Source organism: Aulostomus chinensis, chromosome 1, assembly GCF_037954235.1.
Source record: "Aulostomus chinensis isolate RoL2024-O1b breed Wild chromosome 1, RoL_Achi_v1.0, whole genome shotgun sequence".
NCBI lineage: Eukaryota > Metazoa > Chordata > Actinopteri > Syngnathiformes > Aulostomidae > Aulostomus > Aulostomus chinensis.
Genome location: NC_141320.1, coordinates 9,528,349 through 9,600,437, shown reverse-complemented (window position 1 = coordinate 9,600,437; position 72,089 = coordinate 9,528,349). Strand labels below are relative to the sequence as shown.

Genomic DNA, 72,089 nt, shown 5'->3' with positions numbered 1-72,089 from the left:
TTATTGAGACCTTTTATCTGGAACAACACCACCTGCATGGAGACTGAGGACTTCAACAGATGCAGATGTTGACCCAGAATAAATCTAAATATTCCAGATGTGTTAAATCAATCCAGCAGCAGTGGTGGGAGCGTCGTAAACTCACTCACTCAGCAGCCGTCAGCCTCCGTAGCTGCACGGAGTCCAGCCTGATGTGGTCTCTGTTGTCTGCTCCCAGAGGTGGTCTGTCACCTCTGAACCAGGGGGCTCATCTCTCTGGTGGGAGGGCAGTGGAGGAGCTGCAGCGGGGGAGGCCAGGATGGGCTCCTGTAGGAGGAGCTCTGGCCCTCCTTCAGCACCAGCCAGTGGGAGGGAGTTTGGAAACATGAGGGGACACAGGAGGAGCTACAGGGGGAGGGAAGGTGGATCAGAACCCTTCTAACAAGAGCGCTGAGGGGACACAGGAGGAGCTACAGGGGGAGGGAAGGTGGATCAGAACCCTTCTAACAAGAGCGCTGAGGGGACACAGGAGGAGCTACAGGGGGAGGGAAGGTGGATCAGAACCCTTCTAACAAGAGCGCTGAGGGGACACAGGAGGAGCTACAGGGGGAGGGAAGGTGGATCAGAACCGTTCTAACAAGAGCGCTGAGGGGACACAGGAGGAGCTACAGGGGGAGGGAAGGTGGATCAGAACCGATCTAACAAGAGCGCTGAGGGGACACAGGAGGAGCTACAGGGGGAGGGAAGGTGGATCAGAACCGTTCTAACAAGAGCGCTGAGGGGACACAGGAGGAGCTACGGGGGAGGGAAGGTGGATCAGAACCCTTCTAACAAGACCGCTGAGGGGACACAGGAGGAGCTACAGGGGGAGGGAAGGTGGATCAGAACCGTTCTAACAAGAGCGCTGAGGGGACACAGGAGGAGCTACAGGGGGAGGGAAGGTGGATCAGAACCCTTCTAACAAGAGCGCTGAGGGGACACAGGAGGAGCTACAGGGGGAGGGAAGGTGGATCAGAACCGTTCTAACAAGAGCGCTGAGGGGACACAGGAGGAGCTACAGGGGGAGGGAAGGTGGATCAGAACCGATCTAACAAGAGCGCTGAGGGGACACAGGAGGAGCTACAGGGGGAGGGAAGGTGGATCAGAACCGTTCTAACAAGAGCTCTGAGGGGACACAGGAGGAGCTACAGGGGGAGGGAAGGTGGATCAGAACCGTTCTAACAAGAGCGCTGTCCCACTAATATTCCTCACCAGAATCCTCCTGTCAGGGGGGAACCGTCCATGGGTGCTGATGCAGCGGACTGAAGGTTCAACGTAGTCCATGCTGAACTGGTCTTTAGGCACCAGGTGGACTTTGTGCTAAAAACAGCAGAAAAAAAAGACAAAAAGGGGAGAATTTTAACAAAAGTATGCAAATGAGCTGAAGATCAAAATACAAAAAGTAAATCAAGGTTTTTTTCAAATGATTGCCAGCTATTTAGCTAAGAGAAGGACAAATGTCAATCAAGATGTCAGAATGGAACGATCCCACTGGCTTCTGGTCAAGGGAACCATGGAGATGCTAACTTCCTGTTGGACTATCAGGGTGTCTCATCCCTGACATGCTAACTTCCTGTTGGACAATAAGCGTGTCTCATCCCTGACATGCTAACCTCCTGTTGGACTATCAGGGTGTCTCATCCCTGACATGCTAACTTCCTGTTGGACGATAAGCGTGTCTCATCCCTGACATGCTAACTTCCTGTTGGACGATAAGCGTGTCTCATCCCTGACATGCTAACTTCCTGTTGGACGATAAGCGTGTCTCATCCCTGACATGCTAACTTCCTGTTGGACTATCAGCGTGTCTCATCCCTGACATGCTAACTTCCTTTTGGACTATCAAGGTGTCTCATCCCTGACATGCTAACTTCCTTTTCGACTTTTCGACTATAAAGCCTGATTTAAGCCTGATTTATGCTTCTGTGTCGAGTAGTATTCGTACCTCCGCCGTCCTAAAGACGCTGTAGCCTGAAACGCGCCTCCAAAAAATCCTGTTTACGCATCGCGTCGACGCGTGGTGACGTCAACGTCGAGGACTGTGATTGGTCCGCCCAAAATGTCATTTCCGGTTCAGTCGCCGCACAACACCGCCATTTTCAAAGTTTCTGTGGTGAAAGCTCCAAGAAAAAATGGACCAAGCTGAAGAAAGGATTATCGAGGAGGTGCTCAAGTACGACCACCTCTACAACGCCTCTTCGCGGCACTACAAAGACTGACAAATGGCCAACAATTGTTGTCTGTGACCGGAAGAAAACCAAGGAATCCGACAAGAGCCCCGTAAACAATATAAAGACAAAGCCACACCCCCTAGCGGCTTGGCGGTGAATTGCAGAGCAACGCGTTCCCTCGACTCAGAATAAACCAGGCTTTTCAGTCGCACCTGTTTTACGCCCCCGTGCCAGATAAGGACCCCCATCGGGCTGTGCCACTCTGGAGGGAGCGCGTCTCACAGTCAGTCAGCGGAACCATGCGGATCCGGGCCGGAGCTGTGGGAAGGAGCGCCAATTGTATCGGGTTGTTGTTTTCTGGACTGCAGCAGAACAGGAGCAGCCGGGACTGGAATGTAGAAGTAGGTTATCTTGAAGTTGACTCAGTTATGGTGAACGATATTGTGGTTCAACACTTTGATGAGCTTTAAGGCAAACATATTTCATGAGGAAACAACGCCGGAATTGGACGGATTTCAGCGGCACACAACAACGTATCCGATACACCTCATTGGAAACCTGGTGGTCTAAGACTAAGAAACACCAGTCACCATGAAGAAAGGAACTTTTAGCTGAGTACTCATGTTCTTTTCTGCAGGTTGAATGTGGCATTTGTTGGACAGAAGCGTCTCATCTCAACAAAAGCACCTCTTCAGTGCTGAGGCATGATGGGGCCAGGCATGAGAATGAAGTCCCAGATCCACCAGGATGAACTCAGGTATACAGCCACTCTCCAACTGACTCACAGTTGCTTCATTGATCATTAATTCCTATTCATTTCTTCTCTCCTTCCTCTTCAACCATCCAGCTTCCAGGAAGCAGATGCTGGATGAGGCTCTGCTGAATTTCATCCTGAAGGACTGCCAGCCCCTCAGCACTGTTGAGAGGGAAGGGTTCAGGGAACTGGTTCAGGTCCTTGAGCCTCATATGTTTGCCAACCAGAAAGGTTTGTGTGGAAATGATCTAAAGCAGTAGTTGATATCTCCAGTTTATTTCATCTCTAATTTCAATGTATTGATTTACTCTGGGTGTCATTTTCAGACCATCAAACAAACGGTGGCCAAAAAGTACCAGGAGGAACGGGAAGGAGTGAAAAAGGAAGTCCAGCTGCCATGTGGACATCTGTGGACATGGAGGCTCCCTTGGCTCTGACCTGTCACTGCATTAGTGAGAATGAATGTGTTGGGAGTGCAAGACTTTCCACAAAGTCACCCTGCATCATTTTGAGGTTCCTAGCAACTCTCACTACATCACTGTCGCATCATTTCTTAGGTTAGTAGCAACTCTCATTACATCACTTTTGCATCATTTTGAGGTTTTAAGCAACTCTTAATACATCACTGTAGTTTCATTATGAGCTTCATCGCAATTATCGCATCACTGTAGCATCATTTTGAGATTCGTAGCAAGTCTCACCACATCACTGTAGCATAATTTCTTAGGTTTGTAGCAACTCTCATTACATCACTGTAGCATCATTTTGAGATTCGTAGCAAGTCTCACCACATCACTGTAGCATAATTTCTTAGGTTTGTAGCAACTCTCATTACATCACTTTAGCATCATTTTGAGGATCGTAGCAACTCTCACTACATCACTGTCGCATCATTTTGAGGATAGTCACAATTCTCACGACATTACTGTAGCATCGTTTTGAGATTCGTAGCAACTCTCATTACATCACTGTAGCATCATTTTGGGGTTCGTAGCAACTCTCACTACATCACTGTAGCATCATTTCTTAGGTAAGTAGCAACTCCCATGACATTACTGTGGCATCATTTTGACATTTGTAGCAACTCTCATTTCATCACTGTAACATCATTTCTTAGGTTAGTAGCAACTCGGCCTACATCACTGTAGCATCATTTCTTCGGTTAGAAGCAACTCTCATGATATCACTTTGGCATGATTTTGAAATTACGATCAACTCTCACCACAACACTGTCAGCGTAATTTCTTAGGTTAGTAGCAACTGTCATTACATCACTGTAGCATCATTTTGAGGTTAGTATCAACTCTCACTACATCACTGTAGCATCATTTTGAGGATCGTAGCAACTCTCACCACATCACTGTAGCATCATTTTGAGGATCGTAGCAACTCTCATTACATCACTGTCGCATCATTTTGAGGATAGTCGCAACTCTCATGACATTACTGTAGCATCATTTTGAGATTCGTAGCAACTCTCATTACATCACTGTGGCATCATTTCTTAGGTAAGTAGCAACTCTCATTACATCACTTTAGCGTGATTTTTAAATTACTATCAACTCTCACTACATCACTGCCACCTCATTTTGAGGATCGTAGCAACTCTCACCACATCACTGGAGCATCATTTCTTTGGTTAGTAGCAATTCTTAAGACATCACTATAGCATCGTTTTTGAGGTTTTTAGCCACTCTCACTACATCACTTTCAACATCATTTTGAGGTTAGTAGCAACTCTCACTACATCAGTCGCATCATTTTGACATTTGTAGCAACTCTCAATTCATCACTGTAGCATCATTTCTTAGGTCAGTAGCAACTCCCATGACATCACTGTAGCATCATTTCTTAGGTCAGTAGCAACTCCCATGACATCACTGTAGCATCATTTCTTAGGTTTGTAGCAAATCTCATTACATCACTCTAGCATCATTTTGAGATTAGTAGCAACTCTCATTACATCACTGTAGCATTATTTTGAGGTTCGTAGCAAACCTCACTACATCACTGTAGCATCATTTCTTGGGGAAGTAGCAACTCTCATTACACCGCTTTAGCATTATTTTGAAATTACTATCAACTCTCACCACATCACTGTAGCATCACTTCTTAGATTTGTAGCAACTCTCATTACATCACTTTAGCATCATTTTGAGATTAGTATCAACTCTCACTACATCATTGCCACCTCATTTTGAGGATCGTAGCAACTCTCACCACATCACTGTCGCATCATTTTGAGGATCGTAGCAACTCTCACTACATCACTGTAGCATCGTTTTGAGGATCGTCGCAACTCTCGCGACATTACTGCAGCATCATTTTGAGATTCGTAGGAACTCTCATTACATCACTGTAGCATCATTTTGAGGTTCGTAGCAACTCTCACCACATCACTGTAGCATCATTTCTTAGGTAAGTAGCAACTCTCATTACATCACTGTAGCATCATTTTGAGGTTCGTAGCAACTCTCAGCACATCACTGTCGCATCATTTCTCAGGTAAGTAGCAACTCTCATTACATCACTTTAGCATGATTTTGAAATTACTATCAACTCTCAGCACATGTCTGTAGCATAATTTCTTAGGTTTGTAGCAAATCTCATTACATCACTCTAGCATCATTTGGTCATTCGTAGCAAGTCTCACCACATCACTGTAGCATCATTTCTTAGGTTTGTAGCCACTCTCATTACATCACTTAAGCATCATTTGGACATTTGTAGCAACTCTCATTACATCACTGTCGCATCATTTTGAGGATAGTCGCAACTCTCACGACATTACTGGAGCATCATTTTGAGATTCCTAGCAACTGTCATGACATCACTGTACCATCATTTTGAGGTTCGTAGCAACTCTCACCACATCACTGTAGCATCATTTCTTAGGTAAGTAGCAACTCTCATTACATCACTGTACCATCATTTTGAGGATCGTAGCAACTCTCACTACATCACTGTCGCATCATTTTGAGGTTTTAAGCAACTCTCACAACATTACTGTAAGCATCATTTTGAGCATCGTAGCAACTCTCACTACATCACTGTACCATCATTTTGAGATTAGTCGCAACTCTCACTACATCACTGTCGCATCATTTCTTAGGTTAGTAGCAACTCTCACTACATCACTGTCGCATCATTTCTTAGGTTAGTAGCAACTCTCACCACATCACTGTAGCATCATTTCTTAGGTAAATAGCAACCCTCATTACATCACTGTAGCATCATTTTGCGGTTCGTAGCAACTCTCACTACATCACTGTAGTATCATTTCTTAGGTTAGTAGCATCTCCCATGACATCACTGTAGCATCATTTTGAGGTTTGTAGCAACTCTCACTACATTACTGGAAGCATCAGTTTGAGCATCGTACCAACTCTGCCTACATCACTGTAGCATCATTTCTTCGGTTAGAAGCAACTCTCATGACATCACTTTAGCATGATTTTGAAATTACTATCAACTCTCACCACAACACTGTCAGTATAATTTCTTAGGTTAGTAGCAACTGTCATAACATCACTGTAGCATCATTTTGAGGATCGTAGCAACTCTCACTACATCACTGTCAGCATCATTTTGAGGATAGTCGCAACTCTCACGACATTACTGTAGCATCATTTCAAGTTTCGTGGCAACTCTCACCACATCACTGCAGCATCATTTCTTAGGTAAGTAGCAACTCTCAATATTTCACTCCAGAATCATTTTGAGATTCGGAGCAACTCTCATTACATCACTTTAGCATCATTTTTAGGTTCGTAGCAACTCTCACCACATCACTGTAACATCATTTCTTAGGTAAGTAGCAACTCTCATTACATCACTTTAGCATCATTTTGAGGATCGTAGCAACTCTCAAGACATCACTTTAGCGTGATTTTGAAATTACTATCAACTCTCACCACATCGCTGGAGCATCATTTTGAGGATCGTAGCAACTCTCACGACATCACTTTAGCGTGATTTTGAAATTACTATCAACTCTCACTACATCACTGTTGCATCATTTTGACATTTGTAGCAACTCTCATTATATAACTGTAGCATCATTTCTTAGGTTAGTAGCAACTCCCATGACATCACTGCAGCATCATTTTGAGGTTTGTAGCAACTCTCACGACATTAATGGAAGTATAATTTTGAGGTTCGTAGCAACTCTCACCACATCACTGTAGCATCATTTGTTTGGTTAGAAGCAACTCTCATGACATCGCTTTAGCATGATTTTGAAATTACTATCAACTGTCACCACAACACTGTCAGCATAATTTCTTAGGTTAGTAGCAACTGTCATAACATCACTGTAGAATCATTTTGAGGATCGTAGCAACTCTCACTACATCATTGTCGCATCATTTTGAGGATAGTCGCAACTCTCACGACATTACTGTAGCATCATTTTGAGATTCGTAGCAAGTCTCACCACATCACTGTAGCATCATTTCTTAGGTTTGTAGCAACTCTCATTACATCACTTCAGCGTGATTTTGAAATTACTATCAACTCTCACCACATCACTGTAGCATCATTTCTTAGGTTTGTAGCAACTCTCATTACATCACTCTAGCATCATTTGGACATTTGTAGCAACTCTCATTACATCACTCTAGCATCATTTGGACATTTGTAGCAACTCTCATTACATCACTGTAGCATAATTTTGAGGATAGTCGCAACTCTCACGACATTACTGGAGCATCATTTTGAGATTCCTAGCAACTCTCATTACATCACTGTAGCATCATTTTTAGGTTCATAGCAACTCTCACCACATCACTGTAGCATCATTTCTTAGGTAAGTAGCAACTCTCACGACATCACTGTAGCATAACTTCTTAGGTTTGTCGCAACTCTCATTACATCACTTTAGCATCATTTTGAGGATCGTAGCAACTCTCACGACATTACTGTAGCATCATTTTGAGGTTCGTAGCAACTCTCACCACATCACTGTAGCATCATTTATCAGGTAAGTAGCAACTCTCACCACATCACTTTAGCATCATTTCTTAGGTATGTAGCAACTCTCATTACATCACTTTAGCTTGATTTTGAAATTACTATCAACTCTCACCACATCACTGTGGCATTAAATTGAGGTTAGTAGCAACTCTTACCACGACTGTCAGCATCACTTTGAGGTTATTCGAAACTTTCACTCCTTTGTTGTTAGCATCATTTTGAGTTCATTAGCAATTCTTACTACATCAGTGTCACATCATTTTGAGATCATTAGCAATTCTTCCGACATCACTTTCGCATTATTTTGATGTTCGTAGAAACTCTGACTACATTATTTTTGCATTATTTAAAGGTTCGTAGCAACTCTTACTACATTACTGTTAGCATCATTTTTAGTTCATTAGCAATTTTTTCCGACATCACTGTCGCAATATTTTGAGGTTCGTAGCAACTTTTACTACATTACTTTCGCATTATTTTGAGGTTTGTAGCAACTCTTAGTACAAGACTGTCAGCATCACTTTGAGGTTATTCGAAAGTTTCACTCCATTACTGTTAGCATCATTTTGAGTTCATTAGCAATTCTTACTACATCACTGTCGCATCATTTTGAGATCATTAGCAATTCTTCCGACATCACTGTCGCGTTATTTTGAGGTTCGTAGCAACTCTTAGTACAAGACTGTCAGCATCACTTTGAGGTTATTCGAAACGTTCACTCCATTACTGTTAGCATCATTTTGAGTTCATGAGCAATTCTTTCTAAATCACTGTCGCATCATTTTGAGATCTTTAGCAATACTTCTGACATCACTGTCACATTATTTTGAGGTTCGTAGCAACTCTTCCTACATGACTGTCAGCATCACTTTGAGGTTATTTGAAACACTTACTACTTTACTGTAAGCATCACTGAGTTGATTAGCAACTATCACTACATTACTGTTTGCATCATTTTAAGTTCATTAGCAATTCTTCCGACATCACTGTCGCAATATTTTGAGGTTCGTAGTGACTTTTACTACATTACTGTCGCACTATATTGAGGTCCGTAGCAACTCTTACTACATGACTGTCAGCATCACTTTGAGGTTATTCGAAACACTTACTACATTACTGTAAGCATCACTGAGTTGATTAGCAACTATCACTCCATTACTGTTAGCATCATTTTGAGTTCATTAGCAATTCTTACTAAATCACTGTCGCATCATTTTGAGATCATTAGCAATTCTTCCGACATCACTTTCGCATTATTTTGATGTTCGTAGCAACTCTTCCTACATTATTGTTGCATTATTTTAAGGTTCGTAGCAACTCTTACTACATTACTGTCAGCATCACTTTGAGTTTATTAGCAACTATCACTACATTACTGTTAGCATCATTTTGAGTTCATGAGCAATTCTTACTAAATCACTGTCGCATCATTTTGAGATCATTAGCAATTCTTCTGACATCACTGTCACATTATTTTGAGGTTCGTAGCAACTCTTACTACATTATTGTTGCATTATCTTGAGGTTCGTAGCAACTCTTACTACATTACTGTCAGCATCACTTTGAGTTTATTAGCAACTATCACTACATTACTGTTAGCATCATTTTGAGTTCATGAGCAATTCTCACGACATCACTGTCGCATTAAATTGAGTTCATTCACAACTCTTACTAAATGACTGTCAGCATCACTTGAGGTTGTTCGAAACTCTTCCTTCATTACTGTAAGCATCACTGAGTTGATAAGCAACTATCACTACATTACTTTTAGCATCATTTCGAGTTCATTAGCAATTCTTCCGACATCACTGTCGCAATATTTTGAGGTTCGTAGCAACTTTTACTCCATTACTGTCACATTATTTTGAGGTTCGTAGCAACACTTACTACATGACTGTAAGCATCACTTTGAGGTTATTCGAAAGTTTCACTCCATTACTGTTAGCATCATCTTGAGTTCATTAGCACTTCTTCCGACATCACTGTCGCAATATTTTGAGATCTTTAGCAATTCTTCCGACATCACTGTCGCATTATTTTGAGTTTCGTAGCAACTCTCACTACATCACTGCCACCTCATTTTGAGGATCTTAGCAACTCTCACCACATCACTGGAGCATCATTTCTTTGGTTAGTAGCAATTCTTAAGACATCACTATAGCATCGTTTTTGAGGTTTTTAGCCACTCTCACTACATCACTTTCAACATCATTTTGAGGTTAGTAGCAACTCTCAATTCATCACTGTAGCATCATTTCTTAGGTCAGTAGCAACTCCCATGACATCACTGTAGCATCATTTCTTAGGTAAGTAGCAACTCTCATTACATTACTTTAGCATGATTTTGAAATTACTATCAACTCTCACCACATCACTGTAGTGTCATTTCTTAGGTTTGTAGCAAATCTCATTACATCACTCTAGCATCATTTTGAGATTAGTAGCAACTCTCATTACATCACTGTAGCATTATTTTGAGGTTCGTAGCAAACCTCACTACATCACTGTAGCATCATTTCTTGGGGAAGTAGCAACTCTCATTACACCGCTTTAGCATTATTTTGAAATTACTATCAACTCTCACCACATCACTGTAGCATCACTTCTTAGATTTGTAGCAACTCTCATTACATCACTTTAGCATCATTTTGAGATTAGTATCAACTCTCACTACATCATTGCCACCTCATTTTGAGGATCGTAGCAACTCTCACCACATCACTGTCGCATCATTTTGAGGATCGTAGCAACTCTCACTACATCACTGTAGCATCGTTTTGAGGATCGTCGCAACTCTCGCGACATTACTGCAGCATCATTTTGAGATTCGTAGGAACTCTCATTACATCACTGTAGCATCATTTTGAGGTTCGTAGCAACTCTCACCACATCACTGTAGCATCATTTCTTAGGTAAGTAGCAACTCTCATTACATCACTGTAGCATCATTTTGAGGTTCGTAGCAACTCTCAGCACATCACTGTCGCATCATTTCTCAGGTAAGTAGCAACTCTCATTACATCACTTTAGCATGATTTTGAAATTACTATCAACTCTCAGCACATGTCTGTAGCATAATTTCTTAGGTTTGTAGCAAATCTCATTACATCACTCTAGCATCATTTGGTCATTCGTAGCAAGTCTCACCACATCACTGTAGCATCATTTCTTAGGTTTGTAGCCACTCTCATTACATCACTTAAGCATCATTTGGACATTTGTAGCAACTCTCATTACATCACTGTCGCATCATTTTGAGGATAGTCGCAACTCTCACGACATTACTGGAGCATCATTTTGAGATTCCTAGCAACTCTCATTACATCACTGTAGCATCATTTTTAGGTTCATAGCAACTCTCACCACATCACTGTAGCATCATTTCTTAGGTAAGTAGCAACTCTCACGACATCACTGTAGCATAACTTCTTAGGTTTGTCGCAACTCTCATTACATCACTTTAGCATCATTTTGAGGATCGTAGCAACTCTCACGACATTACTGTAGCATCATTTTGAGGTTCGTAGCAACTCTCACCACATCACTGTAGAATCATTTATCAGGTAAGTAGCAACTCTCACCACATCACTTTAGCATCATTTCTTAGGTATGTAGCAACTCTCATTACATCACTTTAGCTTGATTTTGAAATTACTATCAACTCTCACCACATCACTGTGGCATTAAATTGAGGTTAGTAGCAACTCTTACCACGACTGTCAGCATCACTTTGAGGTTATTCGAAACTTTCACTCCTTTGTTGTTAGCATCATTTTGAGTTCATTAGCAATTCTTACTACATCAGTGTCACATCATTTTGAGATCATTAGCAATTCTTCCGACATCACTTTCGCATTATTTTGATGTTCGTAGAAACTCTGACTACATTATTTTTGCATTATTTAAAGGTTCGTAGCAACTCTTACTACATTACTGTTAGCATCATTTTTAGTTCATTAGCAATTTTTTCCGACATCACTGTCGCAATATTTTGAGGTTCGTAGCAACTTTTACTACATTACTTTCGCATTATTTTGAGGTTTGTAGCAACTCTTAGTACAAGACTGTCAGCATCACTTTGAGGTTATTCGAAAGTTTCACTCCATTACTGTTAGCATCATTTTGAGTTCATTAGCAATTCTTTCTACATCACTGTCGCATCATTTTGAGATCATTAGCAATTCTTCCGACATCACTGTCGCGTTATTTTGAGGTTCGTAGCAACTCTTAGTACAAGACTGTCAGCATCACTTTGAGGTTATTCGAAACGTTCACTCCATTACTGTTAGCATCATTTTGAGTTCATGAGCAATTCTTTCTAAATCACTGTCGCATCATTTTGAGATCTTTAGCAATTCTTCTGACATCACTGTCACATTATTTTGAGGTTAGTAGCAACTCTTCCTACATGACTGTCAGCATCACTTTGAGGTTATTTGAAACACTTACTACTTTACTGTAAGCATCACTGAGTTGATTAGCAACTATCACTACATTACTGTTTGCATCATTTTAAGTTCATTAGCAATTCTTCCGACATCACTGTCGCAATATTTTGAGGTTCGTAGTGACTTTTACTACATTACTGTCGCACTATATTGAGGTCCGTAGCAACTCTTACTACATGACTGTCAGCATCACTTTGAGGTTATTCGAAACACTTACTACATTACTGTAAGCATCACTGAGTTGATTAGCAACTATCACTCCATTACTGTTAGCATCATTTTGAGTTCATTAGCAATTCTTACTAAATCACTGTCGCATCATTTTAAGATCATTAGCAATTCTTCTGACATCACTGTCACATTATTTTGAGGTTCGTAGCAACTCTTACTACATTATTGTTGCATTATTTTAAGGTTCGTAGCAACTCTTACTACATTACTGTCAGCATCACTTTGAGTTTATTAGCAACTATCACTACATTACTGTTAGCATCATTTTGAGTTCATGAGCAATTCTTACTAAATCACTGTCGCATCATTTTGAGATCATTAGCAATTCTTCTGACATCACTGTCACATTATTTTGAGGTTCGTAGCAACTCTTACTACATTATTGTTGCATTATCTTGAGGTTCGTAGCAACTCTTACTACATTACTGTCAGCATCACTTTGAGTTTATTAGCAACTATCACTACATTACTGTTAGCATCATTTTGAGTTCATGAGCAATTCTCACGACATCACTGTCGCATTAAATTGAGTTCATTCACAACTCTTACTAAATGACTGTCAGCATCACTTGAGGTTGTTCGAAACTCTTCCTACATTACTGTAAGCATCACTGAGTTGATAAGCAACTATCACTACATTACTTTTAGCATCATTTTGAGTTCATTAGCAATTCTTCCGACATCACTGTCGCAATATTTTGAGGTTCGTAGCAACTTTTACTCCATTACTGTCACATTATTTTGAGGTTCGTAGCAACACTTACTACATGACTGTAAGCATCACTTTGAGGTTATTCGAAAGTTTCACTCCATTACTGTTAGCATCATCTTGAGTTCATTAGCACTTCTTCCGACATCACTGTCGCAATATTTTGAGATCTTTAGCAATTCTTCCGACATCACTGTCGCATTATTTTGAGGTTCGTAGCAACTCTCACTACATCACTGCCACCTCATTTTGAGGATCGTAGCAACTCTCACCACATCACTGGAGCATCATTTCTTTGGTTAGTAGCAATTCTTAAGACATCACTATAGCATCGTTTTTGAGGTTTTTAGCCACTCTCACTACATCACTTTCAACATCATTTTGAGGTTAGTAGCAACTCTCACTACATCAGTCGCATCATTTTGACATTTGTAGCAACTCTCAATTCATCACTGTAGCATCATTTCTTAGGTCAGTAGCAACTCCCATGACATCACTGTAGCATCATTTCTTAGGTAAGTAGCAACTCTCATTACATTACTTTAGCATGATTTTGAAATTACTATCAACTCTCACCACATCACTGTAGTGTCATTTCTTAGGTTTGTAGCAAATCTCATTACATCACTCTAGCATCATTTTGAGATTAGTAGCAACTCTCATTACATCACTGTAGCATTATTTTGAGGTTCGTAGCAAACCTCACTACATCACTTTAGCATCATTTCTTGGGGAAGTAGCAACTCTCATTACACCGCTTTAGCATTATTTTGAAATTACTATCAACTCTCACCACATCACTGTAGCATCACTTCTTAGATTTGTAGCAACTCTCATTACATCACTTTAGCCACATTGCCACCTCATTTTGAGGATCGTAGCAACTCTCACCACATCACTGTCGCATCATTTTGAGGATCGTAGCAACTCTCACTACATCACTGTAGCATCGTTTTGAGGATCGTCGCAACTCTCGCGACATTACTGCAGCATCATTTTGAGATTCGTAGGAACTCTCATTACATCACTGTAGCATCATTTTGAGGTTCGTAGCAACTCTCACCACATCACTGTAGCATCATTTCTTAGGTAAGTAGCAACTCTCATTACATCACTGTAGCATCATTTTGAGGTTCGTAGCAACTCTCAGCACATCACTGTCGCATCATTTCTCAGGTAAGTAGCAACTCTCATTACATCACTTTAGCATGATTTTGAAATTACTATCAACTCTCAGCACATGTCTGTAGCATAATTTCTTAGGTTTGTAGCAAATCTCATTACATCACTCTAGCATCATTTGGTCATTCGTAGCAAGTCTCACCACATCACTGTAGCATCATTTCTTAGGTTTGTAGCCACTCTCATTACATCACTTAAGCATCATTTGGACATTTGTCGCAACTCTCATTACATCACTGTCGCATCATTTTGAGGATAGTCGCAACTCTCACGACATTACTGGAGCATCATTTTGAGATTCCTAGCAACTGTCATGACATCACTGTACCATCATTTTGAGGTTCGTAGCAACTCTCACCACATCACTGTAGCATCATTTCTTAGGTAAGTAGCAACTCTCATTACATCACTGTACCATCATTTTGAGGATCGTAGCAACTCTCACTACATCACTGTCGCATCATTTTGAGGTTTTAAGCAACTCTCACAACATTACTGTAAGCATCATTTTGAGCATCGTAGCAACTCTCACTACATCACTGTACCATCATTTTGAGATTAGTCGCAACTCTCACTACATCACTGTCGCATCATTTCTTAGGTTAGTAGCAACTCTCACTACATCACTGTCGCATCATTTCTTAGGTTAGTAGCAACTCTCACCACATCACTGTAGCATCATTTCTTAGGTAAATAGCAACCCTCATTACATCACTGTTGCATCATTTTGCGGTTCGTAGCAACTCTCACTACATCACTGTAGTATCATTTCTTAGGTTAGTAGCATCTCCCATGACATCACTGTAGCATCATTTTGAGGTTTGTAGCAACTCTCACTACATTACTGGAAGCATCAGTTTGAGCATCGTACCAACTCTGCCTACATCACTGTAGCATCATTTCTTCGGTTAGAAGCAACTCTCATGACATCACTTTAGCATGATTTTGAAATTACTATCAACTCTCACCACAACACTGTCAGTATAATTTCTTAGGTTAGTAGCAACTGTCATAACATCACTGTAGCATCATTTTGAGGATCGTAGCAACTCTCACTACATCACTGTCAGCATCATTTTGAGGATAGTCGCAACTCTCACGACATTACTGTAGCATCATTTCAAGTTTCGTGGCAACTCTCACCACATCACTGCAGCATCATTTCTTAGGTAAGTAGCAACTCTCAATACATCACTCTAGAATCATTTTGAGATTTGGAGCAACTCTCATTACATCACTTTAGCATCATTTTTAGGTTCGTAGCAACTCTCACCACATCACTGTAACATCATTTCTTAGGTAAGTAGCAACTCTCATTACATCACTTTAGCATCATTTTGAGGATCGTAGCAACTCTCAAGACATCACTTTAGCGTGATTTTGAAATTACTATCAACTCTCACCACATCGCTGGAGCATCATTTTGAGGATCGTAGCAACTCTCACGACATCACTTTAGCGTGATTTTGAAATTACTATCAACTCTCACTACATCACTGTTGCATCATTTTGACATTTGTAGCAACTCTCATTATATAACTGTAGCATCATTTCTTAGGTTAGTAGCAACTCCCATGACATCACTGCAGCATCATTTTGAGGTTTGTAGCAACTCTCACGACATTAATGGAAGTATAATTTTGAGGTTCGTAGCAACTCTCACCACATCACTGTAGCATCATTTGTTTGGTTAGAAGCAACTCTCATGACATCGCTTTAGCATGATTTTGAAATTACTATCAACTGTCACCACAACACTGTCAGCATAATTTCTTAGGTTAGTAGCAACTGTCATAACATCACTGTAGAATCATTTTGAGGATCGTAGCAACTCTCACTACATCATTGTCGCATCATTTTGAGGATAGTCGCAACTCTCACGACATTACTGTAGCATCATTTTGAGATTCGTAGCAAGTCTCACCACATCACTGTAGCATCATTTCTTAGGTTTGTAGCAACTCTCATTACATCACTTCAGCGTGATTTTGAAATTACTATCAACTCTCACCACATCACTGTAGCATCATTTCTTAGGTTTGTAGCAACTCTCATTACATCACTCTAGCATCATTTGGACATTTGTAGCAACTCTCATTACATCACTCTAGCATCATTTGGACATTTGTAGCAACTCTCATTACATCACTGTAGCATAATTTTGAGGATAGTCGCAACTCTCACGACATTACTGGAGCATCATTTTGAGATTCCTAGCAACTCTCATTACATCACTGTAGCATCATTTTTAGGTTCATAGCAACTCTCACCACATCACTGTAGCATCATTTCTTAGGTAAGTAGCAACTCTCACGACATCACTGTAGCATAACTTCTTAGATTTGTCGCAACTCTCATTACATCACTTTAGCATCATTTTGAGGATCGTAGCAACTCTCACGACATTACTGTAGCATCATTTTGAGGTTCGTAGCAACTCTCACCACATCACTGTAGCATCATTTATCAGGTAAGTAGCAACTCTCACCACATCACTTTAGCATCATTTCTTAGGTATGTAGCAACTCTCATTACATCACTTTAGCTTGATTTTGAAATTACTATCAACTCTCACCACATCACTGTGGCATTAAATTGAGGTTAGTAGCAACTCTTACCACGACTGTCAGCATCACTTTGAGGTTATTCGAAACTTTCACTCCTTTGTTGTTAGCATCATTTTGAGTTCATTAGCAATTCTTACTACATCAGTGTCACATCATTTTGAGATCATTAGCAATTCTTCCGACATCACTTTCGCATTATTTTGATGTTCGTAGAAACTCTGACTACATTATTTTTGCATTATTTAAAGGTTCGTAGCAACTCTTACTACATTACTGTTAGCATCATTTTTAGTTCATTAGCAATTTTTTCCGACATCACTGTCGCAATATTTTGAGGTTCGTAGCAACTTTTACTACATTACTTTCGCATTATTTTGAGGTTTGTAGCAACTCTTAGTACAAGACTTTCAGCATCACTTTGAGGTTATTCGAAAGTTTCACTCCATTACTGTTAGCATCATTTTGAGTTCATTAGCAATTCTTACTACATCACTGTCGCATCATTTTGAGATCATTAGCAATTCTTCCGACATCACTGTCGCGTTATTTTGAGGTTCGTAGCAACTCTTAGTACAAGACTGTCAGCATCACTTTGAGGTTATTCGAAACGTTCACTCCATTACTGTTAGCATCATTTTGAGTTCATGAGCAATTCTTTCTAAATCACTGTCGCATCATTTTGAGATCTTTAGCAATTCTTCTGACATCACTGTCACATTATTTTGAGGTTCGTAGCAACTCTTACTACATTATTGTTGCATTATTTTAAGGTTCGTAGCAACTCTTACTACATTACTGTCAGCATCACTTTGAGTTTATTAGCAACTATCACTACATTACTGTTAGCATCATTTTGAGTTCATGAGCAATTCTTACTAAATCACTGTCGCATCATTTTGAGATCATTAGCAATTCTTCTGACATCACTGTCACATTATTTTGAGGTTCGTAGCAACTCTTACTACATTATTGTTGCATTATCTTGAGGTTCGTAGCAACTCTTACTACATTACTGTCAGCATCACTTTGAGTTTATTAGCAACTATCACTACATTACTGTTAGCATCATTTTGAGTTCATGAGCAATTCTCACGACATCACTGTCGCATTAAATTGAGTTCATTCACAACTCTTACTAAATGACTGTCAGCATCACTTGAGGTTGTTCTAAACTCTTACTACATTACTGTAAGCATCACTGAGTTGATAAGCAACTATCACTACATTACTTTTAGCATCATTTTGAGTTCATTAGCAATTCTTCCGACATCACTGTCGCAATATTTTGAGGTTCGTAGCAACTTTTACTCCATTACTGTCACATTATTTTGAGGTTCGTAGCAACACTTACTACATGACTGTAAGCATCACTTTGAGGTTATTCGAAAGTTTCACTCCATTACTGTTAGCATCATCTTGAGTTCATTAGCACTTCTTCCGACATCACTGTCGCAATATTTTGAGATCTTTAGCAATTCTTCCGACATCACTGTCGCATTATTTTGAGGTTCGTAGCAACTCTTACTACATGACTGTCACAATCACTTTGAGGTTGTTCGAAACACTGACTACATTAATGTAAGCATCACTGACTTGATTAGCAACTACCACTACATTACTGATCGAAGCGAAGTAAAATCTGGTCAACTGGACGTAAGTTTATCTTGAAGACGTTTCACCTCTCATCCGAGAGGCTTCTTCAGTTCTAGTGAAGAGTGTGGAAACTCCAGCTTATAAACCTATGTGGGAGTGGTCAGTGCTATTGTGGTGGAAACGACCCTCCCGAGACTCACCTGGCCTCTCCAAACGACAGTCGTTGTGCGATGTCAGGGAGTTTCAGGGGTGGTCGTTAGGGAGTTTCACCGACCACTCAGATGCTAATGGGCTGTGCTGGCATCAGCCGTTCCCCATGGGTCTGTCAGCTGAGCTCTTTGGGGAAGTTTTGAAAGGACTGGGTTGTAAATAGGTGAAAGGAAATGTCGCAGTCCACCTCCTCTGTTCAAAGATGGTTTCTCTATCCTGACGTGGATGGCTTCTTTAACTCCTCTTTCAAACCATCTGTCCTCTCTGTAGAGGATTTGGACATGATCGTCCTGGAAGGAGTGGCTTTCCTCCTTGAGGTGGAGGAAAACCGCTGAGTCCTGTCCTCCAGAGTTGGCTCTTCTATGTTGTGCCATGCGTTTGTTGAGGGGCTGTTTGGTTTCCCCTATGTAGAGATCCGTGCAGGCCTCACTGCATCTGACAGCGTATACCAGATTGCTTTTCTGGCTGTGAGGGGTGGGATCTTTGGGGTGAACCAGTCTTTGTCTCAGAGTGTTGTCTGGTTTAAAAGACACAGGGATGCGGTGCTTGTTATAGACTCTCCTTAATTTCTCAGAAACCCCTGCCACATAGGGGATCACTATGTTTTTTCTCCTGCCTTCTTCATCTTCCCTCCTCCTGGAGCTCTCCTCCTTTCTGGACCTGGAAGAGGATTTTACAAAGGTCCAGTCTGGGAAGCCACAAGTTTTAAGTGCTCTTTTCAGATGCTGCTGTTCTTTTTTCCGGCCTTGGACGCTGGTGGGGATGGTCTCTGCTCGGTGTTGCAGCGTCCTGATGACACCTAACTTGTGCTCCAGAGGATGGTGAGAGTCAAAAAGCAAGTATTGGTCAGTGTGGGTGGGTTTCCTGTACACATCCACCCTCAGGCTCCTGTCCTCTTGAATGTAGACGTCGCAGTCCAAAAAGGGCAGATGGTTGTCTTTCACATCCTCTCTGGTGAACTTGATGTTGACGTCTACCGAGTTGATGTGTGCTGTAAACGGTTGTACCTCCTGAATCTTGATCTTCACCCAGGTGTCATCAACGTATCGGAACCAGTGGGTGGGGGAGGGTCCACTGAAGGAAGTCAGGGCCCTCTGTTCCACCTCTTCCATGTATAGGTTGGCCACGATAGGAGATACGGGAGAACCCATGGCACAGCGGTGTTTTTGCCTGAAAAACTTCCCTCTGTACTGGAAGTAGGTTGTGTTCAGGCAAAGGTCCAGAAGTTGGCAGATTTGGTCCGGATTGAGGTTGGTCCTGTTGCTGAGGGTGTTGTCCAGCTGTAGGCGTTTCTTCACTGTTTCTACAGCCTCCACGGTAGGGACGCAAGTGAACAAAGAGGTCACATCGTAGGACACCATGGTCTCATCTGGGTCCAGCTTGAGTTCTCTAACCTTGTTCACGAAGTCCATGGAATTCTGGACGTGGTGGGGGGTTTTCCCTACCAAGGGGGCTAAGATGGTGGCGACGTGTTTGGCGATGTTGTACGTCACGGAGTTTATGCTGCTGACAATGGGTCGGAGCGGGGCACCTTCCTTGTGGATTTTGGGGAGGCCGTAAATCCGTGGAACTGCGTCTCCGGGGTACAGGTGGTGATACTCCAAGCGGTTGATGATTTCCCCCTTTTGCAGCTTCTGTAGGTGTTCCACCACTTTCTTCTTATAGCTGCTGGTGGGGTCGCGTTTTAAGGTCTCATATGTGTGAATGTCACTGAGAAGAGAACTGATCTTGTTCTGGTAGTCAGTTGTGTCAAGGACCACCGTGCATCTTCCTTTGTCAGCCGGAAGGATGGTGATGTTCTCATCTTTGCTCAGTGCATTCAAGGCCTTCCTTTCCTGGACCGAGAGGTTGGCAGAGGGGACCTTCGCTTCGGAGAGGGCCGCTGTGACCTTGAGTCGTAGTTCATCTGCTTCTGTGGTGGAGAGGTTGTTCTTCTTGATGGCGGATTCTGTGGCAGTGATGAGGTCCACAGTCGGGAGATGTTTCGGGGTGACAGCAAAGATTTTACTTCGCTTCGATCTACGATGACCTGGATGAATGAGAACCTACACAGACACTACATTACTGTTAGCATCATTTTAAGTTCATTAGCAATTCTTCCGACATCACTGTCGCAATATTTTGAGGTTCGTTGCAACTTTTACTACATTACTGTCGCATTATTTTGAGATTCGTAGCAACTCTTAGTACATGACTGTCAGCATCACTTTGAGGTTATTCGAAACATTCACTCCATTACTGTTAGCATCATTTTGAGATCATTACCAATTCTTCTGACATCACTGTCGCATCATTTTGAGATCTTTAGCAATTCTTCTGACATCACTGTCGCATTATTTTGAGGTTCGTAGCAACTCTTACTACATTACTGTAAGCATCACTGACTTGATTAGCAACTATCACTCCATTACTGTTAGCATCATTTTGAGGTTATTCGAAACACTTACTACATTACTGTAAGCATCACTGAGTTTCTTAGCAACTATCACTACATTACTGTTAGCATCATTTTAAGTTCATTAGCTATTCTTCCGACATCACTGTCGCAATATTTTGGGGTTTGTAGCGACTTTTACTACATTACTGTCGCATTATTTTGAGGTCCGTAGCTACTCTTACTACATGACTGTCAGCATCACTTTGAGGTTATTCGAAACACTTACTACATTACTGTAAGCATCACTGAATTGATAAGCAACTATCACTCCATTACTGTTAGCATCATTTTGAGTTCATTAGCAATTCTTACTAAATCACTGTCGCATCATTTTGAGATCATTAGCAATTCTTCTGACATCACTGTCACATTATTTTGAGGTTCGTAGCAACTCTTACTACATTATTGTTGCATTATTTTAAGGTTCGTAGCAACTCTTACTACATTACTGTCAGCATCACTTTGAGTTTATTAGCAACTATCACTCCATTACTGTTAGCATCATTTTGAGTTCATGAGCAATTCTCACGACATCACTGCAGCATTAAATTGAGTTCATTAGCAACTCTGACTAAATGACTGTCAGCATCACTTTGAGGTTGTTCGAAACTCTTCCTACATGACTGTAAGCATCACTGAGTTCATTAGCAACTATCACTACATTACTGTTAGCATCATTTTGAGTTCATTAGCAATTCTTACTACATCACTGTCGCATCATTTTGAGATCATTTGCAATTCTTCCGACATCACTGTCGCAATATTTTGAGGTTCGGAGCAACTCTTACTACATTACTGTTGCATTATTTTAAGGTTCGTAGCAACTCTTACTACATGACTGTCAGCATCACTTTGAGTTTATTAGCAACTATCACTACATTACTGTTAGCATCATTTTGAGTTTTTGAGCAATTCTCACGACATCACTGTAGCATTAAATTGAGTTCATTAGCAACTCTTACTAAATGACTGTCAGCATCACTTTGAGGTTATTCGAAAGTTTCACTCCATTACTGTTAGCATTATTTTGAGATCTTTAGCAATTCTTCCGACATCACTGTCGCATTATTTTGAGGTTCGTAGCAACTCTTACTACATGACTGTCACAATCACTTTGAGGTTGTTCGAAACACTTACTACATTACTGTAAGCATCACTGACTTGATTAGCAACTACCACTACATTACTGTTAGCATCATTTTAAGTTCATTAGCAATTCTTCCGACATCACTGTCGCAATATTTTGGGGTTCGTAGCGACTTTTACTATATTACTGTCGCATTATTTTGAGGTTCGTAGCAACTCTTAGTACATGACTGTCAGCATCACTTTGAGGTAATTTGAAACTTTCACTCCATTACTGTTAGCATCATTTTGAGGTTATTCGAAACACTTACTACATTACTGTAAGCATCACTGAGTTTCTTAGCAACTATCACTACATTACTGTTAGCATCATTTTAAGTTCATTAGCTATTCTTCCGACATCACTGTCGCAATATTTTGGGGTTTGTAGCGACTTTTACTACATTACTGTCGCATTATTTTGAGGTCCGTAGCTACTCTTACTACATGACTGTCAGCATCACTTTGAGGTTATTCGAAACACTTACTACATTACTGTAAGCATCACTGAATTGATAAGCAACTATCACTCCATTACTGTTAGCATCATTTTGAGTTCATTAGCAATTCTTACTAAATCACTGTCGCATCATTTTGAGATCATTAGCAATTCTTCTGACATCACTGTCACATTATTTTGAGGTTCGTAGCAACTCTTACTACATTATTGTTGCATTATTTTAAGGTTCGTAGCAACTCTTACTACATTACTGTCAGCATCACTTTGAGTTTACTAGCAACTATCACTCCATTACTGTTAGCATCATTTTGAGTTCATGAGCAATTCTCACGACATCACTGCAGCATTAAATTGAGTTCATTAGCAACTCTGACTAAATGACTGTCAGCATCACTTTGAGGTTGTTCGAAACTCTTCCTACATTACTGTAAGCATCACTGAGTTCATTAGCAACTATCACTACATTACTGTTAGCATCATTTTGAGTTCATTAGCAATTCTTACTACATCACTGTCGCATCATTTTGAGATCATTTGCAATTCTTCCGACATCACTGTCGCAATATTTTGAGGTTCGGAGCAACTCTTACTACATTACTGTTGCATTATTTTAAGGTTCGTAGCAACTCTTACTACATGACTGTCAGCATCACTTTGAGTTTATTAGCAACTATCACTACATTACTGTTAGCATCATTTTGAGTTTTTGAGCAATTCTCACGACATCACTGTAGCATTAAATTGAGTTCATTAGCAACTCTTACTAAATGACTGTCAGCATCACTTTGAGGTTATTCGAAAGTTTCACTCCATTACTGTTAGCATTATTTTGAGATCTTTAGCAATTCTTCCGACATCACTGTCGCATTATTTTGAGGTTTGTAGCAACTCTTACTACATGACTGTCACAATCACTTTGAGGTTGTTCGAAACACTTACTACATTACTGTAAGCATCACTGACTTGATTAGCAACTACCACTACATTACTGTTAGCATCATTTTAAGTTCATTAGCAATTCTTCCGACATCACTGTCGCAATATTTTGGGGTTCGTAGCGACTTTTACTATATTACTGTCGCATTATTTTGAGGTTCGTAGCAACTCTTAGTACATGACTGTCAGCATCACTTTGAGGTAATTTGAAACTTTCACTCCATTACTGTTAGCATCATTTTGAGATCATTAGCAATTCTTCCGACATCACTGTCGCATTATTTTGAGGTTCGTAGCAACTCTTACTACTTGACTGTGATCATCACTTTGAGGTCATTTGAAACTTTCACTCCATTACTTTTAGCATCATTTTGAGTTCTTGAGCAATTCTTCCGACATCACTGTCGCATCATTTTGAGGTTATTAGCAACTCTTAATACATTACTGTCAGCCTCATTTTTAGGTTACTCGCAACTTTCACTACATTATTGTTAGCATCATTTTGAGTTTTTTAGCAATTCTTCCGACATCACTGTCGCATCATTTTGAGATCATTAGTTATTCTTCCGACGTCGCTGTCGCATTATTTTGAAGTTCATAGCAACTCTTACTACATTACTGTCAGGATCACTTTGAGGTCAATTGAAACCTTCACGACATTACTGTTAGTATCATTTTGAGTTTAATTGCAATTCTTACGACATCACTGTCGCATCATTTTGGGATCATGAGCAATTCTTATGACAACACTGTTGCATTATTTTTAGGTTATTAGCAACTTTCACCACATTACTGTTAGCATCATTTTGAGATCATTAGCAATTCTTACGACATCACTTTCGCATCACTTTGAGATCATTAGAAATTCTTCTGACATCACTGTCACATTATTTTGAGGTTCGTAGCAACTCTTACTACATGACTGTCAGCATCACTTTGAGGTAATTTGAAACTTTCACTTTATTACTGTTAGCATCATTTTGAGTTGTCTGTGTAGGTTCTCATTCATCCAGGTCATCGTAGATCGAAGCGAAGTAAAATCTGGTCAACTGGACGTAAGTTTATCTTGAAGACGTTTCACCTCTCATCCGAGAGGTGAACATCAATGAGATGAGAGTCAACATCAAGTTCACCAGAGAGGATGTGAAAGACAACCATCTGCCCTTTTTGGACTGTGACGTCTACATTCAAGAGGACAGGAGCCTGAGGGTGGATGTGTACAGGAAACCCACCCACACTGACCAATACTTGCTTTTTGACTCTCACCATCCTCTGGAGCACAAGTTAGGTGTCATCAGGACGCTGCAACACCGAGCAGAGACCATCCCCACCAGCGTCCAAGGCCGGAAAAAAGAACAGCAGCATCTGAAAAGAGCACTTAAAACTTGTGGCTTCCCAGACTGGACCTTTGTAAAATCCTCTTCCAGGTCCAGAAAGGAGGAGAGCTCCAGGAGGAGGGAAGATGAAGAAGGCAGGAGAAAAAACATAGTGATCCCCTATGTGGCAGGGGTTTCTGAGAAATTAAGGAGAATCTATAATAAGCACCGCATCCCTGTGTCTTTTAAACCAGACAACACTCTGAGACAAAGACTGGTTCACCCCAAAGATCCCACCCCTCACAGCCAGAAAAGCAATCTGGTATACGCTGTCAGATGCAGTGAGGCCTGCACGGATCTCTACATAGGGGAAACCAAACAGCCCCTCAACAAGCGCATGGCCCAACATAGAAGAGCCAACTCTGGAGGACAGGACTCAGCGGTTTTCCTCCACCTCAAGGAGGAAAGCCACTCCTTCCAGGACGACCATGTCCAAATTCTCGACAGAGAGGACAGATGGTTTGAAAGAGGAGTTAAAGAAGCCATCCACGTCAGGATAGAGAAACCATCTTTGAACAGAGGAGGTGGACTGCGACATTTCCTTTCACCTATTTACAACCAAGTCCTTTCAAAGCTTCCCCAAAGAGTTCAGCTGAAAGACCCATGTGGAACGGCTGATGCCAGCACAGCCCATTAGCATCTGAGTGGTCGGTGAAACCCCCTAACGACCACCCCTGAAACTCCCTGACACCGCACAACGACTGTCGTTTGGAGAGGCCAGGTGAGTCTCGGGAGGGTCGTTTCCACCACAATAGCACTGACCACTCCCACATAGGTTTATAAGCTGGAGTTTCCACACTCTTCACTAGAACTGAAGAAGCCTCTCGGATGAGAGGTGAAACGTCTTCAAGATAAACTTACGTCCAGTTGACCAGATTTTACTTCGCTTCGATCATTTTGAGTTCATTAGCAATTCTTACGACATCAATGTCGCATCATTTTGAGATCATTAGCAATTCTTCTGACATCACTGTCGCGTTATTTTGAGGTTCGTAGCAACTTTCTCTGCATTACTGTTGCATTATTTTAAGGTTCGTAGCAACTCTTACTACATGAGTGTCAGCATCACTTTGAGGTTATTGGAAACTTTCACTCGATTACTGTTAGCATCATTTTGAGTTCATTAGCAATTCTTACTACATCACTGTCGCATCATTTTGAGATCATTAGCAATTCTTCAGACATCACTGTCGCATTATTTTGAGGTTCGTAGCAACTCTTACTACTTGACTGTGATCATCACTTTGAGGTTATTTGAAACTTTCACTCCATTACTTTTAGCATCATTTTGAGTTCATGAGCAATTCTTCCGACATCACTGTCTCATCATTTTGAGGTTAGTAGCAACTCTTACTACATTACTGTAAGCATCACTGAGTTTATTAGCAACTACCACTACGTTACTGTTAGCATCATTTTGAGGTTATTAGCAACTCTTACTACATTACTGTCAGCATCACTTTGAAGTTATTGAAACTTTCACTACATTACTGTTAGCATCATTTTGAGTTCATTAGCAATTCTTAGTCCATCACTGTCGCATCATTTTGACATCATTAGCAATTCTTCCGACATCACTGTCGCATCATTTTGAGGGTCGGAGCAACTCTTACTACATGACTGTCAGCATCATTTTGAGGTTATTTGAAACCTTCACGACATTACTGTTAGCATCATTTTGAGGTTAATAGCAATTCTTCCGACATCTCTGTCGCATTATTTTGAAGTTCATAGCAACACTTACTACATGACTGTCAGCATCACTTTGAGGTTATTTGAAACCTTCACGACATTACTGTCGCATCATTTTGAGATCATTAGCAATTCTTCCAACATCACTGTTGCATTATTTGGAGGTTCGTAGCAACTCTTACTACATGACTGTCAGCATCATTTTTAGGTTACTCGCAACTCTAACCACATGACTGTCAGCATCACTTAGAGGTTATTCGAAACTTTCACCACATTACTGTTAGCATCATTTTGAGATCATTAGCAATTCTTACGACATCACTTTCGCATCATTTTGAGATCATTAGCAATTCTTCTGACATCACTGTCGCATTATTTTGAAGTCCATAGCAACACTTACTACATGACTGTCAGCATCACTTTGAGGTAATTTGAAACCTTCACGACATTACTGTTAGCATCATTTTGAGTTCATTAGCAATTCTTACTACATCACTGTCGCATCATTTTGAGATCATTAGCAATTCTTCCGACATCACTGTCGCATTATTTTGAGGTTCGTAGCAACTTTCTCTGCATTACTTTTGCATTATTTTAAGGTTCGTAGCAACTCTAACTACATGACTGTCAGCATCACTTTGAGGTTATTTGAAACTTTCACTCCATTACTGTTAGCATCATTTTGAGTTCATTAGCAATTCTTACTACATCACTATCGCATCATTTTGAGGTTAGTAGCAACTCTTACTACATTACTGTAAGCATCACTGAGTTTATTAGCAACTACCACTACGTTACTGTTAGCATCATTTTGAGGTTATTAGCAAGTCTTACTACATTACTGTCAGCATCATTTTTAGGTTACTTGCAACTCTAACCACATGACTGTCAGCATCACTTTGAAGTTATTGAAACTTTCACTAAATTACTGTTAGCATCATTTTGAGTTCATTAGCAATTCTTCCGACATCACTGTCGCATCATTTTGAGATCATTAGCAATTCTTCTGACATCACTGTGGCATCATTTTGAGGTTATTAGCAACTCTTAATACATTACTGTCAGCCTCATTTTTAGGTTACTCGCAACTTTCACTACATTACTGTTAGCATCATTTTGAGTTTGTTAGCAATTCTTTCGACATCACTGTCGCATCATTTTGAGATCATTCGCAATTCTTCCGACGTCGCTGTCGCATTATTTTGAAGTTCATAGCAACTCTTACTACATTACTGTCAGCATCACTTTGAGGTCATTTGAAACCTTCACGACATTACTGTTAGCATCATTTTGAGTTCATTAGCAATTCTTACTCCATCACTGTCGCATCATTTCTAGATCATTAGCAATTCTTCCGACATCACTGTAGCATTTTTTTGAGGTTATTTGCAACTCTTACCACTTGACTGTGATCATCACTTTGAGGTTATTTGAAACTTTCACTCCATTACTTTTAGCATCATTTTGAGTTCATTAGCAATTCTTCTGACATCACTGTCGCATTATTTTAAGGTTCGTAGCAACTCTTACTACATGACTTTCAGCATCATTTTTAGATTATCTGAAACTTTCACTCCATTACATTTAGCATCATTTTGAATTCATTAGCAATTCTTACGACATCACTGTCGCATCATTTTGAGATCATTAGCAATTCTTCTGACATCACTGTCGCATCATTTTGAGATCATTAGCAATTCTTCTGACATCACTGTCACATTATTTTGAGGTTCGAAGCAACTCTTACTACATGACTGTCAGCATCACTTTGAGGTCATTTGAAACTTTCACTCCATTATTGTTAGCATCATTTTGAGTTCATTAGCAATTCTTCTGACATCACTGTCACATTATTTTGAGGTTCGTAGCAACTCTTACTACATGACTGTCAGCATCACTTTGAGGTCATTTGAAACTTTCACTCCATTACTGTTAGCATCATTTTGGGTTCATTTGCAATTCTTACGACATCACTGTCGCATCATTTTGAGATCATTAGCAATTCTTCTGACATCACTGTCGCATTATTTTGAGGTTCGTAGCAACTTTCATTGCATTACTGTTGCATTATTTTAAGGTTCACAGCAACTCTTACTACATGACTGTCAGCATCACTTTGAGGTTATTTGAAACTTTCACTCCATTACTGTTAGCATCATTTTGAGTTCATTAGCAATTCTTCTGACATCACTGTCGAATTTTTTTTAAGGTTCGTTGCAACTCTTTCGACATGATCATCAGCATCACTTTGAGGTTATTTGAAACTTTCACTCCATTACTGTTAGCATCATTTTGAGTTCATTAGCAATTCTTCCGACATCACTGTCGCATCATTTTGAGGTTATTAGCAACTCTTAATACATTACTCTCAGCATCATTTTTAGGTTACTCGCAACTTTCACTACATTACTGTTAGCATCATTTTGAGTTTGTGAGCAATTCTTTCGACATCACTGTCGCATCATTTTGAGATCATTAGCAATTCTACCGACATCGCTGTCGCATTATTTTGAAGTTCATAGCAACACTTACTACATAACTGTCAGCATCACTTTGAGGTCATTTGAAACCTTCACGACATTACTGTTAGTAGCGTTTTGAGTTTAATTACAATTCTTACGACATCACTGTCGCATCATTTTGGGATCATTCGCAATTCTTATGACAACACTGTCACATTATTTTAAGGTTCATAGCAACTCTAACCACATGACTGTCAGCAATACTTTGAGGTTATTCGGAACTTTCACTACATTACTGTTAGCATCATTTTGAGTTCATTGGCAATTCTTACTCCATCACTGTCACATCATTTTGAGATGATTAGCAATTCTTCTGACATCACTGTCGCATTATTTTGAGGGTCGTAGCAACTCTTACTACACTACTGTTGCATTATTTTGAGGTTATTTGAAACTTTCACTCCATTACTTTTAGCATCATTTTGAGTTCATGAGCAATTCTTACGACATCACTGTCGCATCATTTTGAGGTTAGTAGTAACTCTTACTCCATTACTGTAAGCATCACTTTTAAGGTTGTTCGAAACACTTACTACATTACTGTAAGCATCACTGAGTTTATTTGCAACTATCACTACGTTACTCTTAGCATCATTTTGAGTTTAATAGCAACTCTTACTACATTACTGTAAGCATCACTGAGTTTATTAGCAACTATCACTACGTTACTGTTAGCATCATTTTGAGTTTAATAGCAACTCTTACTACATTACTGTAGCATCATTTTGAGGTTTGTAGCAACTCTCACGACATCACTGGAGCATCATTTTGAGGTTCGTAGCAACTCTCACTACATTAATGTCAGCATCATTTTGAGGTTTTAAGCAACTCTGACTGCATCACTGGAGCATCATTTTAAGGTCCGTAGCAACTCTCACTACATGACTGTAGCATCATTTGGAGATTTTAAGCAACTCTCACAACATCACTGTAGCATCATTTGGAGGATAGTAGCAACTCTCACCACATCACTGGAGCATCATTTTGAAATTTGAAGCAACTCTCACTACATCACTTTAGCATCATTTCTTAGATGAGTAGCAACTCTCACTATATCACTGGAGCATCATTTTGAGGTTTTTACCAACACTTACTACATCACTGTAGCATCATTTTGAGGTTCGTAGCAACTCTCACTACATGACTGTAGCATCATTTTGAGGTTCGTAGCAACTCTCACTACATTACTGACAGCATCATTTTGACTTTTTTTTTTTTAACTCTCACCACATCACTTTAGCATCATTTTTAGATTTTTAGCAACTCTTACTACATGACTGTAGCATCATTTCAGGATCGTAGCAACTCTCACTCCATTACTGTAGCATCATTTTGAGGTTCTTAGCAACTCTCACCACATTACTGTAGCATCATTTTGAGGTTCGTGGCAACTCTCACTACATCACTGTAGCATCATTTTGAGATTTTTAACAACACTTACAACATTACTGTAGCATTATTGAGGTTCATAGCAAGTCTCACTACATTACTTACAGCATCATTTTTAGATTTTTAGCAACTCCTACTACATTACTGTAGCATCATTTTGAGGTTCGTAGCAACTCTCACTACATCACTGGAGCATCATTTTGAGGTTCGTAGCAACTCTCACTACATTACTGTAGCATCATTTTGAGATTTTTACCAACTCTTACTACATTACTGACACTATCATTTTGAAGTTTTTAGCAACTCTCACCACATCACTGTCGCATCATTTTGAGATTTTAAGCAACTCTCACCACATCACTGTAGCATCATTTCGAGATTTGAAGCAACTCTCATGACATCACTGTAGCATCATTTTGAGATTTGAAGCAACTCTCACTACATCACTTTAGCATCATTTTTAGGTTCGTAGCAACTCTCACTACATCACTGCAGCATCATTTTGAGGTTTTTCGCAACTTAATACATTACTGGAGCATAATTTTTAGGATCGTAGCAACTCTTACTACATCACTGTAGCATCATTTTGAGGTTTTTAGCAACTTAATACATCACTGGAGCATCATTTTTAGGATCGTAGCAACTCTTACTACATTACTGTAGCATAATTTTGAGGTTCTTAGCAACTCTCACCACTTTACTGTCGCATCATTTTGATGTTCGTAGCAACTCTCACTACATTCCTGTAGCATCATTTGGAGATTTTTAGCAACACTTACAACATTACTGTAGCATTATTGAGGTTCGTAGCAAGTCTCAGTACATTACTTACAGCATCATTTTTAGATTTTTAGCAACTCTCACTACATGAATGTCAGCATCATTTTAAGGTTTTAAGCAACTCTTACTGCATCACTGGAGCTTCATTTTGAGGTTCGTAGCAACTCTCACGATATCACTGGAGCATCATTTTGAGATTTTTAGCAACTCTTACTACATCACTTTAGCATCATTTGGAGGATAGTAGCAACTCTCACTACATCACTGGAGCATCATTTTGAGGTTTTTACCAACACTAAATACATCACTTTAGCATCATTTTGAGATTTTTAGCAACTCTTACTACATTACTGTAGCATCATTTTGAGGTTCATAGCAACTCTCACTACATAACTGTAGCATCATTTTGAGGTTCATAGCAACTCTCACTACATTACTGTAGCATAATTTTTAGGTTCGTAGCAACTCTCACTACATCACTGCAGCATCATTTTGAGGTTTTTCGCAACTTAATACATTACTGGAGCATAATTTTTAGGATCGTAGCAACTCTTACTACATCACTGTAGCATCATTTTGAGGTTTTTAGCAACTTAATACATCACTGGAGCATCATTTTGAGGTTTTTAGCAACTTAATACATTACTGGAGCATCATTTTTAGGATCGTAGCAACTCTCACTACATTACTGTAGCATCATTTTGAGGTTCCTAGCAACTCACACCACATTACTGTCGCATCATTTTGAGCTTTGTAGCAACTCTCACTACATTACTGTAGCATCATTTTGAGGTTCCTAGCAACTCTCACAACATCACTGGGGCATCATTTTGAGGTTCATAGCAACTCTCACTACATTACTGACAACATCATTTTGAGGTTTTGAGCAACTCTCATCACATCACTTTAGCATCATTATGAGATTTTTAGCAACTCTCACCACATCACTGAAGCATCATTTTGAGGTTTTTAGCAACTCTCACTACATCACTGGGGCATCATTTTGAGGTTTTTAGCAACTCTCACTACATTAGTGTAGCATCATTTTGAGGTTTTTAGCAACTCTCACTACATCACTGTAGCATCATTTTAAGATTTTAAGAAACTCTCACCACATCACTGTAGCATCATTTTGAGATTTTAAGAAACTCTCACCACATCACTGTAGCATCATTTTGAGATTTTAAGAAACTCTCACCACATCACTGTAGCATCATTTTGAGATTTTAAGCAACTCTCACCACATCACTGTAGCATCATTTTGAGGTTTTTTGCAACTTAATACATTACTGTAGCATCATTTTGAGGTTCGTAGCAACTCTTACAATATTACTGTAACATCATTTTGAGGTTTCTTGCAACTCTAAATCCATCACAAGAGCATCATTTTGAGGTTAGTAGCAACTCTCACTTCATAACTGTCAGCATCATTTTAACGTTTTAAGCAACTCTCACTACATGACTGTGGAATCATTTTGAGGTTTAAAGCAACTCTTACCACATCACTCTAGCATCATTTATAGGTTCGTAGCAACTCTCACTTCATTACTGGAGCATCATTTTTAGGTTCGTAGCAACTCTCAATTCATCACTTTTGCATCATTTTGAGGTTTTTAGCAACTCTCACCACATCACTGACAGCATCATTTTGAGATTTTTAGCAACTCTTCCTACATCACTGTAGCATCATTTTGAGGATAGTAGCAAATCTCACTTCATGACTGTCAGCATCATTTTGAGGTTCGTAGCAACTCTCACTACATCACTGTAGCATCATTTGGAGGATAGTAGCAACTCTCACTACATCACTCGAGCATCATTTTGAGGTTTTTACCAACACTAAATACATCACTGCAGCATCATTTTGAGGTTGTAGCAACTCTCACTACATTACTGACAGCATCATTTTGAGGTTTTTAGCAACTCTTACTACATTACTGTAGCATCATTTTGAGGTTCGTAGCAACTCTCACTACATAACTGTAGCATCAGTTTGAGGTTCGTAGCAACTCTCACTACATCACTGTAGCATCATTTTGAGGTTTTTAGCAACTTAATACATTACTGGAGCATCATTTTTAGGATCATAGAAACTCTCACCACATTACTGTCAGCATCATTTTGATGTTCGTAGCAACTCTCACTACATCACTGTAGCATCATTTTGAGGTTTTTAGCAACTCCTACTCTATTACTGTAGCATCATTTTGAGGTTCGTAGCAACTCTCACTACATCACTGTCAGCATCATTTTTAGCATAGTAGCAACTCTCACTACATCACTGTAGCATAATTTCTTAGGTTTTGAGCAACTGTCATTACATCACTTTAGCATCATTTTGAAATATGTAGCAACTCTCATGACATCACTGAAGCATCATTTTGAGATTAGTAGCAACTCTCACCACATCACTGTCGCATCATTTCTTAGGTTCATAGCAACTCTCATTACATCACTGTAGCATCATTTAGAGGTTTCTAGCAACTCTCACTACATCACTGTAGCATCATTTTGAGGTTTTAAGCAGCTCACTACATCACTTTTGCATCATTTTGAGGTTTTTAGCAACCCTCATTACATCACTTTTGCATCATTTTGAGTTTAATAGCAACTCTCACGACATCACTATAAGCATCATTTTGAGGTTAGTCGCAACTCTCACTACATCACTGTCGCTTCATTTCTTAGGTTATTAGAAACTGTCATTGCATCACTGTAGCATCATTTTGAGGTACGTAGCAACTCTCACCACATCACTTTAGCATCATTTTGAGATTAGTAGCAACTCTCACCACATCACTGTAGCATCATTTCTTAGGTTTTTAGCAACTCTAACCACATCACTGTAGCCTTATTTTGAGATTTTTAGCAACTATCACTACATCACTGTAGCATCATTTTGAGATTAGTAGCAACTCTCATTACATCACTTTAGCATCATTTTGAGGTTAGTAGCAACTCTCACTACATCACTGTAGCATCATTTCTTAGGTTTTTAGCAACTCTAACCACATCACTGCAGCATCATTTTGAGGTTAGTAGCAACTCTCACTACATCACTGACAGCATCATTTTTAGGATCGTAGCAACTCTCACTACATCACTGGAGCATCATTTCTTAGTTGAGAAGAAACTCTTATTACATCACTTTAGCATCATTTTGATCTTAGTCGCAAGTCTTACTTTATTATTGACAGCATCATTTTGAGGTTTGTAGCAACTCTCACTACATCACTGGAGCATCATTTTATCCTTGAGATTGGGGACCAATAATTTTATTGTCCATTTTGGGGACATGTACTGTACACACACACACACACACACAGATTTATGAAAGTCACTTTCAGGTGCCTGAAATTCCTTTGGGGACTAAAGTCTAGAAAAGTAATTTCAACATTTGTGTGTACTTTGTTTATTGATGATAAGATTTACACCGACCAAGTCAGCCATATTGGCACCACAATCCAATTGGCATGTCAATAAACATCACCCAATAAACCAGGTCTTCTGTCTCAATGTATGTCACTGAAACATACTGTATTGTATTGCCTCACACTTACAGCATACAAGGATGCATGGCGTGGGTGGAACTGCCTGAATCTCTTCTGCAATGGAAGTTTGGTCAACCGTGTGGAACATTCCTGCACGATCCCCTTTGAGTGGGAAAGTAGCATCAACACAGCACCACGTGGTCCACCAGCAGCTTGGATTTCTGCTCCTTGTCTTGTAGTTCCACTTGACTTCTCCAAGGGAAGAGACTGCAAATAGTCAAGAACTCTGGGAAATTTGGTGGCTGTGGCCTCCTCAAATTCCACATTGATGTGGACACCAGTTCAAAGTTTGAAGTGCAGTTATCAACTCTGCACTGAAGTTGTTTTGTTAAAGGATAAATGATTTCCATTGTCCAGTGATTATTTTACATTCCAATCCTCTAAAGTGATGGACTGATACTGTAAATATGTAGAAATTCTCTATTGTTCCAAGTACAGATTCTGTGTTTATACATTGTTGTAGTTTTTATACTTGGAGAAAGCAGAATCTAACAGGAAATCACTGTAGAAAGTTGGCTCAGTTTCATAAAGTAACAACTAAATAGCTTCAATTGACAGTGATTGACCTTAAACTTGGCTATTTTGATGGACTATGCTTGCTTTTCCACTGTCAAATGAACTTTTTAATGGGAAATTCCTGCTCATAGACTGGTTTGTTTCATAAATGAACCAGTAAGAGCCCTGAACTTAGAGAAGAACCTGAAAGGTCCTTGTTCTTCATGTGTTTTTACGTGATGGGCCTGTTTTCCTGCAGTTGAATGCACATTTATCAACACTAAATGGACTGTAATTTAATGAGTCCGGCCTGTGAAACCTGCTGTGTATTTTTACAGTTTATTCCATGTAATTTTGTGGAACAGTTCATTACTGTAATTTGACGGTTTTCGTCTGGAAACTCTGCTGACTGACTTTTTACTGTTTTTTTTCTAGTTTTTTTTTTTACAGTGTACACAGAGGTCTGGTGGTTGAGCCGGGGCATTTTTACAAGCTGCTACCCGCATTCAAAAGACAAAACGGTCCCAGAGCTGATTGACCCAGAATGGAAATGGCACCTCGCATTTTGTGTTTGTGCCCCACAACATTGTCTGGCAGACAGTTGACCTGTCAATCACACACAGAGTCCCGCCCCCACACAGCTGAGAAACGCAGCTCTGAGCAGCTGCCCCAGTCACACAGAAGATAGACGCGTTTCCTGGTTGGCGAGTGCAGACACAACTTCTCTGAGTGCAGGATTCACTTCTCTCATTGCTGTTTGTTCACTCTTGAGGTTTTATTCCTCCACCAACCTGCTTCTGTCTGGAAAGAAACAAATAACTGGAGTGCTGCACATCAACAGACGTGGAGTTTGGACACGGACGAATGAAGTTTGGCTTTTTGTTTCTTCCATCAGATCAGAGCTGATAGGAAAAACAATCAGGTGGTTTTATTAAACCAGCAGTGAGCTGGACTTCAGCCCAGGTCCTCAGTCCCACTGTCAGTTCACTTCAACATGGACGAACAAAATCCAACCCTCACCTGGCCTGGAAATAAATAACAATTACATAACAACTCCTTTATTTCTCTCCTGTTCAGGTCCAGTTGGACTCCATCCATCATCCATCGTCATCTTCCGCTTATTCCTTACTATTAAGGGTCGCGGGGGGGCTGGAGCCTATCCCAGCATCTACGGGCAAGAGGCGGGGTTCACCCTGGACAGGTCGCCAGTCCCAGTTGGACTCATTCATCTCTATTTGTTAGGATTTCACTTCATGAGTTCAGAAGCATCTTCACATGAGATGCTGGTTCCTCAAATTGATTGATCGTTGAATTCTGTGTTTGATGTCTGAATTCTGTCTTTGATCTCTGGGTTCTGTGCATTGAATTCCTGCTCCAGTCTTTGATCTCTGACTGATTCTAAACTCATCAAAGGATCACATCAGCATCTTGGTCCAGACTCCAGATGGTGATTTTACCAAGTGCACCACAGTCCTTGTTGCTGTCTGCTGTTGGGTCACAGCAAAGTAAGGAAACAGCCTGACGGTCCTCAGGAGGAAATCCAACAACCTCCAAAGATGGAGGTGAATCTAGACCCTCTCATGTTGGCCATCCTTGATGAACTTGGGCGGTACTCTGGTGCAGGGATGAGGTCATGGAGCTGATCTGGGAGCAGTCCTGATGTTAAATGCTGTGATGAAGGACAGTGTGGAGGCAAAATGGACAAAATGTGTCAACATCAAATAAAGTTGTAAACCTGTTTGAAGTCTTATTTTGTGTTTGATGGACATTTTTAAAATCACTAATGATTTTTTGACTGAACGTCCTGGATCCTGTGGTGCCTGATGAGGAGACAACTTGAGTACAGAGTTGGAGAAGAGGGTTTTTGGAGGGGAGATGATTTTTGCAGTGCTACAAGTCAATAAAATGTCATCATTTTTCAAAATGTCCTCACTAAGATGGTTATTAATTCCTCATTCTCAGCTGCTACAGCCCATAAAGAAAACCTTTGACTGGTGGATCTAACAAAGATCAGATGTTGTCTCCTCTAGAACATCAACAGCTTAACGTTGTGGGCAGGACTCCTACCTGAGCAGGGAGACCCCAATGGATTTCTAGTCCTGATAGGGAGAGGGAGCCTCCTGGGTCGCGGAGTGGGGAACCTGATAGGGAGTGGGACGATCCGCCCATTGTGGGTGATTGATAGGGCAGGTTTGATCTATGTTTTCATTTTCAAAAGTAATTTTGAATATTTGTGGAAAGTTCGCCCACCTTGAACATGTAGAAGATGTCTTCTGATAGTTAATCGACTGTTGTCACATTTAAGGATCACTTTAGCTGACAAGATGAAGGCTCCAAAGGACCAGCTGGAGATACCGGGGATTGAACCCAGGGCCTCACACATGCTCAGCATGCGCTCTACCACTGAGCTACACCCCCTCTGGTAGAGTCACTGTTTAACTGATTCAGCAACACAAACACAGACACAACATTTATTTTCTTCATTTTAGGGATGTCTGTGTAGGTTCTCATTCATCCAGGTCATCGTAGATTGAAGCGAAGTAAAATCTGGTCAACTGGACGTAAGTTTATCTTGAAGACGTTTCACCTCTCATCCGAGAAGTTTCTTCAGTTCTAGTGAAGAGTGTGGAAGCTCCAGCTTATAAACCTATGTGGGAGTGGTCAGTGCTATTGTGGTGGAAACGACCCCCCCGAGACTCACCTGGCCTCCCCAAACGACAGTCGTTGTGCGGTGTCAGGGAGTTTCAGGGGTGGTCGTTAGGGAGTTTCACCGACCACTCAGATGCTAATGGGCTGTGCTGGCAGCAGCAACTCAGTCGCGTTTTAAGGTCTCATATGTGTGGATGTCACTGAGAAGAGAACTAATCTTGTCCTGGTAGTCAGTTGTGTCAAGGACCACCGTGCATCTTCCTTTGTCAGCCGAAAGGATGGTGATGTTCTCATCTTTGCTCAGTGCATTCAAGGCCTTCCTTTCCTGGACCGAGAGGTTGGCAGAGGGGACCTTCGCTTCGGAGAGGGCCGCTGTGACCTTGAGTCGTAGTTCATCTGCTTTTGTGGTGGAGAGGTTGTTCTTCTTGATGGCGGATTCTGTGGCAGTGATGAGGTCCACCGTCGGGAGATGTTTCGGGGTGACAGCAAAGTTCATTCCTTTGGCAAGGACGCGTTTCTCAGGACTGGTGAGCTCCCTGTTGGATAAGTTCCTTATCCACCTGTCCTGTGAGTCCGCTGGGGTTGGGCCTTCTGCTTCTCGTTCCCGGTCGAGGCGAGACTGGAGGCGAGCGAATTTCCTTTTCTGTCTCTCCTTGCTCTTCTGATGTTGAGATAGTTGGGCTGTCCCAATGAAGGAGGTGACCTTGTCCAAGATGGCGGGTGGCAAAAATGGCGATAACTCTTGATTAAGGTGATCTAGCTTGGTCTTTAGTCCCTCGATGGTGAAATGGACCTGTCTCACTCTCTCGTTGAGAAGCTGATTTTGGGCCCGTTCCAAAATCTTGCTGGCCCTGTGGCCCCTCACGGTGGATCCTAGTAGTAGGCTAGTGGGAATGAGGTTGTGTTGGCGCCATCGGAGGTTGAAACGTAGATGGTTCCTGTAGTCTGCGATTTTCCTTGCAGTCCATTCGCATTCCCGCACCACACTAAGGATGTCCTTCCCATAGTGTTCGGCAAGATGTCTGTGTAGGTTCTCATTCATCCAGGTCATCGTAGATCGAAGCGAAGTAAAATCTGGTCAACTGGACGTAACTGAGCCTGTGATCTCAAAGGTTCTGTGATCTCTGTCATTTCACTGTGATGTCAGCCCTCACAGTCTGAAGGCGTGTTCACATCAATCGTGACACAAATTTTCGTGCAACAAGTTCACATGTAAAGTCCATGTAGAGAGCTGAACTGGTGTGTGTACTGGCCGGCAACGTGAGTGACGCGTATTCATGCATTTGAAAGTATTCAACTTTTGTGACAAATTCTCATGACAAGGAGTCCAGAGAGCCTGTCAGCGTTGAGATTCCCCTGGCGTCAGGGAAGTCATGTCAACGGTCCTGGAGCCTGGAGTTGGTGTTGGACCTTGATATCCTGGCACCGATCCTCACAAACAGGTCATCGAACAGGAACCTCGTCAGCCTGAAGTAGCGCTGGAAACGGCCGTCGTCCAGGCGCAGTTCTTGGAGAAAGAGAGTTAAGAAGTTTAGAGGTCCAAGAAGCTTCTTCAGTTCAAAACTTGCCTTTAACCTTCAGTCTAACGCTGTTCCAGCATTGGATGAAAGAGACTGGTGCTCTCATCTTCTTCAACACTGACTTGTTCTACCAGGACAAGAGAATCTGAGCTTGGATGTCATTTAGCAGTCAAAGGCTTGTTAAACTGGTCAACATCAGCTGGTGTTCACTCTGATGATGTAGCGATGGTCTGGATTCTTCCTTCTGGAGCACCAAGCTGCTGGGAAGAAGCCTGATGATGTCAGAGTTGTGTTCAGTGGCTCCTGCTGGTTCCACCACCTACTGAATTGGATGATAAAATGCATTTGTTGGACTTTTGGTTTTTGGTGACAGCGCCACCTATCGAATTAGATTATAGCAAAATACTACTTTCTAACTGTAGTTTTAAAGGTTCATTCCACCAAAATACTTTCTAATTTATAGTTTTAAAGGTTCGTTCCACCAAAATACTTTCTAATTTATAGTTTTAAAGGTTCATTCAGTTGAGGGCTCCTGGTTCTGTGTGAGGGGTTGAGGGTCGATATGGGATGATGAGGAAGACTTCATGTCACGATGGTCCTGCTAAAGTAACTGTGAGTCATGAAATCAAACAATGTCATCAAAATACGCTTGAACTCTTAAAATGGCAATAAAATCTACTGGAATCATTTTACCACAAACACTTTTATTGTGTTTTTGTGAGCATCATTTTTCAAACATTATAACATAAACTTTAAAAAGGGTCCATTCACTAACACTCTTACTTGAAGGTAGTCACTGATATCAGTAAACAGCTGATAAAGATTTGTGTTCATGTTTTAATTCTCTACTCTGACCTGTGCTGAGACACTGGACCAGAGAGGAAGACCTGCTCAGCCTCCTGCATGGACCAATTCTGCAGCTCAGTGATGACGACGAGGGATTCAGCATTGAGTTCATTTTAAACTTTTTGGAGGAAACAACTGTAAATTAACCAGCAGTTACTGGTGATGCTTCACAGTTTCCAAGCTCAAACGGCCTCCTGCTTGTTGGACTCACAATTTCCAAAAAATGTAGACATCAAAAGTCAAATCATGTTTTTGTTTGGTTTTGTGTTGTTTTGTTTTTTACTGGAGGAAAACTTCAAATTGTGATGATGTGTCTGACTTAGAAACTGAACCCCCAAAAATCAAAAAGTCTCCTTCTTCTGTGCCGTGATCTCTGAGCTGATCATGATTGATCTCATCAATAATCCTTGGCAGCCGACCAGTCACACACAGCCCCCCCCCCACACACACACACACACTGAGACATGCAGCAGCTCACAGTAACTGCCTCAGTCACACAGCAGATAGACTCCTTTCTATAACAAGATAAGCAGTAGAAATGGATGGAAGTGATGATGAACTGATGAACAGGTGATTTGTCCAAAAGTCAACATCAGATTCATTTCCAATCTGTGGAAGCAGTTTCATCTTGAGGTTCCAGGTAAGAACAGCCAGCTGTGGGCTGACACACATCTCTTCAGGAGCACTTCTATGCTCCAAACTTGCCAGGTTGAATTGTGTCTGTATTCTGAGGGCAGCAGGAGGACGGAGGAGTGAGGACACGCACATTTGGAACTGAGAGCAGCTGTGTGTGGGATTTCCCCAGCAAAGATAAACCCAGCTCCTTCATGCTGGCTATGAAGGCTCACAGTCACACTGAGCCAGCTACAAATACTTTGATATGCAACAGACTGGTTTCTCTTCTGGTAGTTTGTAATCAACTGTTGTCACATTTAAGGATCAATTTAGCTGATAAGATGAAGGCTACACAGGACCAGCTGGAGATGCCGGAGATTGAACCCGGGGCCTCACACATGCAAAGCATGCGCTCTACCACTGAGCTACACCCCCTCTGTCAGAGTCACTGTTTAACTGATGCAGCAACACAAACACAGACACAACATTTTTATTCTTCATTTTAGGGATAAAAAGGAAGTCAGCCTGTGATCTCAAAGGCTCTTTGATCTCAGTAGTTTCACTGTGATGTCAGCCCACACAACCTTAGACCACAGAGGCAAGTCAGGCTCCAGGAAGCTGAGGCTGCTCCGTTCTCAGTCCAGTCCAGAGTGAAGGTTTCCCTCTAAGAAGCTTTCCAATCCAGCCCAGATCCTCTCTGACTAGCAGGAGTCTTTGACCAGGAAATGAGAATCATATTGAACGTCTGCTCATCCTCAGAATGAAGTAAAAGTATTTGTGTTCCTAAAATAATCTCCAGATGCTAAGATCAATTATTAACATTGATTGACAGCTCTAAACTGAGCCACCATCACTATACAGTTGCAACTGAAATATTGAGAAATATTTCAAGGAAGCAGCAGGCCCTCATCCGCCCCGGTCCACCCGACTGTGTCCCCTGAGACAGATGACAGCTCACTTCTGGCAGAGGCAGTTAGGTTGAGGACCGTTGCTGATGTCATCAACTGATGTCTCCATCACAAAAGGTGACAGACAGGATGGTCATGGACATAAAACAGAGGCCGAAGAATGAGAAAGAGTGGTTGTCCTGACTGAAGTTTAGCTTGAGCTTTTTAATTTGTTACAAAAGAAAGTATTGGTACAAGTAAAGGCAGGCGAACTTTCCACAAATATTCAGAATTAACTTTGACAACCAAAACATAAACCAAGACGACAAAATAGTGAACATGAAAAAGGAACCAGTCCCACCTTCTTGTGTGTTCCTGCTGAAGTAAATGTTTATGAAGATTTGTTGTGTTCTTTTTCCAAAGGTCCAGCCAGCATTGCAGGTCTCAGGAGGAGGAGCCACTTCAGCAGGATCTGTGGGACAAATCCCCCCATGGTGAGACCTGTCCAGCTCCCTGCAGCTCTGCAAGTGTTACCAACTCTTCATTCCAGCTGTTTGGTTGAATCCCATTTTTTCACCTTTGAACCTTTTGAACACTGATGAGGAGGTGAGGCTGGAGGCAAAACCACAACCTCACGTCATCTCACAGGATGAACCAAAATGCCAGACACTTCCTGTTACTGCTCTAGCACCACCTGTCTCCCCTCCATGTCTTTACCATCTGTGCAGCTTCCTGCTGTCCCTGGACCCTCACAGGTGATCGCTCCACCTGGAGCCTCACAGATGGGTTCTAACCTCCCAATACCTGCAGCCCAGCCTCGACCCACTCAGACACAGTCACCCGTTCAAGCTGGGCCTGGTACCACACTCCTGTACAGACAGAGAGAAAGAAGACACACGGGATCCTTTGAAGAAAATGTAATAAAGACAGGAAGCCCCATCACATTGTCAGTGTTTCAGTGACTGGCATTGAGAAGAGACTGAGACAAAGTCAGTTATGAATGGAGGGCTGAGTTGGAGCAGAGGGGGGCAGGATCCTGGGGGTGGACTGTCTTTAGGAGGCTGAGGTGTCTGGTGGTCTTGGTGGACCCTCTGCATCTCAAGCTGAGACAACAGAGTCCTGTGTTCTTGAGTCATTGTCTATAGTCTCTGTTGTTGGAGAGCTCAATGTGGTCCCTGATGGTCTAGTGGCTAGGATTCGGCGCTCTCATCGCCGCAGCCCGGGTTCGATTCCCGGTCAGGGAATGAGTTATTTAGAGGTTGAGGGAGAGGTGATCAGGTGGTCCACATGATGGTGGAGGTGATGAACTGTGAATCCATCATGGCTCCACTCTCACCCCCATTGTAGTGTTCTTGGTTCACTCTGCCATGGCCCCATGTTGAAGGGTGACTGTCTCATTCAGGTTCAACCCTTTGTTTGACTCTATTAAGTCACTGACTCCCAAACTCTGTAATCCTCCTTAGTAGCTTTGGTTCCTTGCAGCACAGAAAGTCTGTTCACTGATGTAGGAACTGGAAAACTTAGAGCTCCAGTCCTTCGTTCCTTCCTCCACTGAGCAGAAGAAACACAGAACAGAGAGCAGTTCCTCCTACAGTTCTCAGAAAGTCTGAGGGCACCAAAGAAAGGAGGGAAATGCAATCAATGTTGAATTATTTTACATTTCTTATATTTGATCAAAGATAGAACTTAATAAGCGTCCATCAACCTGCAGGACAAACTCCTTCACTGTGTGGGAGGTTCAGAGTCCCTGGTTTGATTGCAGCTTTGACCTGAGCAGGTGTTCATCCTCATCTCAGTAACAGGGGACACTTTATCACAGCAGTGGACAAACATCAGCATTCATCACCCAGCAGCTCCTCTGATCAACAGAACAAGCTGAAGTATTCTGGAGAATGAGGCCATGGATCCCTCTACCTCTCACATGCTAAGCTAGCACTCTACCATTGGAGCTAAGTCCCCTTTTGAGCTTCCATTTGAGTTTTCTGTTCCCATCTCTATGGTAACGGTCAGTTTTGACCCACATCTTCAATCAGCTGTAAAATTCACTAAAAACAATTTTCTATCATCCAAGTTGTTTCCATCTCTTGGTTTCCTTGGTAGGCTTCCTTATCCATGGAAATATTGATTTGAATATTTTGTTGTGGGCCTCTGGACCTTTTTTTAGTCAGTAAACCCTCAATTTCAATTAAAAAAATGATGAACCTTTGGGTTTGGCATAAAAGTCTTTTTTTCAGCAACAGAACTTTAATATAAACACTAAATGAAAAGCAGAACAGGCCAGAACACAAACTCTGCTCTGCCGTCCTTCCTGGTTACCGGGCATGGACTGCTGGAAGGGGCATTTTCCTCAGAAAGGGACAAGACGTTCATCCACTCTCACCTCTGGCCCTGGGTTGAATGTTGGTGCAAGGAGCTGCACCCATCTTTCCCAGACATCCCCAATGGGGGCAAGCTTGTCAGTTCTTGCTCCGGTGTCTCTGTCGTCAAATCTGAGGACTCTTGATGTTCGTTGAAAGTTCTGAAGTGGCCTTGTGGCCCGGAAAATATTTCTGTCTGTCGATGCGTCCCAGAGACGATCAGTGGCCTCACTGCAGGATCTGAACACTCCAGGAAGAAGAAGAACACCAATAGAAGCATCCAGGTGTCCCTCATCAATGTCTTTCCACTTGTCACCATGGACTTTTTTTCCTTTGAGGTTTGTCACAGCAATGCTGACTCTTTTTAGTGACAGTGGCATGAACAGAACCATCAACCATAAACAGCTCCAAACATGTCTTGATGTCAGTGCCTCTCGTCACAGCAAACCTTGTGATTCCAGGGCTCATTTTGATGACATCAGCAGCAGCTGCCCTGCCATGTACATCAGGAGACACTGAGCTCCAGCCAATGTTCCCTCTAGTTTTTCATGTGTCTGGTTATCCTCACAAGCTCCCTGAGCTCACTGAGGACCACTGTGAGCACTGAAACTGGGAGACGGTTCCACAGGAGGGGAGCCTGATAGCTGAAGGCTCTGGCTCCATTCTACTTTTAGAACTCTAGGAACCACCAGTAACCCTGCATCCTGGGAGCGAAGGGTTCTAGCTGGATAATAGGGGACTAGGAGCTCTGTCAGGTAGGAAGGAGCCTGACTGTTGAGGACTTTGATGGTAGAAGGAGAATTTAGAATTCTATTCTGAATGTGACAGGGAGCCATGCAGAGAAGCCAGTACAGGAGAGACATGGTCTCTTCTACCAGTTCTAGTCAACACACGGGCAGCAGTGTTCTGGACCAACTGGAGAGTTTTCAGGACCTACTTCTTCTTTTGGTCACAGGTTTGAAGATACCTGTGGAAGTGAAAGGAAAGGCTGCGAGAGACCTGCCACACCTCTCCAGTGACCTGGGACATGATGGCAGTGGTGGGAGTTGAACCCACACCTCCTCAGAGACTGGAGCCTTAATCCAGCACCTTAGACCGCTCGGCCACACTACCTCACTGTGCTAGTCAGTGAGTTGGTCTGCTAAAGGCATGTTGAAGAGGAAGTAACATCATGATATAAAACTTATTCTGAAGGGGGACCCCTTCCCTCCCATGGTCACAGGAAGTGACGACAGCGCCGCTAGAAGCAGGAAAGAAATGGTAAAAGGACTCAGTTTGTACAGAGCCTTTCTACCTCAGCAGCACTCAAGGAGCTGAACAATGTCCTCTCATTCACAAACACTCACACACTGATGCTGAAGGCTGCCATGCAAGGAGCCAACCTACTCATCAGAAGTATTTAGGGGTTCAGTATCTTACTCAAGGACACTTTGACATGGTCACTGGAGAAAGTGAGGATCAAACCAGCCACCCTTTGGTTGCCAGACAGCCACGCTACTCCTGAGTCATGTGACCTGGATAAGATGGTGAACTACAGCTGATCGCCATGCTAGCAAACCCCTTTTGTTTGGTTTGGTTGTTGTTTAGTGACTGTGGATGAATACACAGGAGAAGTTGAGCATAAATTTGTGTTCCCTGTTCACTTGAATATCTGCAGGAGTGTGAGGTGGAAATAATACTTGGAGGAGAATGAGAGTTCAGTCTCAGCGCTATGACCTGTGCTGACACTAAAACATGTCAGCCCACAGAACAAAGATGGCAGTCCTCTGGGAAAGCAGGTACACCACTCATACATGAAGAAACCCTACAGGAAACAAATATGTTGTCAGAGACTTTTACTCTGTTTTTGTTGTTTACCCAAGTACAGGATTGGAGGGAGACTGATGGTCGCTGTTTGGGTCATGTGACTGAAGTCATCCAGTCACGTGACTGATGTCATCCATTCATGTCAGTGATGTCACTTGGCAGGACTCTCATTACCAAATCGGCCGCTCTGCAGCACAATACACAATCATTAGCTCAGTGCTACGTGAGCCAAGAGCAGCAGGTGAGCAGACAAGCCGCGTTACCTGTCCGAAGGAAAACATCCGGCGCGGAAATGACGTCACCCGTCAGGAGCAGCGAGAGAGAGAGAGAGAGAGAGAGAGAGATGGGGCAGGGAAGGAATCGCCCCTCTTATGAGTGAGGGCGCCTCCGGTGGTTGGCTGTGCAATTGCCAATTAGGGATGACAGCTCACAGCTGTCTGTGCTGCCACACACCGATTCAGGCCTGGACTCCTGTCTCGCTGCCAAACTCCGCCTGACTCCGTAGAGCTGGTCAGCCTCCACTCAGTCCTCTTCATTTGGTTGGAGGTCACCATCGTTCATCCTACACACCTTTCCACCTGCCTCTTTGACGTCTACTTGAAGCTCAGATAAATCCAGGCTAATTCATACCTGCTACTCAATATGGGCCTTAATTACTCTGCTGGAATTATCACTCTGTCTTAAGGGTTTTCTTAATTGTATTAAATCCTCTTTAATTTCCAAGAAGTCTTCCAACTCATTCATTCATGCAAGCCACTGATCCACAAGACCTCATTGATGAGCTTCAACCTGAGACTGATTGTTTCTCGTTGGACGAGACACCCATTCAATGAGACTCATTGTCAGTCCATTGAAATCTACTGGTGTTCCTGGTGAGTTGATTTAACAACATGAGCTGACAGAATCTACGTTCAGGTAGGAACCACCACATCCAGGGGTCTGGACCTTTGAGCAGGCAGAGCCATCAAAGTAGCAGACTAAGCTAGCAGACATTAGCATTGAGAAGAAACTGATACCTGAGCCTACTTTTGGGTCTGGACCTTTGAGCAGGCAGAGCCATTAAAAGTAGCAGACTAAGCTAGCAGACATTAGCATTGAGAAGAAACTGATACCTGAGCCTACTTTTGGGTCTGGTCAGGTGATGACACAATAATATGACATCATTGTCAGACTGACGCCTGCTCAACACTGACCAAACACTATGGCATTGTGGGAAATTTCTGCTTGGCTCGCGTCCATCAATACATATGAAGAAATTTGTCCAGAATCAGAATTGACAGTGGATACAATTGAGTCCACACTGGTTTTTTCATTCTGAGTCGGGTGCAGGTGTGGAACTTCAGACACAGTCTGTGTTTGTGTTGTTCATTCAGTGATTTTTCTTACAATTCCCAATCACAGCTGCAGAAAGTGAGAGGACAAGCAGGGATGTTCAAGATGAACGCCCAACGTGGGGCTTGAACCCACGACCCTGAGATTAAGAGTCTCATGCTCTACCGACTGAGCTAGTCAGGCTACACCTGAGTAGCTTCAATAGCCTGAAGTGATCAGAGTGAGAGACGCTACAAGCTCTCCATCAGACTCACAGTCACATGAGCCATCACATGATTGGTGAATGACCACAAACACCTTCATCTTTGACAAAGAAGTAAAATAAAAGGTGAACCACAGATGAGACACCAGTGGTAAAAACACTAAAGTGCTGTCAAGGAGAAACAGGATACGAGCAAACACACACACAAGTTACAGAGAGAGAACTCTCCCAGAGGGAACCACTCAAAGGAGAACCTAGAGATCATCAGGCTGGATGACCTCATCAACATGAGACAGGTGGATAGGAAACAAGCTCAGAGATGTCAGGAACATGAGATCCAAGTGGTGAGAGAGCAAGAACTGGTGAGGTTCCAGAACCAGGAGTGAGGTGAAGCCTGCATCACCTACTGGGAGCTTTTAGTCTAAGGTTCAACTTGGACTGGAATGATTTCTGGAGAGACAACATGCAGGGAGGGAATTTGGAGATGAAGAACAAGTTCCTCTCAGCTTTAATGGAGTTTCCAGGAGTCAAACAGACCCTCCTCTGATTGGTTGTCAGATGTGTTCTCATTGGACCACAGCCTCCAGGTTGAGGGTTCTGATCCTAGTCAGACACATTGACTCTGATGCTGCTGAGCCTGAAGGGAGGATGAAGAAAGGAGTGTCTGAGAGAGCTTCACCAGACAAACTGTCCAGTTGAACAACAAACACTAGTCAGTAGGAATGTTGCTGCTGGGACCCTGATTCAAACCAGGGTTGCTGCAGCCACAACACAGAGGACTGACCACTAGAGGATCAGGGCCTCCTGGAGGCTGAGGTTGGAGCTGCTCTGTCTTTGTCTCACTGAGAGATCAGAGACAATTGGAGTCCACAAAGAAATCATTGAGAAATCAAGGAGATCAAAGAAAGAATTCTAAGATCAAACACAGAACTCTGTTCAACTTCAGTTTTAGCTCAGACCCTCTTTAATATCTCTGTACTGCCACTTGTCGTCAGGAGACTCAGTATAAACCTCCACAGTCCTGCTGATGTCACTCAGCTGGACATCGCCGTGTCTCCTGGTGACTCAGGACCAGTTGATGTCCATTAACCTGTCATGGAGGCAGAGAACAAAACTGAGGTCTTAATTAAAGCTGGAGGCAGTTTTGTTTGGGCCTGAGCCTCCTTCTGTCCACTGTAGACAAGTAGCAGGAGTCGTCCTGAATCCAAGGATGTATTTTATGAGAGCGGTGGGACTTGTAGTTTAGGAGGTAGAAGCCTCAGTGTGACACCAAGTGAGAATCAGAGCTGAGCGCTGAGCCTCTAAGAGCCCCTCCCCCGCTGCTCTCTGTCAGAGTGGAGAGGAGAGAGGATTTTTGGAGAGTTTGTTGTTTGAAAAAGGCTCATCAATCCCCAGATTGTGGTCAAAAGTTGAATGTAAACATATTTTGGTAGGCATTTTTGTCAGGAATGTAGTGAAGTTATTTGTGAAGTGGAGAGAGTTACAGTGTAGATGAGAGAAGCGTCAGTTTGAGGCTATGTGTGTCTGAGGAGACAGCCTCCCATTGGTTTACATTGTAGGGTGAAAAGTGGGTCCTGGACTTTGTCATGACTCAAACAATTTGAAGTTGGATTCTGTTGGTTTGGTTTGCTTGACTGGTTGTTGTTTGTTGACCTTGCAAAATCCATATTTTGGGTTCTGGCTTGTTCTGCTTTTCATTTTGTGTTTGTCTTAAAGTTCTGTTGCTGAAAAAATAAATCCAGGGTTTAGTGACTAAAAAAAGGTCCAGAGGCCCACAACTAAATCTTCAAACCAATATTTCCATGATAAGGAAGCCTAACAAGGTCACCAAGAGATGGAAACAACTTGGAGGATAGAAAACTGTTTTAGTTTATTTGACAGCTGATTGAAGACGTGGGTCAAAACTGACCGTTACCATGGAGATGGGAACAGAAAGCTGACACAAGAGGAAGGTTCCAGCTCTGAAAAAGGAGTTTGATCAAAATCTTGAACTGACAGCAGAAATATCCTTTTGTATGTTGACCTTTGTTGACAGAAGTCACTTTAGCTTGGCAGTGAAAAGAATGGCTGCTAGCTTGACAAAGAACTGCACAAACCAGGTTCAAGCTGGACTTTGGACCCTGGTATCTGCAACGACTCCATCAACTCCTAATCTAGCAGCTCTGCTGGGTCCAACTATTTTACAGAACATTTGACAGACCTGTGGAGCAGTGAGGACACACATGAGTGGACCTTTGCTATCTGGGTGTCCTCCAGATGTCCTCCTGACTGGTAGGCACCAGTGTGCACTGTTTGGCACTGAAGTCATGTGACTGAAGTCATCCAGTCATGTGACTGAAGTCATCCAGTCATGTCAGTGATGTCACTTGGTAGGACTGTCACTGCCGTCTCATTCTAGAAAAGAATCCAGACTCCACCTGTGGCTCCATGATAACTGATGGACCTCTGGTTGGAGGCTGGACGATGATGTTTGGACTGGAAGGAAAACTCCTTGTCCAAATTCCATTGTGTTCAAATTTAAAGTCCCACAATAAGAAGTAGCTGAATCTGACAGGTGGAGGTTTGGAACTACAAGATGGTGATGTTTCCTTGACTTGATGCTCTGACTGTCAGGGTGGATGACAGCTTCTTCTGCTGCTGCATCTGAGTGGCTAGGATTGGAGGTTTTACCTCCAAAGGTTGTTTGGTTCCAGGGGAAATTTTAGAATTCCAGTCCCCATCCTTGGCTGTTCTGAAACTCTTCTCCTGAATCACTCCTGAGCTGCAGCAAGAACAAATACCAGTGCCAACCAGATCAACTTCATGGCTGCTAACAGCCTCAGACACTTGATTTCCATCAATCTGGAGCCAAGAAGGCCCTCACCTGTGGTTCTCCTCCAGGAGGGTCCAGGTTCTGCCATTGGGGCTCCTGGTGCCACTGCCAGAGAGCCTCAGCTGCACACTGCAACATTTCAACAGGAGATTGACATTCCTTCAAATGTCCTGACATCTGATTCCAATGGTTCTGTTCCATGTTTATATTTTAAAATCAATCACACAATGAAAGCTGCCTCAGCTGCTTTAAGAGAGAGAACAAGCTAAGAGATCTGAAACCAGTAAAATATGCTTTTCTGTGTGCAAACTAGTGAGGGGCATGGAAGGATATTTTACCACCAATACAGAACCCAGACTTTAGTCATGTGATGAGATGGAGACTCTGATTATGAAGTTAATGGACAAAATGTGACTTGAAAGAAAACACATTAAAAAATACTAACTAAACTAAATAAATAAATAAAGAAGCAGCACAAATAACGTTTTCTTCTGCACAAATTTACTGGTATTAGACTGCATTTTTGGTTAATGAGTAGATGAAAGAGTGTCACATATATATTATATACATGTGATACATGAACGTGGCTTTGGACAAAAGCTCAATGAAACTGTAGGATTGTAGAATTATTTAAACGTTCCAAGTGGACTGTTTCAGGTTTCTGGAAGACGCTTCAGCTCTCATCCAAGAGGCGTCTTCAGTTTTCTTCACTGATGGGAGGATTTATGGCTCTAAGGGGGCGGGACCTTCTACAGAGGTGATTGACACATGTGAGCTCTGGGTGTCAGAGTTGTTTTGGTCAGGTTGTGAAAGGGAAGTTGACTCAACTGGTGTCTGTGTCAGTTAAAAGCCTCACAGCAATTCCATAATCTAGGGGTAGAAACCAAAGTCTCCTACGACGAGGATGGGATTCAAACCCACGCGTGCAGAGCTCAATGGATCAGCAGTCCATCGCCTTAACCACTCGGCCACCTCGTCTGCTAACAGCAACCCTGACCTTTTAAACAGCTGAAGTCTTTGGAGCCCATTTGTCAGAAATGGACCCAGCAGGAGCCACTGAACACAACTCTGACATCATCAGGCTTCTTCCCAGCAGCTTGGTGCTCCAGAAGGAAGAATCCAGACCATCGCTACATCATCAGAGTGAACACCAGCTGATGTTGACCAGTTTAACAAGCCTTTGACTGCTAAATGACATCCAAGCTCAGATTCTCTTGTCCTGATAGAACAAGTCAATGTTGAAGAAGATGAGAGCACCAGTCTCTTTCATCAAGGAAACAAGCCTCCTATCACTGTCCTATGCAGAGTTTCTTTAAAAAAAAAAGTGAGACAACCTCAAGATTTTCTGTTTCCTCTTGTAGGATTTTGCCACAGAGAATCAGAGACAATCAAAAGCTTGTTGGACTTTAATGTGGGAGGACTGAACAAGTCATGACATCATCAGTTTTACCTTCACAGGTGCTCCATTTACTTTACTTTCAATTTTACAGAGGTAGAACCTGAAATCAAAGCTGTCTGTCCAAAGAAGTGAGAGCTTCCCAGGTTGTGATGTTCTTGTCTACAGACTCTGTCTTGTATGGAGCTTCAGTCTTTAATGAAAAGACTCCTCCATTAATAACATCACTGTGCCTCTGCAGTGAATCAGTCACTCCATCCATTTTCTATACCACTGATTTGTTAAAGGTTATGGGGGGGGGGGGTGACATTTGGTGAGAGCAGGGTTCACCCTGAACAGGTCACCAGTCCTCAGGTCCACTGAACAGGTCCCCCATGTGGGATGATGGCGTTGAAGCAGAGGAGAAGTCCAGGAATAAAAGGCGGACATAGGAGTTCCTGCTCTCCAGATGGGTGAGGGCTGTGTGGACCACTGGTGAAATGGCGTCATCAGTGGAGCGGTGTTGCCTGTAGGCGTACTGGTGGGGGTCCACAGAGATGTCGATGGAGAGCTCTATGTGGGCCTTGACCAGCCTCTCAAAGTACTTCATGACTACTGGGGTGAGTGCAATGGGTCGGTAGTCATTTAGGCCTGTCACTGTGGAGCACTTGGGGACAGGGACAATAGTGGCAGTCTTTAGGCAGGTGGGGACAGATGACAGCGCCAGTAAGGTGTTGAAGATGTCCGCCAGCACCTCGGACAGCTGTTGTGCTCAGTCCTCACCCTGGGATGTTGTCAGGGCCTGCAGCTTTGCGAGGGTTGATTCCCTGAAAGGTCTTCCTCACGTCTGCTGTGGTCACACTGAGGGGCGTGTCGTCAGGTGGTGTGAGTCTGGTGCTGGGGGGGGGGGGGTGTCAGGGTCCTCGAAGCAGAGAAGAAACTCATTGAATGAGTGAGGCGCTGGACCTGCTCTACTTGTGAAGTGTCATGAGATAACATTTGTTGTGATTTGGCGCTGTACAAATAAAACTTACGACTTAAATGGAAATTGTCTGGGGGGGGGGTGTAGCCTCCATCGGGGATGTGTTTGATGTCTGAATTCTGTCTTTGATGTCTGAATTCTGTTCATTGATCTCCTGCTTCAGTCTTTGATCTCTGAGTGATCCTAAACTCATCAAAGGATCACATCACCTTCACAATCTGTAAAGAACCTGGGTGTCATTTTGGACTCTGAGCTGAATTTCATTCCACACGTCAAGAACATAACTAAGAGAGGTTTTGATCATCTTAAGAACAGAGCCAGAGTCGCCCGTTCCTCTCAGGCCAACACGGAGGTGCTGATGCATGCTTTTATTTCCAGTCCTTCAGATTCTTGTAGTGCCCTGCTGCTCTCTGGTCTCCCCAAAACAACCATCTACAATCTACAATGACTCCAGAATTCTGCAGCACGTGTGCTGACGAGGACCAGAGGGTGGGAGCTCATTACACCGGTTTTAAAGTCGCTGCATCGGCTCCCCGTGTGCTTCAGGATCAACTTTAAGGTTCTTTTAGTAGTTTTTAAGTGTCTTAATGGTCTTGGCCCACCTTCTTTATCTGAACTGCTTTCATCATATCAACCATCGCGGACCCTGAGGTCCTCTGGCACCGGCCTTCTAGTCGTTCCAAGACTCAGAACTAAAACCCACGGGGAGGCTGCATCCAGCCATTATGGCCCAAAGTTCTGGAACAGCCTGCCAGAGAACATCAGGACCGCAGAGACTGTTGATGTTTTTAAAAGGAGGCTCAAGACTCCCCTTTTTAGCTTAGCTTTTAACTGACTTAGTCTCTCTTGTCCTTTCATTTTATCACAATATCTTATTGTTACTTTTGTCTTTCAATTATTTTATTCTACTTTTTTATTAGCTCTTAAACTTTTAGATTTTATATATATTCTATGTCATTCTGATATTTTAATATCATTGTAATTTCTGTTCTTTACTGTTCTACCTTCTTTGAGTCTTTTAGTTTTTAGCTCCAGTGTTTCCTGGTGGGGGCCCTCCACACTGGGAGGTGTGTCTGGTCCACCCGCGGGAGCGTCGTCCTTGGGATCGTCCAGGCCCGGAGAGCTGGGGGGCTCTGCATTATATGTGGAGTGTACCCGTCTGTCCGGGTCGGGGGGGTCTGGGTGGCGGCGCTCCCTGTGGTTGTGGGCTGTGGCACCTCCTGGTGAGGATGGCCCCCCATAGGTGGTCTTTCCTCACTAGGATTTTCAGTGCCCTGCCATGTTCCTACTGACAGTCAGTGTGTGGTTGTGTGTGTGTGTGTGGGAGGGGGGGGGTGGTGTGTGCATGTATGAGGTCATGTGGGTTGGGAAGGCCGGGTTCTTAACATGTATTTATTGTATTGTTTTATATTTTATTAAACATTTTCTCTCAGTTCTGTGAAGCACTTTGTGTTGCAGTCTCTGGATGAAAAGTGCTGTACAAATATAAATAAAGTAAACTAAAGCAGACGGACGACTCGAGAATGAGAGAGGAAAGAGTAAACAAAGCAGACTCTTTTGAGGTCTTCTCCTTGGTCCCTTCATTTTTTGAGAAGACACTGGACTCAACTGCTGTCCATGATTCTGGATTTTGTTGATTGCGTTGTGAACGAGGATTTGGCCAGGTTTTGTAGGCGGGATCACTGGTGTGCGAACACACCTGACGCTGTGGAGAAAAGATGGCTGAGACTGAGGAAACTCAAATAGACACCGTGAAGTAAACAAACAATCATAGAAATCCAGCCACCAAATCAAACCTCAACTCAAATAAGTCGGGTTAACTTCAAATAAGACTCAAAAGAGGTCAATAACCTGATTCTCCTGAGGTCTGATTTCTGTCTGTTGGTTGGAGGGAGACTCCTTTATTGAATGTGTGTGGATGTAAAGGGTTTGGTACCAATAGTTTTTGTTTTTCTGACATTTTCTGTCTATAAAGAAGTCGGCAGTTTTATTCACTGACTAGTCTGTGGTCTGTTATTCTTGCATTAGAATCAACCACTCACATGAGCCTAAAATCTCTGGTCCTCCTCCTGAAGTGAGACACATGGGAACTTTGACCCTCATCAACCATGCAGGGAGGAGTTCTCAGAGTTTGATTGTGCTGATGAATCATCAGAACTCTCCATCACGCCGTGACGAGGACATCTCAGTGTCAAATCTGTCATTTCCTGCTGCCAGTAGGTGGCGCTGTGGTCACTGCTGACCTGTAGATGTGTTCAGACTGGGATGTTGATCAAACCTGGAAGTTTCAAACAGATCTGACAGGTGGAGAGGATTCAGAAGAATTGAAGCTTCATTTTAGTTGGAGCCTGAAAATGAGGTGAGACTGAGGGCTCCCAGGAGTTGCAGGTAGGTGCTGCCCCCTAGTGACTCAATGGAGAACAACATGTAATGACGTGAACGTTCTACATTTTTCCAGTTCTTGACTTCATTCATCCTCAAACTTCTTCAAGCTGGAAGAGAGTGAGATCATTTAAAGTAGAGAGTCAATAATCAGCATCTCATCACTCATTTGTTCTCTGGTGGTGACCTCACGACTCTGCAGTGTGACATCACACATTTCGCTGATGTCATCCTCAAGTGTGTCACTCAGTTCATGCAGCCTTCATTGTTTTATTTTATTATTTCCTTTCACTTTGATCTTCACAAAGACGAAGTGCGTCTGATGGAGGCAACACTGATAGAGTGGAATGTTTCCATGTTGCCATGACAACGTGAGGCCCCTCACCTCCTCTGTTCCTTCTGCCGGTCGGCGTCAGAAGAGCAAGATGGCTGCTTCTCCATCTGGGTGGATGAGCAGCTCCTCCCATCTCAGGCAGACGCTCCCTGGCTGCATGTCAGCAGCTCCTCAAAGCTCCTTCTGGTTTCTTTGCTCTCCTGATGCTGCGCTGGTGGATTTGTCCACCTCTCATTCTCCAGGGTTCTCAGCCTCATGTTCTCTCCCTCCTGTTCCAGCTCCTCCAAGTTTCCAGTGGAAGTTTGGCTTTTGTTTGCTACTTTGTCTTTTCTCCTCTGTTGGTGCTTTGAGTTCCTTTGTTGTTCTTTGTCTTTTCATCATTCAAGCCTCCTTTTGTTGAACGCTCCTCTCCCCCGTCTGTATTTGGGTCCTGTTCTCCTCCACTTTGGCCAAGAAGGCGGCCCAACAAGAGTCACCAGTGATGTCACAGCTCCTGGATGCCCCGCCCCTTCACCTGGTGCAGGTCGTGTGATGTCACTGAATCCCACTCAGACCAAACCAGTCAGAGATCAGTGTGTTTGTGTCAGTGATGTCATCGCTGCTGACATCACAGCCCTCCATCCACACACGCCAGACTGAGGTGGAGGAGGTGATGTTGGCGTTTTCAAGGTCTTCGTCATGAGTGGGAGGGGCTGAGCTGGTGAATGATCAGCTGACCTGGTCTGGGCTCAGTTCAGATGTTGAGCCACTGCTGACTGCCGTTTGCCTGAGGAAGACCCAACGTTCCCCTCAAGAAATGGAGGGCAGTTTTTAGTGCAGCGTTCATTCTGGTTGGAGTTTTCCTTTCCTTTGCCCTGCACCTCTCTGGTGGGGAGGTGCTCCCTGTTGACAAGGACTCAGTGGAGAAGACTGGACCAGGACCTTCACTGGTTCAAGGAGCACCGAGGCAAAGGGAGGCCCAGACCAGCAGCCAGGGTGACCAGTTTGAAAAGCTGCTCCTCTTCCATGCTGACTTGTTGGTGTCTCCTCTTTTATTCCTGAGTGATTTTAATCTCAGCTCTCTGAACCTGAATGGAGCAGAACCAGGAAATCATTGCAGGAAATCATGGAGGAGAAATGAATGAATGAGACTTCCAGTCAAACTGAGACAAACGTCCAGGTTTGGTCATCAAAGATATCTGACATTCATCAGTAGACTGACAAAGATGCTCATTATTATTGCAGCAGATTAAACGAGAGAATAAAGAGGGTCTCACTTTGGAAAAAATATTGCAGGATATTTTTGTTTTATCAGAGAGGCTTTAATGTCTGTCTTTGATGTCTAAACTCTGACTCTGATGTCATTGGTGGTGACTGAATTCTACCCCCTGACACACTGAAGGCTCATATTGGTGAGCAGGTAGGTGCTGCCCCCTAGTGACCCAATGGAGAACGACATGTAATGACATGAAGATTCTACATTTTTCCACTTGTGAGATAAAAATACCTCACAGCAAGAAGGTTCAGGGTTCCAGTCCCGGCTGGAGCACAGGATCTTTCTGTGTGAGTCTGCATGTTCTCCTGTTCCTGTGTGGGTTCTCTCTGGTTCTCCAGCTTCCTCCCACAGTCCAAAGACATCAAGAGGGGACGAGGCTGATTGATACTCTAAATTGACTGTAGGTGTGACTGTGAGAGTGAATGGTTGTCTGTGTCTATGTGTTGGTCCTGTGATGGACTGGTGACCTGTCCAGGGTGAACCCTGCCTCTCACCTGTAGATGCTGGGATAGGCTCCACCCCCATGACCCTTATCAGGAATAAGAGGAAGACAACGGATGGATGGATATTGGAAACGACTGCAATACAGTATATAAATATTCTAGTTCCATACATGGGAACCTGGTTCTCCTGCTCTTTAACATCCTCCAATAGGAATGGACCGTCTATGACAAAGTATCAATAAATCTATCAAGGAGGAAGAAGAATTCTGATCAAAGAACTGAAGTCAATCTGGAGATCAGTTGATCTCTGGAAGGAGGAGGAGGAGGCATCCTGTGCTTTTATCTCTCTGTTCATGTTTCCTGCTGAGTGTGTGTGTGTGTGTGTGTGTGTGTGTGTGTGTGTGTGTGTGTGTGTGTGTGTGTGTCCCAGCTGCAGCAGTCAGTTCAGGTTCCTTCAGTGTGACTGAGGGAGGTTTCTGTCCGATGGTTTCTCCCAGTGTGAACACAGCCTGACTGCTGATGCTGTGCCGACTCTGACAGTGGTTCAGTTTTTCTCAGTGGCTTTGTTGCTGCTCTCAGATCAGAATGAAAGTTCTCTCAACTCTGAGTTCAGCCTCCACAACATGGAGTCACTTGTTTCTCCTTCCTTTGATCAAATAGCGAACGCTTTTGGACGAGGAGGGAGGAAACCACGGCGTTTCACTGCTTTACATTTAGAATCTCACGCCAAGCCGGAGAAGCAGGTCCTGAATCAGTCACGTGGTCACTGCTGGCTGGCGAGGCTTCGGACGTCAACACATACGTCATCAATACGCGCTTCACAGAACGAGAAGAAGACGCGGGAGGTTTTCAAACAACAAGGAAAGAAGGAGAAGTCCGGGAACCCCCGGCCTCGGTCTTTGTCTCCTGAAGGCTGAGTGGCGCACGCACACACGCACACGCACACACACACACACACAGCCTGTCTTCAGTATAAAATGGTCTGTCACGTTCTCTCACGTTGGAAGATTTCTCTGACTCCATTGTGAATACAGAGATTCTTCATCTGCCACCTGAGTCTTGATCCACTGATTCCTCTGATCCACCTCTTTCTGCTCCAACAAGGCTGACATGGATCAGGTGGGTCCATGTCAGCCAATCAGGAGGTTTCTCCTCTCAGTTAATTTTCTTCATCCCAGTTTGATTGATTCTCCTCAGCCTGATGAAGGAGCATCTGATCAGGTGTTTGACTGCTTGTTGGTTGTAATTCCATAGATTTTAATCTCAGATGTTATAGAATTAAGAATGCAATGGCAGTCCTGCCAAGTGACATCACTGACATGACAGGATGACCCAGTCATGTGACTGAAGGAGCTGAGAGCTTCTACACATCATTGTTGATGGTGTCTTCCACTGTAGTCAGCAGCCTCAACTCCTCTATCAACACCTGTCAGAGACCTGCTGGAGGCCCCACTGAGGTTTGAACTGGGATCACTGGATTCAGAGTCCAGAGTGCTCACCATTCCACCATGGAACCATCAAAGATGAAACATGTGAGACAAACTATGGCACTAATCATGTATGAGGGACTGCAGTGGTTTTCTGGATCTAATTTCCACAAACAAATGATGATTTAGGGAAAGGTCTGACAAAGTCTGACAAACATACCCTGATTTTTTCACAAACAAATGATGATTTTTAGACAGTGACACAGGGCTCTTATTTTGGAGGGCCATCAGGATGTGAAATATCCCAGACCTCTGAGATCAGAGCGTTCACTTTGATCGCAGGGTCCTGAATTTGGAGGTTCCTTCTTTGGTCTCCAAGTTCTAACTCCCATCTGAGTGAATCCTTTTTTTAATGAGCTCCTCAGACCCTGATGATGTCAGGAAGAAATCCAGACATTCAGTTCTCATCTCAGCTGTTCTGACTGAGACGTCAAGCAGTCAGGAAAAAAGTGTTACGACCCAAAGTGGGACCTTTACAGGAGCTAACAAAGTGTCTTTTTCCTAAACTACTTGAGGAACTGGTTAAACCAGTAAAATATGCATTTCTGTGTGCAGACCAGTGGGGAGCCTGGGTGAGTGGAAGGATGTTTACCACCAACACAGAACCCAGACTTTAGTCATGTGATGAGATGGAGACTCTGATGATGAAGTTAATGGACAAAATGTGAATTGAAGGATGAACACAAACGGGTTTTTGAACCAAACACATTTCTTCAGCAGACTTTGATCCAACATTGAAGTTAGAGTTTGGTGGCTGCTCCATGTTGGAGGAAACCAGGCGATGTTGGACCGTCACAGGGAAGCTCCTTTGCCTCCTCTGCTGCCAGTTCAACCACTCACTCCCATCAGTGGAGAGCAGCTTCAACTGGGTTTGGAATGTACCACTGTGGATGCATAGGAATGTGGAGAAAATGTCCTTTGTCAGAAGTGGGATTCGAACCCACGCCTCCAGGAGAGACTGCGACCTGAACGCAGCGCCTTAGACCGCTCGGCCATCCTGACAGAAACTTAGTTGCAGACTGAATTAATTCACTGACAAAGTAGAATTTTTTTCCACAGGAGCTACTGGCTCCTTAGTTGTTGCATTTATTGTTAACATTAAACACACAGTCTGAGTTCATGGCAGAAAGAAATGATTTTCATTTTTCTAAAGGACAAGAAATGAACCAGAACATTAGAACCACGTAACATCTCTTGATCAGTTTGTTACATGGGACACATTCCAGACAGGAAGGTCCTTCTGAGACTTGAACTGGGATCCCTGGACCCAGAGTCCAGAGTGCTCACCATTCCACCATGGAACCAAACACAAGGAGGAGGTTCCTCTAAATACCACTTGACATCACCTGCAATCAACCTGTTGCTATTCAGAGGTTCATCTTGCTCTTGTTCCAGACTACATTGGCAAAAGGAACAAGAACCACAAGGAAATCATGGAACTCCAGATTTATTCAGGACTTTCTAACTCCATCGTATGACCTGGGAGCAAAGACTGGCCAGGCCTTCCTTAATTTATCAGTTAATTACTGCTTCAACAAACATGCCACTTAATTAAGTTACCAGAATTTCTCTCATTGAAAAACCCACCAGCCTGATTTCTTGACATGACATGAAAAATTCTCCAAGAACCCACAGTTGGGTGGAAAGATACCAGGTTAACCAGGAGGAGTCCTGTTCCTGAACCATGGATGGAACAAAGTCCACTGGAAAACTCAGCAGTTCCTGAGTGCCAGATCCATCCGGGAGCTTGGGTCTCCCCTTGACTGTGGTGATCCATGAGATCAAGGAGGACAGAGGAAAGAAGGATCCTGTTGGAGATCTCCTCCCTTCTTCCTCCACTTCACTACTACTTGGATGTCAGGAATATGAGGTACTTTACTCAAATGAGGTATTAGGAGTTTCCTGTTTGACAAGAAGGAATTCAGAGGTTCATCCCTCACTTGTTGGTGGTGCCCTCAACCTGCTGAGAGCATCACTTAGTTCTCTACAGAGAAACATGGCAGCTCTGCTGAAGGCTGCAGGAAACCTGCTGGAACTGAGACTTGGACTCAGGTCACTGGATTCAAAGTCCAGGGTGCCAACAGGTCCACCAGGGCATCTGTGCTTTACTTACCGTGTAAAAAGGACCACAGCGGTCGTCTGGTTTTAATTTAACAAACAAATACGCTTGAAAACTTTGAGACAGAGACACAGGGCTCTTATTTGAAGGGCCATGGGATGTGAAATATCCCAGATCTCTGAGATCAGAGCGTTCACTTTGATCTCAGGGTCCTGACTTTGGGGGTTCTTCCTTTGGTCTTCAAATACTTGTGGTTTTTATTGGCATAACTTTCAACTTGCATGCAAAAAGAGAATCACAGTCAATGTAAACCCAGCAGACAGTGTTTATTTCTAATAAATCAGACAATCGCACAAATGAGAATGAAAGGAAAAAACAATGAAAGGTTTTAAAATCCTTCTCCACTCTAAAGCTTTTTAAAGTTCACTTGAAGGTTCAAAGGTGGTGGTGAGGAGGTCACCCTGATCCTCCCTGTCGTCACTGCCAGGATTCTTTCTTCTGTTGCTGTGGTTCTTCTGATGAAGGGGGCGCGATGTTTGCTGTCTCAGGCTCCACCAAATGTCCTCTTCAGGACGCCACAATGTGGCCTCTTCACTGCTCCATCTTCCCTGCATCGGAGACACCAGGGTTCCTCCTGGTGCCGACCCCATCGTCCTTCTACCCAATGGTGCGGCCATGGATCCTCAGAGGAGGCTGGGATCCTTCTTCTCATCGGAACCACAGTTTTTCCTGGAGGGAACAACAGGAGCTTTGTTGTAATGTTTTGCTCGGTGTTTCCTGCTCAGAGCGTCAGGATCTGTGACGCCATCTTGTGGTAGGGGGTCATCATCTTGTTGTGTGGTAGTGGATTCATTGATCTGCTGTTTCAACACATTCAAGTTCATTATCCTACAAGTCAAAGTACATTTGGTGTGGAGTTTTAGTTTCTGGCCTCAATCATAACGTGTGCCTTTCTTCTTCATGAACATTTCTCAGCTTTGTAAGTTTATTCTAGTTTTTCTTCCTCACTTTTCTATTCCATTGTTGAAGATTCTACTGCAGGTTGGAGTTCCCTGTTGACTGAAGCAGAAACAGGAACAACAAGCTGGAGGCTGTCAGACCTTCAAGTTGGGGGCTGATATTAAAGTAGGAGATGAACACATCCAGGTTAGCATCCCTCTCAGAAGCTGCTACTTTAGCTCTTCAGGATACAGCAGCCTAGCATAGCTTCATCTGGCCAGTTAGTGGCCCACTTTGATGTCTGGGATATCAGGTTCAAGGTTCTTCACAGCTCTGAATGAAGGCTTTCTAAAGTGTTAACCAGTACTCCAGTTGTAAAAAACAATCAGGGGGGATGGTAGATTTTGATGTTTAGGAACAGATCATTTGTGCTGATGACAGCGCATCAGGTCAGAGACCAACAGTGTACCCTTACTCCTCTCAAACAACAAGCATGCTATGGATATTACCTGTCTGCTACTCCTGTCATTGATCTTGACCAAGCCCCCAGGCTGACACTGCTACCACTGCTCCTACATAGTTAGAGTCAAATGCAGAGGACATTTTCCCACCGGGTGAAAGTGCAACTTCATACTCATGCTACCTATAAATCTGGGAATTCATCTATATTTTGAAACAAAACATTCTCAAGTCAAGTCCATTTTAATTAAAGTGCAAGAGAAAAAGAATGAAACAAATGTACTGTGGCAGGATGGCGCTACACTCCCCACCGTGAGGGGCAGTGTGGCAGACGATAGTGAGTGGTCAACTAGAAATAGACCTGGTCCGACCCTTCTCCGTCCTTTCCACTTCCTCTCCCTCCTTTACGGAGCCGACAGCCGTGCGTGGTGGCGTCTCGCTGGTCAGCAGATCGGTTACAAACAAAGGTACCTCAAAACCTCAAAATAATGCTACAGTGATGTCGGAAGAATTGCGAATGATCTCAAACTGATGCTAACAGTAATGGAGGAAGAGTTGCTAATAACCTCAAAATGATGCTACAGTGATGTCGGAAGAATTGCTAATGATCTCAAAATGATGCTAACAGTAATGGAGGAAGAGTTGCTAATAACCTCAAAATAATGCTACAATGATGTCGGAAGAATTGCTAATGATCTCAAAATGATGCTAACAGTAATGGAGGAAGAGTTGCTAATAACCTCAAAATGATGCTACAGTGATGTCGGAAGAATTGCTAATGAACTCAAAATGATGCGACAGTGATGTAGTAAGAATTGCTAATTAACTCAAAATGATGCGAGCAGAAATGTAGTGAAAGTTTCGAATAACCTCAAAGTGATGCTGACAGTCATGTACTAAGAGTTGCTACGAACCTCAAAATAATGCGACAGTGATGTCGGAAGAATTCCTAATGAACTCAAAATGATGCTAACAGTAATGTAGTGATAGTTGCTAATAAACTCAGTGATGCTAACAGTAATGTAGTGAAAGTTTCGAATAACCTCAAAATAATGCTGACAGTCATGTAGTAAGAGTTGCTTCGAACCTCAAAATAATGCGACAGTGATGTTGGAAACATTGCCAATGATCTCAAAATGATGCGACAGTGATGTAGTGATGGTTGCTAATAAACTCAGTGAGGCTTACAGTAATGTAGTAAGTGTTTCGAACAATTTCAAATGATGCTGAAAGTCATGTAGAAAGAGTTGCTACTACCCTCAAAATAATGCTACAGTGATGTCGCAGGAATTGCTAATGAACGCAAAATAATGCGAAAGTAATGTCGGAAGAATTGCTAATGATCTCAAAATGATGCTACAGTGATGTCATAAGAATTGCTAATGAACTCAAAATGATGCTAACAGGAATGTAGTGATAGTTGCGAATAAACTCAAAGTGATGCTGACAGTCATGTAGAAAGAGTTGCTACGAAGCTCAAAATGATGCGACAGTGATGGAGTAAGAATTGCTGATAAACTCAAAATGATGCTAACAGTAATCTAGTGATAGTTGCTAATGATCTCAAAGTGATGCTGACAGTAATGTAGTAAGTGTTTCGAACAACCTCAAAGTGATGCTAACAGTCATGTAGTAAGAGTTGCTAATAAACTCAAAATTATGCTAACAGTAATGTAGGAAGAGTTGAAACTCACCTCAAAATGATGCGACAGTGATGTAGTAAGAATTGCTAATGATCTCAAAATGATGCGACAGTGATGTCGTAAGAATTGCTAATGATCTCAAAATGATGAGACAGTGATGGAGTAAGAATTGCTAATGAACTCAAAATGATGCTAAGAGTAATGTAGTGATAGTTGCTAATGATCTCAAAGTGATGCTAAAAGTAATGTCGTGAAAGTTTCGAACAACCTCAAAGTGATGCTGACAGTCATGTCGTAAGAGTTGCTACGAACCTTAAAATAATGCAACAGTGATGTTAGAAGCATTGCAAAAGATCTCAAAATGATGCGACAGTGATGGAGTAAGAATTGCTAATAAACTCAAAATGATGCTAACAGTAATGTAGTGATAGTTGCTAATGATCTCAAAATGATGCTTACAGTAATGTAGTAAGTGTTTCGAACAACCTCAAAGTGATGCTAACAGTCATGTCGTAAGAGTTGCTAATAAACTCAAAATGATGCTAACAGTAATGTAGGAAGAGTTGAAACTCACCTCAAAATGATGCGACAGTGATGTCGTAAGAATTGCTAATGAACTCAAAATGATGCTAAAAGTGATGTCGTAAGAATTGCTAATGAACTCAAAATGATGCAAACAGGAATGTAGTGATAGTTGCTATAAACTCAGTGATGTTTACAGAAATGTAGTAAATGTTTCGAACAACCTCAAGGTGATGCTGACAGTCGTGTAGTAAGAGTTGCTACTTACCACAAAATAATAATACAGTGATGTCGGAAGAATTGCTAATGAACTCAAAATGATGCTAACAGTAATGAAGTGAAACTTTCGAATAACCTCAAAGTGATGCTGACAGTCATGTAGTAAGTGTTGCTACGAACCTCAAAATAATGCGACAGTAATGTAGTAAAAGTTGCTACGAACCTCAAAATATTGCGACAGTGATGTCGGAAGAATTGCTAATGAACTCAAGGTGATGCTAACAGTAATGTAGTGACAGTTGCTAATCAACTCATTGATGCTGACAGTGATGTAGTAAGTGTTTCGAAAAACCTCAAAGTGATGCTGACAGTCATGTAGTAAGAGTTGCTACTAACCTCATAATGATGCTAACAGTAATGTAGTGAAAGTTGCTAATGAACTCAAAGTGATGCTGACAGTAATGTAGTAAGAGTTTCGAACAACTTCAAAGTGATCCTGATAGTCATGTCGTAAGAGTTGCTACTGACCTCAATTTAATGCTACAGTGATGTCGTGAGAATTGGTAATAAACTTAAAATGATGCTAATAGTAATGTAGTGATAGTTGCTAATTAACTCAGTGATGCTTACAGTAATGTAGGAAGTGTTTCGAACAACCTCAAAGTGATGCTGACAGTCATGTAGTAACAGTTGCTTCTAACCTCAAAATGATGCTAACAATAATGTAGTGATAGTTGCTAATAAACTCAGTGATGCTTAAAGTAATGCAGTAAGAGTTTCGAACAACCTAAAAGTGATTCTGACAGTCATGTAGTAATGGTTGCTACGAACCTTAAAATAATGCAACAGTGATGTCAGAAGAATTGATAATGATCTCAAACTGATGGGACATTGATGTCGTAAGAATTGCTAATGAACTCAAAATGATGCTAACAGTAATGTAGTGATAGTTGCTAATCAACTCAGTGATGCTTAGAGTAATGTAGTAAGTGTTTCGAACAACCTCAAAGTGATGCTGACAGTCATGTCGTAAGAGTTGCTACGAACCTCAAAACAATGCGACAGTGATGTCAGAAAAATTGTTAAAGAACTCAAAATGATGCGACAGTGATTTAGTAAGAATTGCTAATGAACTCAAAATGATGCTAACAGTAATGGAGTGCATGTTTCGAATAACCTCAAAGTGATGCTGACAGTCATGTAGTAAGAGTATCTTCGAACCTCAAACTGATGGGACAGTGATGTCGTCAGAATTGCTAATGAACTCAAAATGATGCGAACAGTAATGGAGTGATAGTTGCTAATAAACTCAGTGATGCTAACAGTCATGTAGAAAGTGTTTCGAACAACCTCAAAGTGATGCTAACAGTCATGTAGTAACAGTTGCTTCTAACCTCAAAATGATGCTAACAGTAATGTAGTGATAGTTGCTAATCAACTCAGTGATGCTTACAGAAATGTAGTAAGTGTTTCGAACAACCTCAAAGTGATGCTGACAATCATGTAGTGACAGTTGCTTCTCACCACAAAATAATGTGACAGTGATGTCAGAAGAATTGGAAATGATCTCAAACTGATGGGACAGTGATGTCGTAAGAATTGCTAATGAACTCAAAATGATGCTAACAGTAATGTAGTGATAGTTGCTAATTAACTCAGTGATGCTTACAGTAATGTAGTAAGTGTTTTGAACAACCTCAAAGTGATGCTGACAGTCGTGTAGTAAGAGTTGCTACGAACCTTAAAATAATGCAACAATAATGTAGTAAGAATTGCTACGAACCTCAAAATAATGTGACAGTGATGTCAGAAGAATTGCTAATGATCTCAAAATGATGCGACAGTGATGTAGTAAGATTTGCTAATGAACTCAAAATGATGCTAACAGTAATGGAGTGAAAGTTTCGAATAACCTCAAAGTGATGCTGACAGTCATGTAGTAAGAGTTGCTACGAACCTCAAAATAATGCGACAGTGATGTCAGAAGAATTGCTAAAGATCTCAAAATGATGCGACAGTGATTTAGTAAGAATTGCAAATGAACTCAAAATGATGCTAACAGTAATGGAGTGAACGTTTCGAATAACCTCAAAGTGATGCTGACAGTCATGTCCTAAGAGTTGCTACGAACCTAAAAATATTGCAACAGTGATGTCGGAAGAATTGCTAATGAACTACAGATGATGCTAACAGTAATGCAGTGATAGTTGCTAAGAAACTCATTGATGCTGACAGTAATGTAGTAAGAGTTGCTACGAACCTTAAAATAATGCAACAATAATGTAGTAAGAGTTGCTACGAAACTCAATATAATGCGACAGTAATGTAGTAAAAGTTTCTACGAACCTCAAAATAATGCGACAGTGATGTCAGAAGAATTGCTAATGATCTGAAAATGATGCGACAGTGATGTAGTAAGAATTGCTAATGAAGTCAAAATGATGCTAACAGTAATGTAGTGATAGTTGCTAATAAACTCAAAGTGATGCTTACAGTCATGTGGTCAGAGTTGCTACTAACCTCATAATGATGCTAACAGTAATGTGTGATAGTTGCTAAGAAACTCAGTGATGCTTACAGTAATGTAGTACGTGTTTCGAACAACCTCAATATAATGCGACAGTGATGTCAGAAGAATTGTTAATGATCTCAAAATGATGCGACAGTGATTCAGAAAGAATTGCTCATGAACTCAAAATGATACTAACAGTAATGGAGTGAACGTTTCGAATAACGTCAAAGTGATGCTGACAGTCTTGTACTAAGAGTTGCTACGAACCTCAAAATATTACGACAGTGATGTCGGAAGAATTGGTAATGAACTCAAAATGATGCGACAGTGATGTAGTAAGAATTGCTAATGAACTCAAAATGATGCTAACAGTAATGTAGTGATAGTTGCTAATCAACTCAGTGATGCTTACTGTAATGTAGTAAGAGTTTCGAATAACCTCAAAGTGATGCTGACAGTCATTTAGTAAGAGTTGCTAATGAACTCAGTTCAATGCTACAGTGATGTCGTGAGAATTGCTCAACAACTCAAAATGATGGTAACAGTAATGTAGTTATAGTTGCTAATAAACTCAAAGTGATGCTGACAGTAATGTAGTAAGAGTTGCTACGAACCTTAAAATAATGCAACAATAATGCAGTAAGAGTTGCTACGAACCTCAAAATATTGCGACAGTGATGTCGGAAGAATTGCTAATGAACTCAAGATGATGCTAACAGTAATGTAGTGACAGTTGCTAAGAAACTCAGTGATGCTAAAAGTAATGTAGTAAGAGTTTCGAACAACCTCAAAGTGATGCTGACAGTAATTTACTAAGAGTTGCTAATGAACTCAATTTAATGCTACAGTGATGTCGTGAGAATTGCTCAACAACTCAAAATGATGCTAACAGTAATGTAGTGATAGTTGCTAATAAACTCAAAGTGATGCTGAAAGTAATGTAGTTAGAGTTGCTACGAACCTTAAAATAATGCAACAATAATGTAGTAAGAGTTGCTACGAACCTCAAAATATTGCAACAGTGATGTCGGAAGAATTGCTAATGAACTCAAGATGATGCTAACAGTAATGGAGTGAAACTTTCGAATAACCTCAAAGTGATGCTGACAGTCATGTAGTAAGAGTTGCTAGTGAACTCAATTTAGTGCTACAGTGATGTCGTGAGAATTGCTCAACAACTCAAAATGATGCTAACAGTAATGTAGTGATAGCTGCTAATAAACTCAAAGTGATGCTGACAGTAATGTAGTAAGAGTTGCTACGAACCTTAAAATAATGCAACAATAATGTAGTAAGAGTTGCTACGAACCTCAAAATATTGCGACAGTCATGTCGGAAGAATTGCTAATGATCTCAAAATGATGCGACAGTGATGTAGGAAGAATTGCTAATGAACTCAAAATGATGCTCACAGTAATGGAGTGAAACTTTCGAATAACCTCAAAGTGATGCTTACAGTCATGTAGTAAGAGTTGCTACGAACCTTTAAATAATGCAACAATAATGTAGTAAGAGTTGCTACGAACCTCAAAATGATGCGACAGTGATGTAGTAAGAATTGCTAATGAACTAAAAATGATGCTAACAGTAATGTAGTGATAGTTGCTAATCAAGTCAGTGATGCTTACAGTAATGTAGTAAGTGTTTCGAATAACCTCTAAGTGATGCTGACAGTCATGTAGGAAGAGTTGCTACGAACCTCAATATAATGCGACAGTGATGTCGGAAGAATTGCTAATGAACGCAAGATGATGCTAACAATAATGTACTGATAGTTGCTAATCAACTCAGTGATGTTTAAAGTAATGTAGTAAGTGTTTCGAATAACCTCAAAAGTGATGCTGACAGTAATGTAGTAAGAGTTGCTAGGAACCTTAAAATAATGCAACAATAATGTAGTAAGAGTTGCTACAAACCTCAAAATAATGTGACAGTGATGTCAGAAGTATTGCTCATGATCTCAAAATGATGCGACTGTGATGTAAAAAGAATTGCTAATGAACTCCAAATGATGCTCACAGTAATGGAGTGAAACTTTCGAATAACCTCAAAGGGATGCTTACAGTCATGTAGTAAGAGTTGCTACGAACCTCAAAATAATGCGACAGTGATGAAGTAAAAGTTGCAACGAACCTCAAAATATTGCGACAGTGATGTAGTAAAAGTTGCAACGAACCTCAAAATATTGCGACAGTGATGTCGGAAGAATTGCTAATGAACTCAAGATGATGCTAACATTTATGGAGTGAAACTTTCGAATAACCTCAAAGTGATGCTGACAATCATGTACTAAGAGTTGCTACGAACCTCAAAATAATGCGACAGTGATGTCGGAAGAATTGCTAATGATCTCAAAATGATGCGACAGTGATGGAGTAAGAATTGCTAATGAACTCAAAATGATGCTAACAGTAATGGAGTGAAACTTTCAAATAACCTCAAAGTGATGCTTACAGTCATGTAGTAAGTTGCTACGATCCTCAAAATAATGCGACAGTAATGTAGTAAAAGTTGCTACGAACCTCAAAATATTGCGACAGTGATGTCGGAAGAATTGCTAATGAACTCAAAATGATGCCAAGGGTAATGTAGTGATAGTTGCTAATCAACTCAGTGATGATTACAGTAATGCAGTCAGTGTTTCGAATAACCTCAAAAGTGATGGTGACAGTCATGTAGGAAGAGTTGCTACGAACCTCAAAATAATGCGACAGTGATGTCAGAAGAATTGCTAAAGATCTCAAAATGATGCGACAGTGATTTAGTAAGAATTGCTAATGAACTCAAAATGATGCTAACAGTAATGGAGTGAACGTTTCGAATAACCTCAAAGTGATGCTGACAGTCATGTACTAAGAGATGCTACAAACCTCAATATAATGCGACAGTAATGTAGTAAAAGTCGCTACGAACCTCAAAATATTGCGACAGTGATGTCGGAAGAATTGCTAATGAACTCAAAATGATGCTAACAGTAATGGAGTGAACGTTTCGAATAACCTCAAAGTGATGCTGACAGTCATGTAGTAAGTGTTGCTACAAACCTCAAAATAATGCGAAAGTAATGTAGTCAAAGTTGCTACGAACCTAAAAATATTTTGACAGTGATGTAGTAAGAATTGCTCATGAACTCAAAATGATGCTAACAGTAATGTAGTGATAGTTGCTAAGAAACTCAGTGATGCTTACAGTAATGTAGTAAGAGTTTCGAACAACCTCAAAGTGATGCTGACAGTCATTTTGTTAGAGTTGCGAATGAACTCAGTTCAATGCTACAGTTATGTCGTGAGAATTGCTCAACAACTCAAAATGATGCTAACATTCATGTAGTGAGAGTTGCTAATAAACTCAAAGTGATGCTGACAGTAATGAAGTAAGAGTTGCTAGGAACCTTAAAATAATGCAACAATAATGTAGTAAGAGTTGCTACGAACCTCAAAATATTGCGACAGTGATGTCGGAAGAATTGCTAATGATCTCAAAATGATGCGACAGTGATGTAGTAAGAATTGCTAATGAACTCAAAATGATGCTAACAGTAATGAAGTGAAACTTTCGAATAACCTCAAAGTGATGCTGACAGTCATGTAGTAAGTGTTGCTACGAACCTCAAAATAATGCGACAGTAATGTAGTAAAAGTTGCTACGAACCTCAAAATATTGCGACAGTGATGTCGGAAGAATTGCTAATGAACTCAAGGTGATGCTAACAGTAATGTAGTGATAGTTGCTAAGAAACTAAGTGATGCTTACAGTAATGTAGTAAGAGTTTCGAACAACCTCAAATTGATGCTGACAGTCATTTAGTAAGAGTTGCTAATGAACTCAATTTAATGCTACAGTGATGTTGTGAGAATTGCTCATGAACTCAAAATGATGTCACGACCCGGCTCACAGATCGTGACATCGAAGGAGGGAAACGCGGAGTCAACGTCACACACAACTAATAATTTATTATTAACAATGCAAAATCAAAACAAGGCAAACCATAATGTACAATGGAGGGTGGTTATCAGTAGTGTCAGTGGTGAGTGCGAGTGTGTGCATGAGTGTACAGGTGGTGTATGTGCACGGTGTGATGGATGCAGAGAACTAAACAAGACATAACTCAAGAAACAACCATCGCTCCGACGTGGGCCAGGAGGAGTGAGCGAGAGCCCGTCGGCCAGGTTGGCCGCCTGCTTTATAGCTGGGAGACGCCCGGGCCCAGGTGCTCCCAATTAGTCAGCAGCTCCGCCCCATAAAGCTCCAACCTGGGAAGGGAAGGAAGTCACAAATGATGCCACGCCCCCATGCCCATGGGGACGTGACACCCCCCCCCACAAAAACGGGGTCCCAAAAGGAACCCCGACAACAGAGCAAAAAACAAAAACAACTAAATGCGCGCCCACAAGCCAGCACGTGTGCCACTACAACTGAACACCAAGGAAAGAGAACAAATCCACCGACAGAAGGACCAAGAGAGACCCACATAACCAACCAGCCAGAAGAGAACCACCACCGATTGTTCTGGAAGCTTGACAAATCCCGAACCAACAGCCTTCCCCAGCAACCGGTGCACCTGGGAAGCAAATTAAGAGGCAGGAGGAGGCCAGGAGAGAACAGCAAACAGAACACATGAAGACTCTGGAAAGAATCAGGGAACCCTGGACAACGCGTCTGCCACCACGTTATCCGACTCTTTCACATGCCGAATGTCCAAGCAGTACGACTGCAGGAAGAGGGACCACCTAATCAGGCGCTGGTTTGGACACTGCAGTGAATGAAGGAAAGTCAGGGGGTTATGATCTGTAAAAACAACCAGCGGAGTGCTGCCGCCTACATAAACATCA

At 42.0% G+C, this 72,089-nt stretch overlaps 5 non-coding genes across 5 annotated transcripts; 1 reads left to right on the top strand and 4 right to left on the bottom strand.

Annotated features, from left to right (window-relative positions):
• Positions 1 to 37,966: 37,966 nt before the first annotated feature.
• Positions 37,967 to 38,038, bottom strand: trnaa-agc (transfer RNA alanine (anticodon AGC)). Its single transcript has one exon. It is a non-coding gene; the product is annotated as a tRNA-Ala (tRNA).
• A 3,575-nt stretch (positions 38,039 to 41,613) lies between these two features.
• Positions 41,614 to 41,685, bottom strand: trnaa-ugc (transfer RNA alanine (anticodon UGC)). The gene has a single exon. It is a non-coding gene; the product is annotated as a tRNA-Ala (tRNA).
• Positions 41,686 to 43,309: 1,624 nt separating this feature from the next.
• On the top strand, positions 43,310 to 43,381 carry trnae-cuc (transfer RNA glutamic acid (anticodon CUC)). Its single transcript has one exon. It is a non-coding gene; the product is annotated as a tRNA-Glu (tRNA).
• A 4,361-nt stretch (positions 43,382 to 47,742) lies between these two features.
• Positions 47,743 to 47,815, bottom strand: trnak-cuu (transfer RNA lysine (anticodon CUU)). The gene has a single exon. It is a non-coding gene; the product is annotated as a tRNA-Lys (tRNA).
• Positions 47,816 to 59,823: 12,008 nt separating this feature from the next.
• trnal-cag (transfer RNA leucine (anticodon CAG)) lies at positions 59,824 to 59,906 on the bottom strand. Its single transcript has one exon. It is a non-coding gene; the product is annotated as a tRNA-Leu (tRNA).
• Positions 59,907 to 72,089: the final 12,183 nt, after the last annotated feature.